Source organism: Impatiens glandulifera, chromosome 3, assembly GCF_907164915.1.
Source record: "Impatiens glandulifera chromosome 3, dImpGla2.1, whole genome shotgun sequence".
Taxonomy (NCBI): domain Eukaryota; kingdom Viridiplantae; phylum Streptophyta; class Magnoliopsida; order Ericales; family Balsaminaceae; genus Impatiens; species Impatiens glandulifera.
This window is the reverse complement of record NC_061864.1, coordinates 26,910,140-26,982,228: the sequence shown is the minus strand read 5'-3', so window position 1 is coordinate 26,982,228 and position 72,089 is coordinate 26,910,140. Positions and strand designations below refer to the sequence as shown.

General features: G+C 34.9%; 3 protein-coding genes and 1 non-coding gene across 6 annotated transcripts; 2 read left to right on the top strand and 2 right to left on the bottom strand.

Moving 5' to 3' along the window:
• Positions 1–21,360: 21,360 nt before the first annotated feature.
• LOC124930098 lies at positions 21,361–21,847 on the bottom strand. The gene is made up of 2 exons (XM_047470460.1): positions 21,789–21,847; positions 21,361–21,694 (listed from the first exon to the last, which is right to left on the bottom strand). The coding sequence occupies exons 1-2, from the start codon at positions 21,845–21,847 to the stop codon at positions 21,361–21,363; spliced, it is 393 nt and encodes a 130-aa protein (XP_047326416.1).
• Positions 21,848–33,332: 11,485 nt separating this feature from the next.
• LOC124928582 (pre-mRNA-processing protein 40A) lies at positions 33,333–45,826 on the top strand. 3 transcript variants are annotated; one of them, XM_047468820.1, is made up of 30 exons: positions 33,333–33,477; positions 34,065–34,149; positions 35,093–35,158; positions 35,250–35,513; positions 35,582–35,776; positions 36,092–36,165; positions 36,441–36,510; positions 37,245–37,297; positions 37,379–37,436; positions 37,522–37,820; positions 37,918–37,990; positions 38,186–38,284; positions 38,375–38,443; positions 38,512–38,586; positions 38,718–38,804; positions 38,916–38,950; positions 39,054–39,156; positions 40,228–40,308; positions 40,396–40,497; positions 40,612–40,665; positions 40,738–40,854; positions 40,973–41,071; positions 42,768–42,815; positions 42,908–43,000; positions 43,426–43,533; positions 43,616–43,680; positions 43,788–43,884; positions 44,460–45,092; positions 45,381–45,538; positions 45,665–45,826. In XM_047468820.1, the coding sequence occupies exons 3-29, from the start codon at positions 35,120–35,122 to the stop codon at positions 45,510–45,512; spliced, it is 3,222 nt and encodes a 1,073-aa protein (XP_047324776.1). In that variant the 5' UTR covers positions 33,333–33,477; positions 34,065–34,149; positions 35,093–35,119; the 3' UTR covers positions 45,513–45,538; positions 45,665–45,826. The 3 variants fall into 3 exon arrangements, with proteins under 3 accessions (XP_047324776.1, XP_047324775.1, XP_047324777.1); XM_047468819.1 differs by having other exon boundaries at positions 45,381–45,826; XM_047468821.1 differs by having other exon boundaries at positions 33,345–33,473; positions 45,381–45,826.
• Positions 45,827–48,268: 2,442 nt separating this feature from the next.
• Positions 48,269–48,357, top strand: LOC124933192. Its single transcript, XR_007098901.1, has one exon. It is a non-coding gene; the product is annotated as a small nucleolar RNA R44/J54/Z268 family (small nucleolar RNA).
• Positions 48,358–51,163: 2,806 nt separating this feature from the next.
• On the bottom strand, positions 51,164–52,811 carry LOC124932010 (thioredoxin-like 1-2, chloroplastic). The gene is made up of 4 exons (XM_047472603.1): positions 52,259–52,811; positions 51,998–52,180; positions 51,746–51,910; positions 51,164–51,670 (listed from the first exon to the last, which is right to left on the bottom strand). The coding sequence occupies exons 1-4, from the start codon at positions 52,442–52,444 to the stop codon at positions 51,488–51,490; spliced, it is 717 nt and encodes a 238-aa protein (XP_047328559.1). The 5' UTR covers positions 52,445–52,811; the 3' UTR covers positions 51,164–51,487.
• Between the last annotated feature and the right edge of the window lie 19,278 nt (positions 52,812–72,089).

Sequence of the window (72,089 nt, the reverse complement as noted above, 5' to 3'; positions counted from 1 at the left end):
AAGAAAGAGTGCATTACATAAGAATTTTAAGGAATTCAAAAGTTAGCTTCACTAGTTTTTTAGGGGAATATGGATACTTTAGAAGCTGAGAAGTTGTTGGAAGAAATAGAAATGATATTTGAAGTGCTAGAATGTGATGATAAAGAAAAAATATTCTTCACTATCTATCAACTTCAAGGAAATGCGCGTGATTGGTTGAAAGCGGAGAAGATGACACACAAGCAAGATGTTATTGCAATGTCATGGAATAAGTTTAAGGATTTGTTCTATGATAATTATTTTTCCACCAGTACTCGTCAACAAAAGGATATAGAGTTTGTAAGACTTGAGAAATGAGCGATGACAGTGTTAGAATATCGAGCCAAGTTCTTAGAGCTCGCCAAATTTGCTGGAAGATGGATCAGAGATGAAGCGGGCAAGACGAGGAAAGTTTGAGATGGGTTTACAACCTCGTATTCGACAAATAGTGGTTCCATTTTAGCTTAATACTTTTAGTGCAATGGTTGAAAAATCTTTATTGATTGAAAGGGAGCTGAATGCAACTAACTAATTGAAGACGAATAAATAAGGAAACGAAGTTTTCCAATGACTTCTTAAGGATCTTTTTTACTAAGAAATTGAGATAAAAATCTAGTGGTGAATTAGAGATCATGGAATAATACCTCACGAAGCTCTGTTGTTCAATGTTCATATTGTCATAAAAATCATGAAACTAAATATTGTCAATGGCTTAAGGGTGCATGCATTATTTGTGGAAAATATGATCATTAAAAGGCTAATTGCCCACAACAAAGGGGTAATTTCAAAAATAACTCTAAGGAATTCAGAGGGGCATCCAATCAGAAGTTTGTGGATAGCCAAGGTAGCGGACCGAATCAACCACCAAGAAGCGGGGCACGAGTATTTTCATTGAATAAAGAACAAGCCCAAAATTATAACATAGTGGTTTCAAGTACTATTCTATAATTGTCTATTTATGCTTTGGTATTATTTGATTCTAGTGCAACATATTTTTTTGTTGTTGAATATTTTGTAAAAAAATATGGTTGGAGTTGTGAACCTAGAAATGATATATAGTTGAAACTTTATTAGGTGATAAGATAATTGCGAATTTAGTGTGTAAATCTCGCGATATCTGTATAGAATGTAACATATTTTGAGTTGAACTTACGGTACTTGATATACACAGATTTGATGTTATACTCAGAATGGATTGGTTATCAAGAAACTTTGTTATACTGGATTTCCATAAAAAGAGGTGTCATTTTAAATTCCTAGACAACTAATATTTTCATTTATGGGTTGTAGTGTCATTACTCCTCTACGAATGATTTGTGCTATGAAAGCTGAAGGTATGCTTAGGAAAGTGTGTCAAAGCTATTTAGTCATTCTATGGGTACTCAAAAAATAGAACCTATTAAAAATATTCTTATAGCAAGTGAATTTCAGGATGTGTTTCCAGATAAATTATCGGGATTACCTCTAAAAAGAGAAATAAAATTTGTGATAAATGTAATGCTAGGAACATCAGCAATAACGAAGACCCCATATCGATGGCGCCTGCAGATTTGAAAGAATTGCACAAACAATTAGAGAAATTGTTGAAGAAATGATATATTAGGCCAAGTGTTTCACCTTGAGGAGCTCCAGTATTATTTGTGAAAAAGAAAGATGGGACAATGCGTCTTTGTATTGACTATAGAGGGCTTAACAAGGTGACTATTAAAAACAAATATCCTTTGCCAAGAATCGATGAATTATTTAATCAATTGAAGGGAACCCCAAGTGTTTAGAAAGATTGATCTTCAATCACGTTATCATCAACTAAGAATCAAGTCAGACGATATTGCTAAGACAACTTTTCGTACCATATATGGACATTATAAATATGCGGTGATGTCATTCGGATTGACTAATGCTCCTGTTGCTTTTATGGACCTAATGAACAGAGTGTTTAAACCATTTCTAGATAACTTTGTGATAATATTTATAGATGACATTTTAGTGTATTCGAAAAATAAGGAAGAACATGAGGATCATCTAAGAATAATATTACAAACGTTGAGAGAAAATCAATTATATGCTAAATTATCTAAATGTGAATTCTAGCTGGATAACATTGCTTTTTTTGGGACATGTCTTATCTAAAGATGGTGTAACAGTTGATCCAAAAAAGATTGAAGTAGTAATAACATGTCTTAGACCATATACTATCACCGAGATACGTAGTTTTCTCGGCCTTGCAAGTTATTATAAAAGATTTGTGGAAGGATTTTCGATATTATCATTACCGTTGACTCGCTTAACTCAAAAGGGCGTAAAATTTGAGTGGTCTGAGAATTGCGAATCAAGTTTTCAAGAACTTAAAAGACGATTGTTTACAGCTCTAGTACTCACTATACCGTCAGAGGGTGAAGGGTTTGATGTTTATTGTGATGTTTCTCATACTATATTGGGTTGTGTTTTAATGCAAAATAAGCATGGTATTACTTACGTATCTTGTCAATTGAAATCACATGAACAAAAATATCCTACACATTATCTGGAATTGGCAGCGGTAGTATTTGTATTGAAGATTTGGAGACATTTCTCATATGGTCCAAAAGTTGAGATTTATACGGATCATAAGAATTTGAAATATATTTACACAAAAAGCGATTTGAACATGCGTCAAAGAAGGTGGCTAGATCTTATTCATGATTATAACTTGACGATACACTATCATCCTGAAAAAGCTAATGTTGTAGCTGATGCTTTGAGTAATAAACCATCAAGAGAAGAACCAAGTATAATTTCAAATATTGTGATTCGTCCTACACTAATTGAAAGACTCAAAAGTTCTCAACAAAATGATCCTCAAATCATCAAGATTAAATGAGATCTAGAATCAGAATCAGCGAGAGGATTTCAATTAGATAAAGATGAAATTTTACATTTTCACAATCGATTATATGTTCCTAATGATGAAGTTTTAAAGAAAGATGTATTAGAGGAAGCACATTACTCTAGATATACTATTCACCCTGGTAGTACAAAAATGTATCGAGACTTGAGAGAGCATTATTGGTTGAACAATATGAAAAGAGAAATCGCCCAATTTGTTTCACAATGTTTAACATATCAACATGTAAAGGCAGAACATCAAAGACCAACAGAATTATTGCATCCTCTGCCTATTCCACAATAGAAATGGGAAGACATTTCTATGGATTTTATATCTGGGCTACCAAGAACAAGAAGTGGAATTACCGCGGTATGGGTGATCATTTACAAGTTAAAATCAGCTCACTTCTTAGTTATTCCAACTGGATTTTTGTTGAACAATTTAGCACATCTATATGTTAAAGAAATTGTATGGTTGAATGGTGTTCCAGCATCTATTGTTTCAGATAGAGATAGTCGTTTCGTCTTTCATTTCTGGAAAGTCTACATGAATGTTTAGGAACTAAGCTAAATTTCAATACAACATTTCATCCTCAAACAGATGGGCAAACAAAAAGGGTAAATCAAATAATGGAAGACATAATTCGCATATGTATCATTGATTTTGGTGGATCGTGGGATAATCACTTGGCACTTATAGAATTTGCTTATAATAACAACTATCAAGCAATTATACAAATGGCTCCATACGAAGAATTGTACGGTCGCAAGTGTCATTCACCATTATGTTGGGATGAGATAGGCGAAAGAAGATTAATGTGACCTAAGATAGTGCAAGAAACAATTGATAAAATTCGTGTGATCAAAGAAAATTTGATCAAGTCACAAAGTAGACAAAATAATTATGCTGATAATCGTAGGAGGGACTTGAATTTTAATATTGGATATCATGTGTTTCTAAAGGTGTCTTCAATGAAGGTGTTATGCGATTTGAAAGCATGGAAAATTGAGTCCTCGATTTGTAAGACCGTTTGAAGCATTAAAGAAAATTGGGGATGTTTCTTATGAGATTGCATTACCTCAATCTTTGGCGGAAGTACATAAAGTATTTCTTGTGTCGGTGTTAAGAAAGTATGTCAATAATAGTGATCATGTGATTAAACACACTCCATTGGAACTAGAGAAAGACTTATCATACAAGGAGAATCCAATAAGAATTGTGGATAGAAAAGAACAAGTTCTTCGTCGACGCATTATTAAACATGTCAAAGTTCAATGGAGTAATCATTCAGAAAAAGAAGCGATATGAGAACTGGAATGTGATATTAAGGATAAATATCCACAACTATTTGAAGTAAATTCAAGTTTGAAGGACCAAACATCTTTAAGGAGGCAAGATTATCATAGCTGTCCAAAAAATAATAATAATAATAATAATAATAATAATAACATATATTTAGCTAAGTGCATGAGTGACACCTGAAAAGGCACTTAAGTTTATATATAAAATGGATAAAAAAAGTATTGTTTCTTTATTTTAGCAAAGAGAAAGTGAAGGATAAAGAAAATAGAGAGAGTAATAGAAGAGAAAGAAAGGTGTTGAGCAAGTTGGACAAATTTGGGAAGAAAAGAGCTTAGGGTTTTATTGAATTGGTAGATTTAAGGGTTGGCTTGATTAAAGGTAATAAATCTATTCTAACTATAGTTTACATTTATTATATATATATATATATATATATATATATATATATATATATATATATATATATATATATATGTATTGTTGTTTTAAGATAGAGCATGTTTATTTCAAATGGGCTTCTAAAAAATATGGATCAAGAATGCATGTATATGTTGATGATAAATTTTGAAATAATTTGATAAAATGATAGTTTAGGATTGATGATTCTGAAATATTTTTTTTGATAAAAGGATAGTTTATGATAGATGATTTTGAAATGGGTTTCAAAATAGTTTGAGCTTCTTATTTCGACAATGAAATGGAATACGATATACATGAACTTGAAAATGGAGTTTTATAAATTATGACGATTGGACTATTTTTATTACTCTGGACTTGATCTTGTACTTGTTTATCTAATAATAGACTATTTGTGCCTCGAGTGCCGCTTATACCGGTTATGCGTCAATGCAAGACCTTCATGTCTTGGTTGATAACTATCAACACAAGACTTTATGTCTTGGTTGATGGCTACTGCGTCAATGCAAGACCCTAGTCTTGATTGATGGCTATTGCGTCTATACAAGACTTTTATGTCTTAAAAGATGGGTTATTATTAAGTTATTAATATATTAAAGTCACTATCTTCATCATTGACCTATTATAAGTATATATATATATATGACGTTGTGATAAATAATTTCTACATCTATTTAAGAATTAGTTTTTTATTAAGTTATACATTATTTTTTATCTAGTTGTAAAAAGATGTGATTCACTTACTGGACGTATTTAGCTCATCCATTTGAATGGATTTCTTTCAGATAAGAACAATGATTAGTCAGAAGGACGATTGTAAAAAAGACGGTATATATTAGACTAGCTAGTAAAGAAGTTTAACACTCTATATTATATTAGACTAACTAGTAAAGAAGTTTAACACTCTATATTAAAGAAGACTAGCTAGTAAAGATGTATAGAGAGTGTGCTATGAAAAGATAGTTTTTGTAAGAATGTGATATATCATCATCTATTTTGAACTAATGTTGAAGGTCTTAGTATATGTTAAAAGAATTATGTAAGTTTGAAGACTTTTGATGATGAATGAAAATATTAGTCTATTTTGTCAAATTCTTAAAGATTTTTGTTAGCCTAACATGTTATGTATGGATAATGACATGTGGCGATTGCACGCCTTATTTGTTTTGGTTCAGGGTTTGACACATACAATCACTGAGCTAATCTTGTTCGCATCCCACCATTCAGGACTCGCTATGATCATCTTTCTTTTATGGTTCCATGAGATACCAGTTTAATTCAAGGCCCAACACACCAAGTTTCATAGATGCTTCTTGGTGGAGAAGTGGTTCTTCAATTTCGCCTTCACGTGGTGAATCTTAAACTCATCCTAAAAAACTTTAATCATCATATTGTAATGAGTGGTCATGGGATTTCCTCACAGGATTCACCTTTCCATCTTCTGTTTCGCTAACAATTCCAGGAAGAACATTGACCATTCTTGATGTGCTTCCCAAGGAGCAACATCATGATACCGAGACCCAGCTGGCCTATATGATATTTCTATTGGCCTAATAACAAAAAGAAATTAATTTAGCCGCGACCCTAGAATTACACCAAAATTTCAATGCATTTTGCTTGATTGAGCCGATTTGGTATTCTAAAAGAGGCATGAATCTCATCTTTTGTTTGGAATGAAGGCTTTGAATGCAAGTCATGATTGATCCAATCTAGAATTTAGTTTTTGATCTTATCCATCCACCATTCTATTTGATAAATTAAATTCTGATGTCCCCTCTCTTCCATTTAGATCCCCTACTATTTAAAATGAGGGATTCTTGAATCGGCGGTGAGGGGTACATCCAATTGAGAGCTCCTCTTACATCGAGAGATCCTTTTTTAGGATAATATCCTTGTTGGTGGACAACTCTCTCTTAAGTCACTATTAACTTTAGAACAAAAGGCCAAAATGTCATTTTTATCAAGATGTTGACTTTTTGTGCCCAAGCAACACAACCGTGTCGAAGAGCCTATTATGTGTCTAATATATATATATATATATATATTAAATACATGTATGCATATAGTTGAGATATGCTTCCAAAAGTACATTCAAAAATCCTTTTGAAAATAAAAGGGAAAATTAAAATTCCTAACATAACGAGTTGTTGTCTTTGAGTATTTATTACACAGATATAAGATTGTTAACCACGTATACTAAGAGATTCAAGTTCTATTTGTGAGGTAAGAAAGCTCACTCAAGAAGGCTAACAATCTGACGAATATTACGAAAAAAACAACACATAAGTAGGCTAGAGCTAAAAATTAAGGAGCAAATGAATAATGAATGACCTAAACTAAATTTATATCATCCTTTGTTATGTTATTTTCTCTTTTGAGTTATTAATATTTATCTCACATTGAAATACAACAATTTTAAAATGAAGCATAAATTGGACACCTATTATGGTTAGGACACATACGTGCATAAGGGTGACACTATTTGTTCCCACTACTTATTTTGAACTCACTCTTCTTGATGGTTCCACATATTTAACATTTTCACCACGGGCCGTACACGAGATCTCACCATTGGATGCTTCATCCAAAAAATGTCTGATATGGAACCAAGGGTTGCTGAGCAAACTACCTTTAACGTTATCTCGGGATCAAATTAGATAGTCTGAATGAGAAGATGTCTTTACTATTGAACTGTATGAGGTAGTTACTTAATCCACCTACTAGACCACAAACCCTTTTTAATTATAAAAAGGCTAAGGAACAAATAAACTACATCGCTAATGTATGGGATGTGAAAACATTGGAAATCGTGAATGTCGGGCAATGGTGCCCTTAGGGATCATATGTTAGCCGCCATCCAACTTATCCCACGTCGTCTAAAAGAGCTAATTTATTTACACCTAAGACACCCATGAAGTTCGACGATCTAGGCATTACACTATTTGAAGCTCTCAAGATTCTAAAACAAAAAAAATATAATTCAGGTTCTGAGCCCAAATCCCGATAGGCCTATATTAAGGAGGTTTCTAAATGAGTGGTGTGAATACCACCAAACTAAAAGGCATAAGACTAATTATTGCCTTTCACTAAGAGGTATGTTTCAAAAACTCATTAATGACAAGATCATCCCAGCCCCAAAAGACAAGACAAATCCCCTACCAGCTCATATAGTTAGTCTAATTGAGGTGCATGAAGATGTGATAGACATGAGTGATCCGCATGTTTGTATGTTGAAGATGAAAAGCTTATAGTCGTCACTGATATCTGTGGTGATGATGTTGAAGAGTCAGGCCGAGTACAAACAACAAATAATCAAGGTTTGAGTTACACGTCAACGATATTGAAAATAAGAAACATGAGGCCAAAGAAGGAAGACATTTCACGATAGGGATAATTTGACTGCTTTTTGTAAAATGAACTACGTCGGACCTGATTTCCTCCTATTATGAGAGTACGTAGGCAGACTCTCACGAGGTTCAGTCCCCAATAAAACCAAAAACATAAAAAAAAATCATTTCTTTTATAAGCCAAACTACGTTGGACCTGATTTTTCATTTTATGAGAATACGTAGGCAACCTGTCATGGGTTCGATCACAATAATGTCAAAAAAAATCATATGTGGGCACCGCAACAAGAACAATTTCGATTTCAACTATTTTGTAACTCGAAATACATTGGGCCTGATTTCTTCTTTTATGAGAATACCTAGGCATACTGTCATGAGTTCGGTTCCAATCATAATAAAATAAAATAAAATCACAAAACCCCTTGTAACTCGTAGAAAAACCCTTTGGTATAAAGAGTTTGCGAAAAAAGCTCGAGGTTCGAGAATTTCAACCTCGGTTTGCGTGTTAGGAAATTTCTTTGAAATAAAACATTATTGATTAAAGATTTTTAATGACTCTTGGAAGCTTTTGAAGTTCATTAAAAGTAATTAACCTTGGGGTTCAATTTTAAATAATCTAGGGATTTGTAGTAATCAAATCACAATTTGGTTTTTTAAGAAATCTTTTAGTTTAAATTAATTAAACATAATTAATTTAAAAGATTATTTATTTTGAAACAGAGTCGCCAATTGATTTTTTAAAATCAATAAAAATTGGCATACGAATACAAACATATTGACCATTGTTTCTTTTAGTTCGTAGTTTGATGATACTCGAGAAAAGGCTCTCGCGCTTCATCATCCGTACCCATTTAGAAAACGGTCTCTACTTATAAAAACCATTTTTATGGGTCGGGGTCTAAAAATCCTCGGTCTGGGTCGAGGAGCCTCTTGATCGAGGCTCGAGATCTTCGGTCGGAGTGCTAAAGTCCTTCGGTCTAAGTGCTAAGGACTCTCGGTCCTTGGCTAAAATTATTGGTCTAGGTGTATAAACTCATCGCTCTTGGGTTAGCCCTAGGATACGTTCCTCGGTCTGGGTGTATAAATTCACCGGTCTTGGGTTAACACTAGGCTAAGTTTAGCGATCCTAGATTTAGGGATACTTGGTCCTAGGTTGAACCTCTCGATACTAGATTAAAATCATCATTCGGACCTCTTGGTCCTATAGAAATTCTCAGACTTAGTATTGGTCATAGTCTTGGTCCTAAGTTCGAATTTCTCGGTCCTAGGTTCCAGTTTGGACCGAGGATCCTCTATCGGATCTCTCGTTCCTAGGCTAATAAGCATCGGTCCTCAAGAACAATAAGGTTCATTTTTTAAAATTCATTTTTTAGCTTGGATTCTTTGATCCAAGGATTTGGGTAGCTTTACAAAGCTCCGAGGAACATGTTGATCATCATCTCAATGTACCAATCAACCTAGATGATGATCAAATTGTTCAAAATAGTTTGTGATCAAAATTTGAGTTTTTGATTTTAAAGTTGTTTTGAGAGGAAATTAGCTACCCAATAGCTTGTTTATATCTCATATACTTGATTGGTACCAAAACAAGAACATTGGTTGTTCGTTTTGACCAAATAAAGAACTCGAAATTTTCATGTTATTTTGAAAATTTTGATTTTTTTCAAATATGATCCAAACAGTTGTCCAACATCATTACAATCATGTTGGGATGCTTTATGAGTTATGATTCAACAGAATTAACCCAAGAACAACAAATACATTGTTTTGATTTTGAAAATTCAAATTTGGGTTTTTCTGTTTTAGGTTGTTTGATGGTCCCTATTTATCCAGAAAGTTCATAAATCATCTAGGAATAAATTCCAACCATAAAACACCATAAAAAAACAAGCATACAAGCTAATACAATTTGAAATATAAAAATTTCAAATTCAAACTGTAAATATGAATTAGAGGGTAATTGAAACCTTACAAATGATTGGAAAACACTCATTGATCCTTAGGGAAGCTTTTGGGATGCTCAAATCCAAGCTTTAAGGCCTTATACAAAATTTTTGAACAACAAGAAGCTTTGAGCTTCAATGGAGAATTTTCGAAAACTTTTGATTCAAGGCTTGAGATGTTATCATTTTCCTTCAGAATGACTCAGGGATGTATTTATACTATCCTTGAGTCGGTGGAGGCTTCAAGTGGATCGAATCAGCTAAAAGTTATTAATAACATTTTGACTGTTATTCCGGCCACTTGAAAATATAGGGATGAATCACCCCTATGGAAGTAGGAGAAATGATCATCGTGGTAAGATGATCATTCTAGCTTTTTAATCAACCGAAATGGTTGACTATCAGTTGAGTTTCAAGTTGGACAAATCGAAGACGAATCTTCATCCCTATTTTCACGGTGACGCGGTGAGGAAAACAATTAGAGGCCAAAATGATGTTGTTTTGCGCGCGTTTGGTGTTCTATCAGTGATCCGTGAAGGCGTTGTTGCATCTGGGTGTTTCGTTAGCAATCCGGCTAACAAGCGTTAGCCAATCAGACTAACAAGCGTTAGCCAATCCGGTCCTTCTGTTACAACGGGCTATGCGGGCGCGCCTAGAGCGTCGAATGGAGATCCGATGCTCATCCGATGACTTTGGTTGTGACTGTAACATTTTTTTCTAATTTCGGCTACACACGATTACAAATTTATTTTTTATTGAATTCTTAAAGATTTGTTTGAAATTAATTTTTCTTTCACCAATTTGGCTTTAATTTTGATATTTTTAAATACACAAAATATTAAAATAAATATGACAAATCTTTTACCAATTTCTTTAATTTTTTTTCTTCATGTTTTAGGGTTAAATAATAATTTTTAGGATGAAATGGGTACCTTATTTCATCCTAAATTATTTATTTTAATCCCTGATTTAAAAAAATATATATTTTAAGATAAATGAGTACAACATTTATCCCAAATAATTCTATTTTTATTATTATGATCATTTTTCTTAATTAATCAGGCTTTAATTATCAGAATAATTAGCCTAATTAATTGTTATAATTGGTTTTGGCCATGAGGTTAATTATTTTGGTTTTATTTATTCAAAATAAACCAAACTAATTATTTTTAATTTTATAAATTAGTGTGTAGATCTTTAGTGCTTACACCCCTATTTCAACACTAGGGACATTTTTATTAAAATAAAATAATGATTACAATGATGAACTTTTAGCTTAGGTAAAAAGTTAACATTCACTATATCAAATGTCAAAACTTAACATCAAAACTAGGGGCATTGAAAACGATCAAATGCTTTCACGCGAATGATTTTGATCACATTGAGACAAGTGTATACCTTTAGATTCCTTTAGAGAATGATGGATAAAGAAAGGAACACAAAGAATGAAATGAGGATTTGGAAAACAAGTAAGGATAATGTATGGTCAACCGTTTCCTTGACTATCTTAAAAGGAGCCAAAGTAACTTTTGAAATTTGAATAGAGTACTATCCGATTGAACTCGCTCGAAAGTCTTACGGAGCGCCCGAAACCTTGTTGGAAAAACTCGTGGAAAAGTCAAAATGCCCAAACTCAGAACTATTGTTACCTATAGAGGCATTTCATCTCTAATGGAGGTAATGTGTGAGAACTCAATGTCTCTAAAAAGTAGGAAAATACAAGAACTTGTATTAAACAAGACTATTTGATTGAGATATTGAAATCATCACTTATTATTCAACCTAGACTCTTGTCTAGATTGCTAAATGCAAGAACAAAAATGTGTTTATTCTATCAGATATATCCCGGTCATAAGAAAAAAGATGGTGAAAAAGACACTTATAGTTGTTGAGATATTGAAATCACCCTTGTTGTTCGCCTAGAACTTTTGTTAAATTTGCTAAACGCAAGAATAAGAATTATCGATTCTATCAGATATACCCCGAATATGTCTAAGGAAAAACACTTTGAGGCCCAGAGTTCGAAGCACATAACTTCTAGAAGAGAAGCGAGATTTAACCTTATGATTTGTGGTTGAAAGATTAATTGTCCACTTCAGCTAAATATTATGTGTTTGAATTAGCTTGTCTACCTAAGCTAAAAAACGAAAACCTTACATTTGACTTAGTTTGCACACTTAAACTAAGAAACTTTACAATACTTAGTTTGTCTACTTAAGCTAAATATTATGTGTTTGACTTAACTTGTCCACATAAGTTATATATTTGACACTCTTTGCCATTCGAGCTTGTTCACTTAAGTTAGGATTTATTTTGTCCTCTTAAACTATATAACTAAATACTTTTTTATTTTTATTTTAATAAAAATGTTTCTAGTTTAGAGGGTTCCTTATTTTTTTTTCATCACTTGATTAGTCAATCACACGTGATAAATGAAATGTACACCTTCTTAATCTTTTAGGTATTTGAGCGCCTCTACGTTCTTACGTTTTTGAGACGTTGGATCAAAACATCTTCAAGAAATGGTTTAGTACATTGTCTCCTTGACTGTTTAAAACGAGACCAATCGTAAGTAAATTTCTTCGACATAGAGTTTATCAATTACGAATTCAAACTCTAGTACGAATGGTAGCATCGATTTTCCTTGAAGGATCTTTATGCTCGAACATTAATATTTGAAATTCACGTCAAGCTTAGGCAGTGTTTGATAACTTAACTTATCACTTAATTTAATATATTAAGAGCTTATTTAATATAAGCGTGTTTGATAACACATCTTTATAACCACTTGTTTTTATAGACTTCAGTGGAAACAGGTTAAAAATAATAAGCTAAAATAGGAAGCTTATTTTAAAAGTCAAAAAATACTAAACACGGAACTTTAAAAATAAACATGCAAAAGACCTCTTTACCCTTAGAATTTTAATAAAATTACTTACTATATATTGAATTATTAGGTTTTAACTTTCATTATGTTCATCTCTATCTTCTCTCTCGATTGCACGACGCACAGAAGAGTTTCTTCATTGCAATTCGTCAAAGACAAAGAGAGAAGCAGGAACAAGATCAGCAAGCGGCGGAGGGTCGGGAGATCTGGGCTTGATTGAGCTTAGGAAAGCGTCGGAGGGAGAAATGTTTATATTAGTGCTAATTGATTATCGATCTCCCGATCTATCATATTTATCTTCGCTGAATCAAGTAAGTTTTACTTTCTCTAATCTTCTAGATGTTCTTTTATTAGATTGATCTTGATATGAATGTCTTAAATATGAAATTATATGTTTTTTCTGTTTCAAACCCTGTCTTATTGAACCAACAAACCGGAAAAAGATGAATTATTTTGTGATTACATAATTTTTCTGTTATATTATTTGATTTAGTGTTTTTTTCATTTGTTAACTATTATATTGTTGTTGGTATAGATTAAGAAAAGAGTAAGAACTGAAGAAGATAGATTTATGGACATTCATTCTTTTTATGCCTGCAATGTGTTTGATATAATGCATCTGAAGATTCATTTTTTTGTGCCTGCAAGGTATTTGATATAATGCATCTGAAGAGAACTGAACCTACTTTATTTGTAGACAGTTATTGGATACTATGAATATCTGGAACTGATATTATTTGTAGATCAGAAATCAATACTCCTTTATGATTATAAGAGAATATATATGTATTCATTTGTTTTGGACAATTTAATAGAATTTAGACAATTTAAGATAAAGTACAAGTGCAAATTGATCATGTTTTACCATCTTGTTTTTACTTTTTTCTAAGCTACTTTTTTCTATGCTAGAGACCTTTCTAATAAAAATCTGATTTAGGTACTTAGCTTATTTATTTATTTAATTAATATAATCATAAATGTATCTATAGTGTACATATTTGTTGATAGGTTATTACAAATAAAATGGTTGATAATATGCAAAGAGCAAATTGGAAAGATCTTGAACTTTTAAAATTATATTTAGATGCTTGTATTGAAGAAGATAGGAGCGAAAATAAAAATGGAAATATTTTTAAGAAATGTTCATGGGATATAATTAACAATAGTATTAAGAAGAAAAAAAGACTTATATTGAGTCAAAAACAATTAAAAAATCAATGGGATTACTTGAAAAAAAGTACGGCATTTGGGAGAAAATAATTAATAAAACTGGAAATGGATATGATCCAATTACAAATACCGTTGGCTGGACTTCTGAAGAGTGGGAAGAATATATTAAGGTGAGTTATGAGATTTTTAATTGTTTATCATATTTAAAAGTGGAAAAAAAATTGACATATATGAAATGTTGATTTATTTTATGATAGGTTCATCCTAATACAAAACAATTCAGATATATTGGACTACAATATGCAGATGAGATGGTATTGGAGCTACTGGAAAATATGCTTGGGGTTCTTCTATGGAGGGACAACCATTATGTCCTCCAAAGAACACCACAATCGTTGATGTTGATTTGGATATAGAGATACCTAGTAGTCCTATATCTTCCGCTAACATCGAACTTTCAAAATATAAACGACGGAGGACAAACAAAGATGAGATTATTGATGATCATATATTAGAAGTTCTTAAAAAATTAAAAGAGTCGGATCAACCGAATTTAGAAAAATGCTCCAAAGTTCTTGATGACATGTTTGATGTGAATGATCTCTTATACTCTATTGTGGGTGCAATTCTTTGTGATAATAAAGCAAATAGAGAATGGTGAATGCTCCTTAGTAAGAAAACATTTGAAGCTATGGTTTCTTGTGGTAGGAAAGAAGATGGGTTTAATATAAAATTTATATTGGATAAATATGGAGATTTGTTTTTGTTTAATTTTGAATTTGGAAGATCGTTTCTTAGTTTAATTGGATTTATTTTAGTTTAATTGGATTTATTTTAGTTTAATTGGATTTATTTGTATGTAGGTTTATTTAATTACATTAATTTATATTTTGTTTAGTTCATATTTTTATTTTATTAGTTTTATTGTATTTACATTTTTGTTTTACAGGTTTTATTGTGTTGGAAAATCAAGTATTTGATATGTTGCTTAGAAACAAAAAAATAGAAATTGTCATTCTACGGTACCTAATTTCTCTTAGGAGAAAAAGGCGAGCTGGTCGAAGACCGGACGCAGTTTCTATACTTAATGGAGTTAATTATGTAAAAGAAATTAATTTATTGAAGGAAATCCAGCTCATTGTCAAGAAATGCTTAGGATGAAGAAAGAAGCTTTTGTAGAGATTTGCTCTATTTTTAGAGAAAAATGATAGTTAAAAAATAATCGTTATATTTCGGTGGAAGAAAAGATGGCAATATTTTTAATTACTTTAAGTCATAATTTACGAGTAAGGTTTGTCAAATGAAGATTTTGTCATTCAATGCAAACAATTAATTTCTACTTTCATGAAGTGTTAATTGTTGTGATACAATTCTCTAAGGAGATTATTGTTCCTACTACGAATAACCAAACAATATCTCAAAGTACAAGGTATCGACGTCTCCGAGAAGTATTTAAGGTAATGTTTAAATATTAATATATATAGATATGTATATTTTAAAGTTTTTATTTCATAATTTATTTTAACATTTATTTAGGGTGCATTAAATGGAACTCTAGTGAATGCTGTTGTTCCGAGAAATGAGCAAGTTCGATATAGAGGAAGGGGAAAGGGGAAATGTTATCAAAATGTATTAGTTATTTGTGATTTCGATATGATATTTACATTTATTTGGGCGGGATGGGAAGAAGTGGCACATGATTCTAAGGTGTTAACTGAGACAATGCGTAATCCATTGTCAAACTTTCCCTTTCCAGCACCAGGTAAATTATTATTCTATATTTTAAAATTAATTATTTATATTAATAACTTTATATATGTTTATTTTAAACTGTAGATGAATATTATTTATGTGAAGCTGCATATACTCGTACTCGAGGATTTATGTCTCCTTATCGAAATGTGCGTTATTGGCTCGCTGATTTTCAACGAGGTGGTCGAGCTCGAACGAACGAAGAATTATTTAATCAAGCACATGCAAAATTAAGAAATGCCATTGAACGTACATTTGGTGTATTGAAAGCTCGATTTCCAATATTGGATAAGACGGCGCCATACAGTTTTCAAACCCAAAGAAATATTGTTATTGTTTGCGCAGCGTTGCATAATTTTATCAGAAAGAGATACAGGACCGACTCATTTTTCGAACAATATGAAGTTGATAATATGACTCAAAATAATCAACAACGATGGACTACAATGATGGAGTCTTCGAGACCGGCAGATCAAGCTTTATGATTAATTTACGTGAACAAATTGCAAATCAATTGTCTAATATGTGAGTGAATTTGAAAGAAATATTAATATTTTGTTTTTTATTTAATATTTAATATAAATTACATTTATCTAATTATTTAATTGAATATATTAAATTTATTAATTAATATAAATCATATATAAGGGTATAATAGTATTAATGTATTTGGTTCAGATAATAATTTTAAATATTATCAAATCAACTCATATACTCCGTACTTGGGAAATTTGATGGAATAACCCTCATAAGAGGGTTATTACCACTTATAACATACCGTTTATAAAATTTTCATTTTTGACCTTTTGCCAAGGCAAAAGGTCACTTTTACCCTTTAAATAAAAAAAATAAAAAAAAATGATTTTCTAACTCCCCCGTCGTTTCCCCTTCTCCTTTCCCTCCCTCTCTCTCGTTTCCAACTTCCCTTCTTCTTTCCTCTCCCGAAGACGACCGATCAAGCTCGAAGACGACGACGACGACGAAAAGCCCCTGAAACATCGACGACGTCCTCTCCCCTGAACCCCGACGAGCCCCGACGACAAACAAGAGCTCCCGACGAGAATCACAACTCCAGAACGACGACGAAGGTGAGTTTATCTTCCCCGTTTCTATCCTAGTTCTCCGTTTTATATCGTTTATATTCCATGCATGCTATAATGGAAGAATGGTTTAGGGTATTGTTTAGGTTTAGGTATGGGTTTAGGTTTAGGTAGGGTTTATTGTTTAGGTTTATTGTTTAGGTTTAGTTTTGGGTTTAAAATGCTTCTGTCGAAGGCTGTTGCAGGCTGTCGATGGCGACGATGCATTTTCGCAGGCGACAGTGCATCTGTCGCAGGCGAATAGTATATTCTGCCTGCGACAGATGCACCGTCGTCTGCGACAGATGCACCGTCGTCTGCGACAGATGCACCGTCGCCTGCGACAGATGTCATATTTCCTTTAATTTAGTGGTATTTACTTTCATTATTCTGACTTATTGATTTTTTGCAGATGGCACCAACCAAATGCAAAAACAAAACTGTAATTGAGAACTTTCCTGGACGTGTTTCATGGAAATCTACTTGCACCTGCTTGTTAAAGACCAAGGACAAGTTTAATCACTTTGGTCTTATGGAAAGGGCTATGAAGAGTCAATTTCAGTATCTATTGAAAGCCCCGACTGTCATTTTCTCAAGAACAATAATCCACCAAATGTTGATCAAGAAAAGCAGCTCCAATTCGAAGGGAATAACTTTCTTAGTCAATGGTCAACAGCTTTATTGGGGCATGAAGGAATATGCCTTGGTAACAGGCCTAAATTTTGGAAGATTTCCTGTGATTGAAAACTGGCACGCTGAAGAATGTCCACCCCTAGTCCATAAATACTTTGGTGGCAAAACAGTTGTTAGAGTGACAGAGGTTCAAACTGTTTTCCTCAAATGCTCTGAGAAGGAGGATGCATGGAAGCTTGGGCTCATCAACCTTATTTACTAGTGTCTTTTTGGATCTGATAATAGGAAGAGGGTATGTTTGAAGATCTTCAGCATGGTGGAGGATATGGAAATGTTCCTTCAATTTCCATGGGGAAAGGTGTCATTCAATTCAACTTTGAAGGGTATTGACAAGGACATGAAACATCTTCGGCAGCTATATGTGGAGAAGAAGGAAACCTGCAAGGAGAACTGTGATGTTGCTTATACTATTAGTGGGTTCGCCATAGCCTTCCAAGTTTGGACATATTTGGTTATGCAGACATTTGTCCCCAAATTTGCGGATATGATCGAGGAAAAACATATATGCCCAAGGATATTACTTTTTACAGCCTCCAGAAGCAACACCAACACTAGCCAAGAGGTATCCAATGCCCTTTTCAAATGCAATGTATTTAACAAGATTCATGAGTCTGAGGAGGAGAAGAGGAACTACTGTGGGGATGACTTTGAAGAAATGGGAGATTACATTTATGATGATTTATTTGAAGTGGATGGTAGGAAGAGAAAGAATGAAGATGGCAGTACTCCCAAACCGACGCCCAAGAGGAGAAAACCAATTAAAATCACACTAGCCAAGAGGACCGAGAAGTCATTTAGTGATGAATCTAGCCAAGACAGCTCTCGGTCTACTACTCGTGAATCTAGCCATGTCCCTTCAGCAACGAGTCCTCAAAAGAAAGAAGACAATTCTCCTACTAGGCAAGACAACCGGGTGACTGAAGCCCAGAATGATGACAAGTTTGATGAGCTGACAAGGGATGTGAAGAAGTTGATAAGGGATGTGAAGGAGCTGAAAACTGAAATGAAGGTAATAAAAGAGGATCAACGGGTTATGTTCAATCACATAATCCAATTATTGGGTGAAATAAAACAACAAAAGAAAGATGTTGCTGCTGATGATGATTTAGTGGAGAAGGATTTGGAGATGAACAAAGATGTTGCTGATGAGAATGATGATGTTGATGATTTCCTGAATGAAAAAGAAGATGCTGCTGATATGAATGATGTTGTTGATCGGTTGAATGAGAAAGAAGATGTTGCTGATGGGTTGGATCTCAACAAAGAATCTGATGAGAATGATGTTGCCGATGGGTTGGAGATGATAAACAATGATGAGAATGATACTGCCGATGGGTTGGAGATGATAAACAATGATGCTCATGATGTTGGGTTGGAAGATGCTGTTGTTGATGGTTTGGAGATCAACAAAGAAGTTGTTGTTCTTGAAAACAAAGATTCTGCTGTTGTTGATGGTTTGGAGATCAACAAAGAAGCTGTTGTTGATGATGATCAAAACAAAGATGATGCTTATGTTGATGGTTTGGAGATCAACAAAGAAGTTGTTGTTGATAATGATGAAAACAAAGATGATGCTGTTGTTGATGGTTTGGAGATCAACAAACAAGCTGAGGAGAATGAAAACAAAGATGATGCTGCTGTTGATGGTTTGGAGATCAACAAAGAAGCTGAGGAGAATGAAAACAAAGATGATGCTGTTGTTGATGGTTTGGAGATCAACAAAGAAGCCGAGGAGAATGAAAACAAAGATGATGCTGATGTTGATGTTGATCTTGTTGATAAGAATGTTGAGTTGGGAAAGAAAGAATTATCCACGAAGAAGAAGAGGGAGGTGGTTTTGACAAAAAATAGGTTGCAGCAGTTGGGCAAGAAAAGGAAGATGGGTGAAGAGGCTGAGTTGGGAAAGAAGAAGGATGAAGAGGCTGAGTTGGGAAAAAAGAAAGATGAAGAGGCTGAGTTGGGAAAGAAGAAGGATGAAGAGGCTGAGTTGGGAAAGAAGAAGGATGATGATGTATTGGTATTGACTCCAACAAGATTTCATGGACAGAGTTTTCGGAGAAAGAAGAGGTCCACACAATTGGGGAACTACACAGATCCTAATGGAAAATCCTTTAAACTTATTGATTCAGTAACTGTCAATCCTCTTTTAGATTATGATAGTGAACTGTTGGATGAGTTGAAACAATGGCTGAAGTTGGAGGATGAAGACAAGATAAATCTGGTTCTTTTCCATGTTGGTCGAGATTTGTTTAACAGAATGTTGAGGCCTCAGAATTGGCTACATGATCACGTAAGTTTTTGTTGTTGAAACTATTTTTTGGGTATTGTATTAACAGCAGGACAAAGAGAAATAGCATGAATTGCATCTGTCGCAGGCGACAGTGCATCTGTCGCAGGCGACAGTGCATCTGTCGCAGGCGGGAAATGCATCGTCGTCTGCGACAGATGTATTTCCCGCCTGCGACAGATGCATCGTCGTCTGCGACAGATGCATCGTCGCCTGCGACAGATGCATCGTCGCCTGCGACAGATGCAATTCTGTGCTTAATTCATTTGATGTTCTGTGCTTAATTCATTTGATGCTCTGTGCTTACTTCATTTTCTCGAATCTGTCGCAGGAGATAGATGTAGCATGTTACATTCTTAAAAAAAAGGGTTGCCAATTTCCCCAAGACTTATCAACCGGTGGATTTCTCAATATGTGACTGTAATGTCTCTACGAGGTTGTCGTTACGTTATTCAAAGTTCTCCAAAAATCCACAAACATACCAATTCGACGATGACTTGATGGAATATTTCAGGGGTGATGAAGGAAAATTGATGACTTCTTGGATGATTCTAGATAAGGTATATTTCCCTATGAATCTGAATATGAAGCATTGGGTCCTGTGTGAGGTGCAACTACAAGATTGGTGCATCAATGTTTATGACTACGAACAATGATTTATCAAAAAGAATCACTATGAGAAGTTCATGAAACCACTATGTGAAATGATTCCATATATGTTTCTATTTGGAACGACCGAGTTTGACAGGATCAAGTATCCTAAGTTCAATTTGGAAGGAATGTCATATGTTGTAATACCACACCCAAGAGTCCCCAAGTGCACGAAGAGTGGAGACTGTGGTCTTTTTACAATCATGTATTTGGAGTACCTTACTGCCAAATTGGATATATCAGCTGTGACAACAGAAAACATGGTTTTTTGGAGACAAAAATGGGCAGTTAGGTTATTCCACCATATAATAGACCCATAGAAAATGGACATAATTTAGCTATGTATATTTTTGAATGTAAACCATATGTATTTATTTTTTAATGTAATTTAGTTTGCAGTTGTATTATTTTGAATGCAAATGGGTTATATAATGTAGTATAAATATAATGTAGTATAAATATAATGTAGTATATATATAATTAAGCACAAAACATAAATGAAATGCATCTGCCGTAGGCGACGGTGCATCTGTCGTCTGCGACAGATGCACCGTCGTCTGCGACAGATGCACCGTCGTCTGTGACAGATGCATTCCTGCTATTTCTCTTTGTCCTGCGACAAATGCATTCCTGCATTCCTGCAATCATGCTATTTCTCTTTGACAACAGATGACAACACTTAAACAGATGATCAAAATACAAAAACAGTTTGATCAAAACCCTAAAAGAGTTTGATGTGCATACAAACAGTTTGATCAAAACCCTAAAACAGTTTGATGTGCATACAAAAACAGTTTGATCAAAACCCTAAAACAGTTTGATGTACATACAAACAGTTTGATCAAAACCCTAAAACAGTTTGATGTGCATACAAAAACAGTTTGATCAAAACCCTAAAACAGTTTGATGTACATACAAAAACGGTTTGATCAAAACCCTAAAACAGTTTCATGCCAAAGATTGGGCACTTGATTGTGAAGGTTGTGTAGATTGGGCACTTGATTGTGAAGGTCTTGCAGTAGATGGTGCAGGCATGACTGCTGACCATGTTGCTCTGTTATGACCTAGACCGCCACATGAGCCGCACCGTCTCCGTTCTTTACGAACCTCACATTGTGATGATCTACGTTTTGTTGTTGGTCGTCCTTTCTTAATCTTCACGGGGGGTTTTAGGCAGACTCGTTTCTTGATATGTTTGGGAATGTCCCAAGCTTCATTATGATGAAAAACTGGATAACATGTCTCCGCATAAGCCATGCACCACGATTTAGTTGAGTAAAACCTGAAAAATTATACAGTGATAACATAAATTGAAAATAACATAAATTCAACATAACATAAATTGAACATAACTTATGGAACATAAATTCTCTAACCTTGCGCACAACTCATATGGAACCGATTTCCGGAAATGGGCAGCAACTAGGGCATGCATACAAGGAAGACCGGATACATCAAATACTGTTAGGATCTAGGTCGCGGCTGGAGGACCGGGGTTGGGCCGGTTAGCGCGTTTCACTCAAAGGGTGGTGATTAATCCGGTTAGAGATTAACACCGGGGTTTCAATACTACACAAACTGTCACAAACCCTTGAACCAGGTTCAAGCGCGGAAGAGGTTTGTTTCAGGTTGAAGCAGCACACTCACGAGATAGGCAGAACCGGTTTTGGATGATATAGGTTTGAAAATTGATGGGTCGGTTTTTGTAACCTGGTGATTCGGTTTGGATAGAGTCAAGTAGGTTAGAGCGGTGTAGGTAAGTTAGTACAGGTCGGTTAGAAAGTAGAACCAGCAGAAAGTAAATAATAAGACAGATTTTTATGGATGTTCGGAGATAAAACTCCTACGTCACCCCTTCCCCTCGAAACCGCGAGAAGGATATTCACTAAGGAATACAAATACAATCCGATCGATACTTATTTTCTGCTCGATAACACCCGTACAATTTACACCGAAATTGTAAATACACACTTCAACTTAGCACTTAAGCTCTTCTAGAGATAGAACACAATCTTATCACTTATAAATTAAATGCTCACTGTGCTCTACTTGTATCTCACTTATCCCAATATGTCCCCTTGTACCAATGTATCCCGTTTTTGTCCCACGTTTACTCTTCTTCAGCTGCTCCTTTTATAGGTGAAATATGCCAACGGTCATATTTCACTTCCTTGAATTTGATTGGCTGAGCAGATGTTCATTGATACAGACCTGGCGGTCAATTGTTCAGACCTGGCGGTCAACTTTACAAACTTGGCAGTCTGTTCTTCCAGTGTGTAAGACAATCCTGCTAGGTTTGTCTTTTACTCGATGTGGTAACTGTCGGTTAGACAGTTGTCTGTACTTGGAAGATTGCCTCTGATTTATCCTGAAGTGGAAAGATCTTGTAGGACTGTCTTCTGCAGCCTACAGACTTTCCTTGGACTTGTATGGATATGGAAGTGTTCAGTCTGTTCCTTTGGTATCATTCTCAACAGATACTCGAAGTATCTTCTTATGCTGGTCGGTCATTTGACTTAACCGAATGACTTCCGGTGTGATTGGTTTAACCGGACAGCTTCCGGTTATTCCTTTGCCTTCTAGCTGATCGGCTGTCTGGTGTTTCCGGTTTTTAGTTTTGGCCGATCCTTTGTTTGTGCGGTCATGTTCCGAATGTTCCTGGTCGGTTTAATAACTTGACCGGTTAATCTTCTTAACCGGTTCATTTGTTTGACCGGTCCGGTTCCTTGTTCCTACATGGAAGGTTTATTTGTGTTAAGTTCTGTGAACCGGTCTAATTTTATCTAATAATTTCTCCCTTTTTGATTATTTTATTTAAAATTATCAAAATCATGTAAGTTTGCAAACGTAAGCCGGTTCTTTATTTGACCGGATTTTTATGAAACTGACTTGGGAGAATTTTTCGAAAAATTTTGGAAAACATTTTGAGGAAAATTTTGGAAAATTTTTATCTTTTATCTTATCAATTTCTCCCTTTTTGATTATTTTATTTAAAATTATCAAAACCATGTAGGAATACAAGTATAGGCCGGTTTCAAAAATAACTTTATATATATATATATAGAAATAATCGAAAAAGAGAAAATATTATATAGACACCGAAATAAACATAGTTTAGGAAAAGTGAGCCCCTATTCTGATTCGGAAAATCTGAAGCCGTCCATCATATCATCTGTTGGTTCTTCCTCATCCGGTTGATCCGGTCTTGAAGATGAACCTTCAGCTTGCGGTTGACCGCCCGTGTTGACTGGAACGGTATTGGAGACTCGCTGTCTTGTGGAACGCTGCTCCAGATGCTCTTCGTCTTCATCCTCGGTTTGCGGTGGGTTTGGTGGAGTATCGATATTTGTCTCGGTGATCCTCTCCAACATTTTTCTTGCAGAAACTTTCCTCTTTCGTTTCACCGGAGCCGAAGAAGCTGCCTTTTTCTTCTTGTGAGCCCTGACATATTCTTCGAGCCCTTATTTTTGTGCATTTAACTGCTCTGCATCTTTGGCCGCTTGATCTGCCACGGACTTCGCAAGTCCCGGATATTTAGCCACTGTGTTTCGTTCGCGCTCGGCTATTTCTTCTTCGGTCAGACGCGGTGTCTCCTTTGCTATTCTTGCTTCTTCGTTCAGCGCGTCTTGGACTTCCTTAGCCGCTCGGGCATTTGCCTCCTCAATCGTTGTATCAACATTAATCTTGGCATTTAACAGCTCAGCCACCTGTTCGGTTAGCGCCTTAAGATCGGCTTCAAGTTGTTGTTGGATCCAAAGAAGTTGTGAACAACAACTTCCGGCCGCCAGGTATTCAGCTTCTGTGGTTGATGTGGCCACTGATGTTTGTTTCTTGCTATGTCATGAAACAAGCTGGTCACCTAGGAATTAGCATGTTCCGTTGGTGCTTTTTCTATCAATCTTGCAACCTGCATAGTCTGCATCTGAATAACTCGTTAGGTTAAAGGATGAATCCTTTGGATACCTCAGGCCGACATCAGGTGTTCCCTTTAGGTATTTTAATATTCGCTTTGCAGTTGTGTAGTGGGATTGTTTTGGATTGGCTTGGAATTTTCCACACACACCGACTGCAAATAGAATATCCGGTCTACTTGCTGTCAGGTATAAGAGAGAACCGATGATGCCCCGGTAAGCGATCTGGTCTATCGATTGACCCTCATCATCCTTGTCCAATTTAACCGATGAGCTCATTGGAGTAGCCGCTGAGGAGCATGTGTCCATCCCAAATTTTTTAGAAGCTCCTTGGTGTACTTGGGTTGGCTTATGAACGTTCCTTCTTCGAGTTGTTTAATCTGAAGACCTAGGAAGAAACTTAATTCTTCCATCATACTCATTTCAAACTTGTTAGTCATCAGGGTTGCAAATTTATCACATAACTTAGGATCGGTTGAACCGAAGATGATATCATCTACATAGATTTGAACAAGTAGGATATGTTCTTTCTTTTCAAATTTAAATAACGTTTTATCCACCGAACCGATTGTGAAGTCATGGTTTAACAAAAATGCGATTAGTGTGTCATACTAGGCTCTAGGTGCTTGCTTTAGACCGTATAAAGCTTTGTTTAACCGGTATACATGGTTTGGAAATTCAGCACTTTTGAAACCGGGTGGTTGTTCAACATACACCTCTTCACGTATGTCACTATTCAAAAATGCACTTTTAACATCCATTTGGAAAACCTTAAAATTTTTGAATGCAGCAAAAGCTAGAAAAATCCTAATAGCTTCAATCCTAGCTACAGGGGCAAATGATTCTTCAAAATCAATGCCTTCTTCCTGTTTGTAACCTTGTGCCACTAGTCTGGCTTTGTTCCTCGTGACCAAACCGTCTTCATTGAGTTTGTTTCTAAATACCCATCTTGTTCCTATGACCGGTTGATCTTTCGGTCTAGGACTAGGTACCAGACTTTATTACTCTCGAACTGGTTTAATTCTTCTTGCATTCCCAAGATCCAATCCGGATCTAACAATGCTTCATCTATTCTTTTCGGCTTAATCTGGGATATAAAGGCGGAATTAAAGTATTCCTCCAGAATTTGACGCCTAGTTCGAACAGGTTCTGAAGGGTCACCTATAATTTGCTCAGGAGGATGTTTAGTGTTCCTTTTGAAATTCGGTTCAGGGATGTCTACCAAATTACCGTTTACTTGATCAAGGCTAGACATATCGGTAGGCTGAGCAAGATTGTCAGACCGACCGACTTCCTCGGATTGAACCAGGGTGTCAGCTTCCTGTCTTGGAACAGCTTGATCCGGCTGGGTTTCAATAATACCCATTTGGTCATGGACAAACCGCCTGAAAACCGGAATCTCATCTTCACCATTAGAATGAATATTGTTGTTTTCCAATTTGTTGTGTAGATCAAAGCATGATGCAGTATTACTCTCAACCGATTCATCGAAAACAACATGAAGTGATTCCTCCATGGTTAAGGTTCTATTTTTATACACTCTATATGCCTTACTTACTGTTGAGTAACCTAGCATGATCCCAGTATCGGTTTTTGCATCAAAGACAGAGAGATGGGTTTTACCATTTATATGTATGTAGCATTTACAACCGAAAATCTTAAGGTACTTAAGGTTGGGAACCCTGTTAAAATAAACCTCATACGGTGTTTTGTTATGAAACTTGTTAATTAAAGATCGGTTTTGTGTATAGTATGCAGTATTGATAGCCTCAGCCCAAAATTTTTGAGCAATGCCCGAATCGGCTATCATGGACCGTGCGGCTTCCTTGAGAGTTCAGTTTCTTCTCTCGGCCAGGCCATTTTGTTGAGGAGTCCTAGCACTAGACAACTCGTGTCTAATACCGGATTCATCAAGAAATGCATTTAAGGTACTATTGGTAAATTCGGTACCTCTATCACTTCTAATGCTGTTAATGCGAGTTGATTTTTCGTTTTGCAAACGTTTAAGCAGTGTGATCAAGCTTGATGCGGTTTCACGTTTGGATGGTAAAAATATTACCCATGTGTACCTAGAATAATCATCAATAACTACCATGGTGTAAAGCATACCTCCTAGGCTAATGACCTGAATTGGTCCAAATAAGTCCATGTGAAGAAGGTCTAGGCATCGGTTAGATTGAATATTTCCTTTACTCTTAAAAGTTGACCTAGTTTGTTTACCCATTTGACATGCTGAACAAACCTTATCCTTATTAAATACTATGTCAGGGATACCTTCAACTAGCTTTTTACCGCGAATGTAGTTTAAGGTTTTCATGTTTAGATGGTTTAGTCTCTTATGCCATAACCAGGTTTGATCAGTCTTAGCTATCATGCATATAGAATATTCTACCTTAGTTTTCCAGTCTACCTTGTAAATGTTACCTAACCTATTTCCGGTTAGTAGTATAGTACCTTGAGAATTCTTAACTAAGCATGCATGTTTAAGAAATTCTACCGTGTATCCAGCATCACACATTTGACTAATACTTAGCAGGTTAAAACGTAGGTTTTCAACTAAGAGTACATTATCAATTGTTAGGTTACCATGGACAATCTTACCCTTGCCCACAGTTCTACCTTTTGAGTTGTCACCGAAAGTAATTAGTGCACCGGTTTCTATTCTGATGTCGGTTAGCAGGTTGTTGTTCCCGGTCATATGCCTGGAGCAACCACTATCCAAGTACCATTCAGAGTTTCCTAGCCGTTTCTTTATATCCTGCAAAATGTACATATTTACAACTGTTTGGTACCCACATTCACTTGGGTCCACATGCGGTTAGTCCCTTGGGCATCCAAACTTTGACAAACCGGACAACTTTCTTTGCTAAGGTCTTGACCGTCCTTTTTGCACTCGGTCTTGGATGTCTCGGTTTTTCTACGAAGGTCTTAAATGAGAGTGATTTATAGTTTATCCTATGCGGTTGAGGATTGGTTCTCCTATTTTTGAGCAGGTCGGCTTTTCTTTTCTCAGGGTCAAGCCACTTCTCAGAGTCGGTTGGACCAATATAGTTTAGTTTTTCTGCCGTATAGTATGCGGTCAATTCCTCTTCAGCGGTTAAGGAGCTTCTAATGAATCTTATAAGAGGAATGTTACTCCTTGTAAACCTTACTTTCTCTACGGGTTTTTGGTCTTTGGATCTATCCTTTTTGTATCCTAAGCCGAACATGCAAAAAGGATGTCTGTAATGGTTACACATTTTCTTTACCATGTCACTAGATCTCTTATATGCGGCCATTTTATACTGGAGTCGGGCATTTTCCTCTTCGGTTAGCTCTCGAACTGGTTCACTAGACTGTTCGGTCTTGAGTGGTGGTTCAGGTTCTAACTCGGTTTCTGAGGTAGGGGTTTCATCAGGTTCTATGACCTCTGGTTTGGTTAGGTCGGGTACTTCTGGTTCTGTCGAAATGGGTACTATAGGATCGGTTCTAAAGTTGAGTTGCTTAGGTAACATGGCTAGTAGGTTCTTATACTCTTCTACCATATCATTTAATGCATTATATAACTCATCTTTAGTAAATTCTTCACAAGGAGAGTCAAATATCTGTTCCTCATTTGCCATGAGGCATGTGAGTTCATCATCACTGTCACTGTGAGCCCATAAGCTTCCTCCATCATCGACTATCAGTGCTTTCTAAACCTCACTTCCTTCACCGGTTTGTTGATAGTTGTTTCGGTTATTTTGGTTGTCCGGTTTCCGGTCATCCCTCCTCGGTTTTCTGCATTCCCACTTGAAATGTCCCAAACAGTTACAGTTATAGCATCTTACATTGGATTTATCACCATAGTTGTAGTTTGTCGGTTGGCTTCATTTCATGAACCTCTCAAACCTCTGTGCAAGCATTTCCATGGCGTCCTCGGTGAACTGTTCGGCAGTTCTAATCGGTGCAGGTGCAGCCGGTTCTGTGGATGTGATCAGTGCTCTAGTTGAGGTTGAGGCTGAAACTTCTTCTTCAGTCCTAGATCTCATTTCAAACTCATATGCCTTAAGATTTTCGAATACATCATGTAGCTTCATCTTACTTAGGCAGTTTGATTCCCTCATCACCATTGTCTTTATGTCCCATGCACTTGGAAGAGATCTTAAAGCTTTCATGATGACCTCCTTGTTGTCATATCTCTTACCAAGAGTTGTTAGCTCATCTAGCACACCAGTGAACCGGTCACTGTATTCTTTCATTGTTTCTCCCGGTTTCATCTTGATGCTTTCAAACTTCTGAGTAACTACCATTACCTTGTTTTCCTTGGTTCTTTCATTTCCCTCATGAATCTGAATAACCGTGTCCCATGTTTCCTTTGCGGTTTTGCAGTCTTTGATCTTGCAATACGTGTTTCTGTCCACACTATTGGAGATCCGGTTTCTGGCATGGTTATCCAGGTTGTTTCTTCTCCTATCTTCAGTTGTCCATTCCTTTCTATCCTTATCAATGATTATTGGTCCTTCGGCCAGAATAAACTCCATCTCATCATCCAAGGTGATTAAGTGTAGGTGCATGCGTGCCTTCCAGTTGGCAAAGTCATCACCTTCTAGCATTGGTGGCCTATCGAACGACATGCTTGCTTGAGTATTGAAACTAACTGCTCTGATACCAATTGTTAGGATCTAGGTCGCGGCTGGAGGACCGGGGTTAGGCCGGTTAGCGCGTTTCACTCAAAGGGTGGTGATTAATCCGGTTAGAGATTAACACCGGGGTTTCAATACTACACAAATTGTCACAAACCCTTGAACCAGGTTCAAGCGTGGAAGATGTTTGTTTCAGGTTGAAGTAGCACACTCACGAGATAGGCAGAACCGGTTTTGGATGATATATGTTTGAAAATTGATGGGTCGGTTTTTGTAACCTGGTGATTCGGTTTGGATAGAGTCAAGTAGGTTAGAGCGGTGTAGGTAAGTTTATACAGGTCGGTTAGAAAGTAGAACCAGCAGAAAGTAAATAATTAGACAGATTTTTATGGATGTTCGGAGATAAAACTCCTACGTCACCTCTTCCTCTCGAAACCGCGAGAAGGATATTCACTAAGGAATACAAATACAATCCGATCGAGACTTATTTTCTGCTCGATAACACCCGTACAATTTACACCGAAATTGTAAATACACACTTCAACTTAGCACTTAAGCTCTTCTAGAGATAGAACACAATCTTATCACTTGTAAATTAAATGCTCACTGTGCTCCACTTGTATCTCACTTGTCCCAATATGTCCCCTTGTACCAATGTATCCCGTTTTTGTCCCACGTTTACTCTTCTTCAGCTGCTCCTTTTATAGGTGAAATATACCAACGGTCATATTTCACTTCCTTGAATTTGATTGGCTGAGCAGAGGTTCATTGATACAGACCTAGCGGTCAATTGTTCAGACCTGGCGGTCAACTTTACAGACTTGGCAGTCTGTTCTTCCAGTGTGTAAGACAAACCTGCTAGGTTTGTCTTTTACTCGATGTGGTAACTGTCGGTTAGACAGTTGTCTGTACTTGGAAGATTGCCTCTGATTTATCCTGAAGTGGAAAGATCTTGTAGGACTATCTTCTACAGCTTGCAGACTTTCCTCAGACTTGTATGGATATGGAAGTGTTCAGTCTGTTCCTTTGGTATCATTCTCAACAAATACTCGAAGTATCTTCTTATGCTGGTCGGTCATTTGACTTAACCGAATGACTTCCGGTGTGATTGGTTTAACCGGACAGCTTACGGTTATTCCTTTGCCTTCTAGCTGATCGACTGTCTGGTGTTTCCGGTTTTTAGTTTTGGCCGATCCTTTCTTTGTGCGGTCATGTTCTGAATGTTCCTGGTCGGTTTAATAACTTGACCGATTAATCTTCTTAACCGGTTCATTTGTTTGATCGGTCTGGTTCCTTGTTCCTGCATGGAAGGTTTATTTGTGTTAAGTTCTGTGAACCGGTCTAATTTTATCTAACAAATACCCTACAAGTACAAGTTCGACCCTTGAAGTCAACTTGAAAATCAAATTCACCGTCATGCACATGGAACTGAAATCAATTAAGTGGATAAACGCTGTAGAATCTAGCATTTTCGCCTTCCTCACGTAATAACTTTTCATAATATGGAGATAAATGTTCGTTGTGGTTGGTTGATTTTTTTCTTCTATGATAAAACCAATCTTGTATTGTGAATCTTAAATAGTCAGCTAATGTTGTTATGAGATATTTCCTAGCTTCTCTACACTGACTATTAAATCTCTCAGCGTAATTACTTGTCATTTGATTGTATCGCGAACTGGGGAAAAAAGCACGACTCCATCTCTCCACTCCAATTTGTTCCAAATATTGAGCAATCCTAGGGTCTTTAGTTCTGATCTTGTCAAAATGCTTCTGAAATGTGGACTTAGTGTATGCGCGAGAAGCCAAATCAAACTCAACATGGCAGTTATCAGTTTTAAAATTGGCCATTATATTCATTTTGATGTGGTATGTGCATGCACCGTGATGTGCTTCTAGAAAAACCGCGGACAAGGCGTTGGCTATACTTGGGTGTCTATCGGATATGAAGACGAGATCCGGGACTGATCCAATTGCCAACCTTAGTTGTTGCATGAAATATGTCCAAGAGTTATTATTCTCTGAATCAATGACACCAAAAGCAACGGGATATAGTTGCTCGTTCGCATCCAATGCTATCACAACCAGTAGTTGACCTCCAACTTTGTGCTTAAGGAAGCTGGGATCGATGCACAATACAGGACGACAACATCCTATGAAACCCCTAATTGAAACCCCTAGAGACATGAACATATACCTGAAGTGTCCTTCCTCATCCGTCTGGATGTCAGTTATGGTACCTGGGTTCTTCTTCTGCAACATGAACAGGTAGGATGGCAATTCACCATAGAAATCCTCCACAGTTCCTCGCACCGCCATTAAGGCCTTTTCCCTTGACCTCCAAGCCTTATTATATGTCAAAGTTAACCCATAACTTGTATGCATGTCTTCCATTATTTTTTTAGGCATGTGGTCATGGTGATGGTCCATGTATTTACGTTTGATACACTCCGCAATTACCCATGATGGTGCTTGCCTCACATTGTCTTGTCTCGTCAAAATTGAGCATGTGTGTTCTTTTACAAATTTTCTGATCTTAAACATCTCCGAGAATTTTCCTTTCTTAGCACGCAATTTCCACTTGCAGTTCTCAGCCATACATTTTACAAACCAAAGATTTTTTGTTGACTTCACCACTTTAAGGACAAAGTGATTAGACATCGCATGTCTATGCAACCTCAATTGTATTTCTTTTTTGTTATCAAAAAACGTACCCACTTCCAATGAATTTTCAATTAATGGAGCAGGAGTTTCGATCTCGAGTGGTTCATATGAGAAGTAGTGCTTGGTTCCCTCAGTATGGCTGAATGTATTCCTAACATGGGAAGTGCTTGGTTGACTTGGGAAGACATTTTCCTGCTCAAAAACATCTTGCTCCTCACATACATCTCTCTGCTCAAAAACATCTTGCTGCTCAAACACATCTTGCTGCTCAAACACATCTTGCTGCTCAGATACATCTTGTTGCCTTGGGAATACATCTTGCTGCTCAAATACGTCGCACTGCTCAAATACATCTCGATGCCTTGGTAAGATATCTTGCTGCTCAAATATGTCATTTTCTGGTCTTTCACTTTGTTGAGTTGAAGGTATTGACTTCTCTACTAAGGAGACACATAGCGGGGCGCGATGATTGGGCAGTGAAGACGAGAGTTCTTGTAAATAGAACGTCACATCGCTATCTCCAATGATTGTTGCAGGAGGAGAATTGATCATTAACATATTATACTTTACCTTGAACACTAAGTCATATCTTAGTTTGTCCACACCAATAGAATTATAGACAATTGAAGCTAACTCTTCATATGTAGCATTTCGGGGTACATTCACACCACGACACGAACTTGAGACAAAAGAACTAACCCCACAATCATCAGTTTTCCAGTCTCCATCAAAGAGGAGAAAAACACCAACATTCATGTGATCTGCAATTGATAAAAAATCACAGAAGTCAGTGACAGTGACCAGTCAGTGTTAATTGCAAGGAGGAAAATGCAAGGAGGAAAATGCATCTGTCGCAGGCGACGATGCATCTGTCGCAGGCGACGATGCATCTGTCGCAGGCGGGAAATGCATCGTCGTCTGCGACATATGTATTTCCCGCCTGCGACAGATGCATCGTCGCCTGCGACAGATGCACTGTCGCCTTCATCACCTTCGTCGGATGTATAAATCACTGTAAAACAAATCAGCCAAGCTCTAAAACCATTATTCCATGACCTAACCTACATCCTAGACTCTAAACGACGAAACCCTTAACATTCATCCATTTCAACGATAAAACGACGAAGGTAGGTAGCGTCTAACCTGAATGTTGAAGACGTTTCGGTTTTGTTGATGAAGGACGTTGATGATGAAGGAGGCGTTGATGATGAAGAACCTTGATGAAGGAAGCGTTGATGATGAAGGAAAGTTGATGAAGGAAGGACGGGGAAAGGACGGTTGGTGGAGAGGAGGGAAAGGGGGACAAGAAACTGAAAGGCGCACTGACATTTCAATTTTTTTTTTTTTTAATTAAAAGGTAAAAATGACCTCTTGGCAAAAGGTCAAAAATGAAAAATTTATAAACGGTATGTTATAAGTGGTAATAACCCTCTTATGAGGGTTATTCTATCAAATTTCCCCCGTACTTAAATTTAATATGTTCATATTTGATAATTTAAATTGTTATTTTTAAATATTTAAGTCATTCCGTACTTAAATTTCAGTCTTGAGTATTCAAATCTTAATTTTCAGTTTTATCCGTTTGAATGAATATAACAAAATCACGAATATAGACAACATTTTTAGATGATGAAACAAAAATTAAAAAAAAAAAAATCAAATTGGTTTATTTGAAAATTTTGAATTTATCTTCAAGTAAAAATTGAGGGTTAGTTTGATATTTTCTCCTTCCTTTCTCACCTGAGCCGCTGTTTGGTAATTTGGGTTTAGGGTTCTGAGTTTTCTTCATTCTTCGCGTTTCACGATTAAACCTCTGATCGACGACGTGAAGACTTATCGGACCGCAGCTGCTTACTCGTCCACAGAGACTTCTCCTCCTATTTGCGTCTGTAATTTATCTATTCTCATTCTGTTTGCATCGCAGTTCAGATTATGTAGAAATAGATCCATGGACATAGTTCTCCTCCATTCTTCACGTATTTATCATCGTTTCGTTTTGCATTTTTGAAGTTTATGATTCCGTTGTTATTGGTGGTTCATTTGTTCCGAGCAAACAATTTTCATTTGGTAGTTTCATTTGATGAAAATGCGCATTGAGATATTAATTGATTCACTAGTCCTAATTCTCAGTGTTAAACTGTGAACTATTTATTCTTCTGCTATAACAGTAAGTGTATACATGATTGTAGCTCTACCCTATATTGTTGTTTATTTGTGATTATGTTTTCAAGGTGATCATTTAAAAATTAGTTTGATTTGTTAATAAAAGATGTAGGTGCAAAGTAAAAGTTTAGCATGAGTTTTTTCTATCCACAGATTTAGGTATTACATCAGTGTAAATTTCATTAAACATGTATAGATAGTACAGTAGTTTCTTATAGCTTGCAAGTTTTATATTTCTGTCTTTTAGCCTTTTGAAGTCCTACTTCTCTAACTTGTAGGCTTGTCTCCAATTGTTTTGTTTTTCCCATTGCAGGTAACATTGTTGCAGCTCATTGATTTCTGTAGAATCTTCTTTATGTACTGAAACGGAAAATAATAGGCAGTGTTCTGGCTCTCTGGTAGTTTCTGCTTGTAAATCTGTTATTCATACTGAAACTAGTATTATTGAGCCTATTTGATTTGAATAGGTTATACTTATATTATTAGGCTTTCTTGTTTTCCTGTTTGGAAACTCAATTGGTTATGTGGGTATGTCAGTTTTTCTAGCTGACTTCTCTTCTATTGATGTTTTGTTTCCATATTGTGATGCCAACTCAAAGTGCTTGATCAGGCTGAAACACTTGAATCTTTCTTTACTACACAATTTTCTCTAGGAGTTCTTGGTAGTTATCTTAAGAGTCAGCCTGTCATCAAGCTTTTGATTATGATGCACGAGTCAATTGCTAAATTTCCTTATTGTCTGCGAAATTTTTAATATGATGATGGGCGTACGACTTATGCTGCTTGCAGTTGTTATGCCAGATAGCCACATATTTTCACTCGTAACACATACCTCTTTTATCGAAATTCATTTTCAAAATCTTTTATTATTAATCAAGTTGCTCAATCTTGAACATTTCTTAACTCTCTTACAATTGTAAATTGTTTTACAGAAAACCATGTATTATTTGCTTCTTTTCTTTTTATCCCATTTTAGATGGACAATGTTTTTAGTTCATGCAATTTAATTATTGGGTGGGTTATCTCAGGCACAATTCCATTATGTAATTTGTTGAGTGTATTTGTTTAAGTTATTTGATGTTAATAGCCATCAGATCTCAATGTGACATCATCCCCATTTTTTTTATTATATTATGTTCACTTGATATGTAACTAGAGAAATGAGCTAGTCTCAACTTAAATAAAGGGAAAGGATATGCTTCTTTGCTAGCTGTTGTAATTTTAAAAGAAACATTTTTGTGACTTCTAAATATTGCAATCATATTACTTATACTCCAGTATATTAATGTGGGGACGTTTATGTTTATTCTTGTGGCCTCTTTACCTCCATTCATTTAAAAGCCTCTCCGACCTCCTCCAGCTGGATCAATGAGTCAACAAGGTTTCGGTCAATCATTACCTGGTCAAGTAATTTCCGTCACTCTATGACTAAGTTGCTTATTTCTGAGCACAAAAAGAAAATCTTAGCAATTGTATTATTCTAAAATGATTTGTTCAGTTCCGACCCATGGTACCTACACAACAAGGTCAGTCGTTTGTCCCTGCATCCTCAGCTTCCCAGCAGTTTCACCCAGTTGGATCTTCACCCAATATAGGGATGCAACAAAATCCAAACCAACTACATCAAATACCTCCAAGGAATGCTCAGCCTGCACAGTCAATGCCTTCATCACAGGCAATTCAGATGCCACATTTCCAACAAAGTTTCAGTAATATGCCTAATTTGGGTGGTTCTGGGGTGCCACTGTCTTCATCATATACCGTAAGAGCTACTAAATTGGGTTCAGAAGTTTGTTTATGTTTGTCTTTTATAATTCCTTGTTGTTACAGTATGCACCGTCTTCCTTTGGTCTACCTCAAAATACGGTGTCTGCTTCGCCACAATTCCAACAATCACAACTGCATGTACCAGTTGGTTCTGGTGGTGGACAGTCTTGGTTGCCCTCAGGGAATCAACCTGGACAACATGTTACTTCTTTACAGCAGAGTGGGCATCAAGCTATAGATTCAAATGCCTCTGTGCCAGTAAGTCTTTTTTTTTCTTTAACAGCTACAAACATTTTATTTTCAAATGAAATCTTATTTTCAGCTATGAGGTTGTTGCATATTTTTATCTGTTTAAACATGTTCACAACACCGGTGAAACCCCTTTCATATTTGATAAGTAACCAGCATTGCATAAAAACATCCAGAAACTGTCGCTGAAGTAAAAGCACAAAGGGCAATATATCCAAATAGTTCATAAGGGTCCTAACTTTGACATCACAGAGAGTTGCTTGTTATTCTTGCTAATCACCTTTGATACCTTCTTAGTTATTTTTTCTACAATTTTGAATGTAGGCTGCTAATCTTCCCGCTGTTACTGACTCACAGTCTTCTGACTGGCAAGAGATTGTACCCGAAGATGGAAGAAAGTGAGTTATTTTCATCTATGGCCTGCCTCCTTTTCTTTTCATTCTTATTTTAATTTCATTTCCTGTTTCTATTCTTCTTTACGTGGCCATCTAACTTAATTATTTCAAATTGATGGATGTGCACATTGTGTTTTTGTATCCAGTTATTTTCATCTATGGCCTCCTTTTCTTTTCATGCTTATTTTAATTTCATGTCTTGTTTCTATTCTCCTTGGCTTGGCCATCTAAGTTCATTATTTCAAATTGATGGATGTGCACATGTTGTTTCTATCCAGGTATTATTACAATAAGAGAACGAGACAATCAAGTTGGGAGAAGCCATCAGAATTGATGACACCTCTTGAGGCAAGTGATCTATTCAGTTTTCATCTTAATCCAATATTTTCCGTAGAAGTATATTTCTGGTTGCTTTGCTATCTGTTCTGACAAAACTTATATGTGAATGTTGTCCGCTTAATAGCATTGTTTGTTGAAACATTTGTTCTCCACCTTGTTTTATGTGGTTATCATTTTCCGTGCATGTCTTTTGACTGGTATCTAGACATCTTGGCAAGTCTAGGGACAATAACAACTGCTCTATATGCTCAATGTGAAGGCCAGTCTCTCTCAGGAGGCATTTGTGCTATTTTATGGTTCAGTGGCATCACCATGCAAATAGGTATACGGATGCTGATATTGTCATTAGTTAAGTGAAACTCACCAGTTTTTTCTTCTTTCTTTGACCTCTTAAGAAATTTGGTCAAGAGAATAATCATAAAACTTGAGGGTCTGATAAGGTATGGTTTTGACTTTGCTTTTTATCTTGATAAATGCCAGCGGTCACTTGTATGTTTGAACAACTTAGTCACATTCAGTTGTTATGTATATATATACATGTGTGTGTGGATAAGATATTTTATAGTTTCTTTGAACAAAACGGCTTTTCCCCTTGTTGACAAATGGTTATACAAGAATAGGCAAGATACTCACAGTTGGGCGTTAAAGCTTCTCTTCACGTGTGTTTATGTGCTTTACCATCTTGTATAACAAGTAATTGAATTGAGATTGTGAAAATATTGCTCTTACTGTTACTTCAATAGAGAGCAGATGCATCAACTGTATGGAAGGAATTCACAAATGCAGATGGTAGAAAGTGAGTTTTATCTTATTTTCATGATTTGTTGTGTTGGTTTTTTTAAAGAGTTGGTTGGTAAGAATATGCGGACATGTTCAGGTACTTCTATAACAAGGTTACAAAACAATCTACTTGGCAAATTCCGGAGGAACTCAAGGTTTTCATCCTATTTTTTTTATCCATTTTCATCTTAATTGGATGTCTTTATTCATTTTATTTTTTTTCTAATACGTTTGTTATAGATGGCCCGTGAACAAGCTCTGCAAATTAGCCAGAAGTCAGATGTTAGTGTGACTGCTGTTGCACCCCTAAATGATAATGCATCAGATCAGACAAGTGCTGCAGCTTCCAGTCCAGTTTCAGTTACACCAGGTGCTGTTGTTAATGGTGCGGTGGTTTCTGGCTCGTCAGCCTTTCCGATTGCACAAACGGCTGGTTCAAGTGTAGATGCTGCTTCATCTATACCCATGACTACTACAACTTCTGCTACGGTTGGGAATAATGGGGTTCCATCTTCTGTTAGCACTAATACTACTCCAATGTACTCACCGAATTACCTTTACTTTGCTAATAAGATGATTCTCTTTTGTTGGATTGTTTTTCTGATTGAGATTCTTCTTCAATGTAAATCTCTGTAGAGCTAATTCGGGAATTTCGTCTTCTCATGACGTGTCAAATTCGTCAAATGAGGCTTCAATGCAGGATATTGAGGTACCCTAATTTATTTAAGTCCCCATTAACTTAACATTTGAGAAATTGTTTAATTAGACAATTTATTTCAAGTTTACATGGAAGGAGTGACATACTCTCATTACCATCTTCTCATCTTGTTTTTTTGAATTCTTTGTTTAACATGCACTCTTTCACTTTCATGGAAAACAACTGAATCTATAAGTTGACTTGCAGGAAGCTAAGAAGGGGATGGCAGTTGCTGGAAAAATCAATGTGACTCCAGTAGAGGAGAAACCAGTTGAGGATGAACCTTTAGTTTTTGCCAATAAGCAGGTATTTAAATAATAGTTTCTACCTTCAATTTTAAATCATCCATCAACTTCTTATCTTGTTCTTTTTGTGCTGTTTATTTTTTCTCTGCAGGAAGCAAGAAGTGCATTTAAAGCATTATTAGAGTCTGCAAATGTTGAGTCAAACTGGTCATGGGAGCAGGTAATTTGGATGTCATATTGTGCATATTATGTACACCTCTGAGTTTTGTTGTTTTAATATTGAACTAGGCAATGCGAGCAATAATCCATGACAAAAGATACAGTGCTTTAAAACCTGGAGAGAGGAAACAAGCTTTCAATGAGGTAATAGAATGAAAGTTGAAACCTACTTTTTATTCAAGTGATTATTAATTGGACTAGTTTGAGATTTCAGAAGCATCAATTAACTGATTATTGATGGTTCTTGTTTTGATCTTGATCTCATTGCGCTGAAGTATTTGGGCCAACGAAAGAAATTGGAGGTTGAGGAAAGGCGTAAAAGGAATGTGAAAGCACGCGAGGAATTCAGAAAGATGTTGGAAGTATGTTAAATATTGTTTTTAAATAGAATCATAAGTCAATTTGTATGATTCTTTTATCGTAGTTACCTATTCCCGTAAGTTCTACTTGACCTCATATTTATCTGCAAGCAGGAGCGGGAAGATCTAACATCATCAACAAGATGGAGGTATTCCCTTGAGTACTGATCTTCTTGAAGTGCATCGTTGTAGCCATTCCTTAATTATTATCGAGATCTTTTAAAGTCTTAATGTGGTTTTTGGCATCCACAGCAAAGGAACCATGTTTGAAGAAGATGAACGGTTCAAAGCTGTTGAGCGGCCATCAGACCGTGAGGAAATATTTAGAAATTACATGTTTGATCTTGATAAGAAGGTAATTCATTACATTACTGTCACCTTGTCCTTCATATGCTCAAGTATTATAGTGGTAATCGTGTATAATAGAGTAAAAACAGAGAAGTGATAACCATCTTGAAGAATTGTTTCCTAGAATCTTTCATAGGATCCATTTAGAAGGATAATGTTGTTTCAGATTCCTAGGGTGCGTTTGGACGAGGGGAATTGGAATTGTCACTGAATTTCAATTCAATTAATATGTTTGAAAAAACTATAGAATTGTAATTCAATTCCAATTCTTATGTTTGAAAAAGTTATAATAAAAACAATTTGAATAAATATATTATTAAGAAATCAGTTTGACACAACCCACTAGGGTTGCTCAAGTGGCAAAAGTCTTGCCTAGGATGTGATTCCCACTAAGAATATATATATATATATATATATACTTATTTATTTATTGGTTTGACGCATTAGCTTCCTAAATTTAAATTTAAAGAAAAAAAAGGATATTTGTTGTAAATGAGATAAATTAATAAGATGTTTTGTTTGAAAAAAAATAGAAAGAATAAAGATTGGAATTGCAATTTCGAGTTAAGAAGAGTGTAATTGACAATTACAAAATCACATTGATTTGAATTCCATTGGAGTTACAATTCCAATTATATTTCTTAATTTTATATGGTCGAACAAACATAGGAAGGAATTGGAATTAAACCCTCCCAATTTCAATTCCAATGTTACCAAAACACACCCTAATTGTTTTTTGTGAGAGAAATTGAGAAATTACACTGAATTATCACTTATTTTTATTTCACCTTTTATTGGAGGCTGGTGTCTTTATAATTTGTAGACATGGGAACAAAGACTATAATTATTCATTTTTCATTAATTGTATCCTTCTGTTCTTAACATTGAAACTGCTATGATATTGAATGTTACATTACCTTTCATGATGTTACCACCTTCTGTTGTGAGTGGCTTTATAATTTTATTTTTATTGTTTGGGTTCATATCTGTTTTTCTCTGTAATGGCCATTTAATTCCTCGATGGGGTTATTGCAACATATATTGCTGTTTTTTTCTTATTAACTTGTCTTAACTTCAGGAAAAGGAGAAGGCTCATGAAGAGAGTAGGCAGCAAATCATAGAATACAGGAAATTTCTGGAAACATGCGACTTCATAAAAGTAAATCCTTGTGAACTTTTTCCTACATGTAGCTTATAGGTTTTGTTAGATAATAATTTTTGACACCTTTCAATAATCTTTTATTAGGTGAATACACAGTGGAGGAAGATTTACGATAAACTAGAAGGTGATGAAAGATGTATACGTTTTGTGCATCTTGATAAGATGAACCGTTTTGAAATTTTCCAGGTAGGTTAGATGGGTCAACTTTTGTTTTTTCTGAAAAATTGAATAGCTTGCATATTAAACTAGATAAATCAGCTAATTATCAATATGTTCATAATGGTTGCTGGCTATTTGCAGGAATATATTACTGATTTGGAAAAGGAAGAAGAGGAGCAGAAGAAGATAGAGAAGGTAGTTGAAGGAAACATAAATTGATTAGTTTGTTTTATCTGAGATGTAGTTCTAACCTAAACTCTTATTTAGGATCAACTTAGGCGAATTGAGAGGAAAAACCGTGATGCATTTCGCAAGATGCTGGATGACCACATTGCTGCAGGCAGGCTGACAGCTAAAACTCATTGGCTTGACTATTGCTCGCAGGTAAGTTTCTTTGATGTTTAAAGGTGTGTTTTTTTGAGAAAAAAGTTTCCTGGATCCAATACTTTTCTGAGATCAAGGAAGGGTAAAACATTTCTTATCATTTCATTTTTGTATCTAGGTCAAGGATAGTGAAGAATACCAGGCTGTTGCTAAGAATCTATCTGGTTCTACCCCAAAAGATTTATTCGAAGATGTTTCGGACGAATTGGAAGAACAGGTACCTGAGTTGCATATGAACCAATACATTGTTAATAAATTATATTAATTTTCTCCTGCTCTAGGCTCCGACTTGAGGTAGATCTTTCTATGGATCAAGAATGAGGGGTGTCTGGACTTAAGTGGTGTGCCCTACCCTAATCAAATAAAGGAGAGAACCTAAAATACCAACAATAAGTATATAAAAACAGCTTAGTTCGTCATGAATACTTTTGTAAAAATCCTCAACTAACTATGTCATGACATTCTGGAGCCTGGTTTTCTTTTTTCACGGGGACATTTGTGAAAATCCTCAACTAACTATGTCATGCCACTAGACTGGTTTTAGAGCCTATCCTAGCACAGTTTGGTGGAAACTAGATGTTTTTATTTTTACAACTGTGCATATTTTATTTTTTGAAAAAACAATTATGCTTTTTTAGTGAAGAAAAAATGTGTATTGGAGACATGTACTTGTCAGTACATATGTGTGGGGGTGTTTGAAAACACAACCATATTGTAGAATATTTTCTAAAATAAATATTTGCAAGGTCTTATTTTATTTGTATTCAGATTATAATATTAAGTAATTTTTTGATTTCAAAAACATTAAATGAATAGAAAAAGAAGTTAAGTATCAGTTGTTTTCAAACTATCAGTTTCATAATAAATCAAATAAAAGACAAAAAAAATTATTTGATAAAGTGACTTAGCAGAGAGTTAGATTCTAGGGAGAACAAGCCTAGGCTGTCATGGAGAATGCAGATATCCTAAAGTGTTAAGCATGTCATCCATTTGAAGTGTGTTTTTTGTGTTGGCCACTTTGGAATCTTAAAGTCACTTCTTGTTGGAGGAGGCTATTGTAAATATTCTGAAGTATCCGTGCAACACAGGTAGAGAGAGACCTTCAGCACTAATTAGGGTTTTGTGCCATTCTCATGGGGAAATTCAATATTCAAAGTTTCAGTGAACACTTTGTTTTCATTGTTTGTGTACTTCATCCTACAAACAAGTTCTTTTTGGCCTGAGATGACATTTACCTTATTTTCTATTTCTCAGCGCATAGAATTCCATAAATATTTCTAATTTGATGCTACTCAGCGTTACTGTTCTAACCTTCCTTTCTCTAGGAAGTGAATACTTTTTGTGCCAAGCCACGAAGCCACCACTATTTCTATTGCAGACTGAGCTACATTTTTTATTTGTTTTTATGTATTTTATATATTATCCCTTTCTTAATGTTTTTTCTCTACCTCTTTTGGTTTGAAATCTTCCAATGGTTGTGTTCTCTGGGTATTTGGGTGGCCCTTGCTTTAAAGATTTTGCAATTCTGTTTTCTAGTGAACACACATGGCTATAGAATACCATGTAATGGTTTTCCAGTGACTTCTAATGTCTTTCTTTTTGGTTCCTTCCAAGATGCATGCTTGTTAGAAGAAAAGAATCATGTGCAGTTGTCTGAGTGAATCTAGTTTGGGGATAACTTTTAGATTGAAGAAGTATATTTAGCCAAATATAGGATTCTTGGACAGGCCTATGGTGCATGTACAAACTTGGTACATATAAATGTTCATTTCGTGTAGCCATCATATGGAATTTGTTACCCTCTGATTTCTCTTTACAGTGCATTGCTAGAAATTCTGTAAGCTTTTTGTGGTTAAAGACTTCTTTATATATGTTTTGGCCTCTTCATTTAATTTTATGCTCATCTGATGCAGTATTATGAAGACAAAACTCGGGTAAAGAATGCCTTGAAGCTAGGAAAGGTATGATCCTTCTTTAATTAGCAATTAAATATCACATTGGCAGGTTGGTGCTGATTTCAATTATTTATGGTCCTACTTTTTGGAAATATTAGGCAATAATCACATCGCAGTCTACCTTTGAAGACTTCAAGCTAGATGTCGTCGATGATATAGGTTCACCGCCGATATCAGACATCAATTTCAAGGTAGATATCAGACATCACAAGTTTTTATTTGCATTCATCTATCTTTACAAGTTTGTCACCCTTAATAAGGACACAATGTTATAGTCTGTTGAAGTACATTAGGGTGATCTTAAATATTCAACTTAGTTTCTATCTATACCATTAAATAGTAATACTGTCAAATACAACTTTATGGATAACAGATAAAATAGAAATATAGGAATCATATAAATCCATGGTAAAGAGGTCATACTTGACTATAATCAAGTTTTTCATGTAATTGTCGAAGGCATTAATGTAGCATACTGGAAATCAACTGCACTTGTTTATGCAACATAAATTTACTGTATTCCTGTAGTTCTTGAAGTCACTGTGAAGGATACCTTGAATGCATGTTCTTGAGGGGCTTATTTTTGTTGATTTAGTTTCTTGTCTGGTGTTTGTAGCTTGTATTTGAGGATCTGGTTGAAAGGGCCAGAGAGAAGGAGGAGAAAGAAGCTAAAAAGCGTCAGCATCTTCTTGAAGACTTCACTGATCTCTTATCCACTTTCAAGGCATGGATTGTTATGATTATAGTGACCCGCGTTTGCATCTGTAAATTTGGTTAATTTTAACCTGTTTCTTATTGGCCTGCAGGAAATTACTGTATCTTCTGGCTGGGATGAAAGCAAACAACTTTTTGAGGAAAGCTTTGAATACAGGTATGTCTCTTTTACTACAAACATGATCTAAGTTTCCTCCTGGTTGTTGCTTAAGCCTTTAAAACCAATAAAAAAATATAAAACAAATCACTGTTGTACTGTTTCAGATCAATTGGGGAAGAAAGCTTTGCTAAGGAGATTTTTGAGGATTATATCTCCCACTTGCAAGAAAAAGCAAAAGAAAGGAAGAGAGAGGAGGAAAAGGTAAAGCCTTGAATAAAGATTCCATTTGGACTTTTTTTTTTATCTATTTGGAAACTAGTATTTTGTCACAATCACAATCCCATTGGAAAATTACCAAACTTAAATTGAAATTGATTTTTCTTTTCATGATCCAGATATATTTTGGGATCATAACCCAGATCATAGTGTGATTTTTTTTATTATTTCATTTGGTATAGAGAATATTTTCTTAATCATGATTAAGATTATAACAACATTTTTTGTTTCAATGGATAGAGTTTTTGATTCTACATTAGGATCCATATTATTTTTTGTATCTTGTGGTTATTGGCAAACATAACAAATATAGGGATCATGATCAAGATGAAAAAAATACATACCAAAACAGCTCAGACTGTCAGTTCAATCCTGTCCATCTTGTTATATCATTATTATATATTGTGGAAACAATTCCGCAGCTATTTCTTTTCTATATAGAAAGATAATGTCATTGTTTGTGCATTTGAATTTTGTTTTGATTCTCAATATGCCCTTTTGTCTAGTCCATCAATTATGCTTTAATTTTCTTATTCCTGTTCTCTCACTGGCTGTTGCAGGCGAAAGAGAAGGAGAAAGAGAGAGAGGAGAAAGAGAAGAGGAAGGAAAAGGAGAGAAAAGAGAAAGACAAAGAAAGAGAGCGTGCTAGAGAGAAAAGCAAGGAATCTAAGAAAGAAGATGCAGAAAGTGAAAATATAGAAATTATCGATGACTATGTCCACAAAGAGGAGAAGAGAAGGGATAAGGACCGAGATAGGAAGCATAGGAGAAGGCATCATGCATCTGACGATCTCGGTTCTGACAAGGACGAGAGAGAGGACTCGAAGAGGTCACGCCGCCATGATGGTGGTTCTGACAAGGAGGAGAAAGAGGACTCGAAGAGGTCACGCCGCTATGATGGCGGTTCTGACAGAGATGAGAAAGAGGACTCAAAGAGGTCACGCCGCCATGATGGTGGTTCTGACAGGGAGGAGAAAGAGGACTTGAAGAGATCACGCCGCCATGATATCGGTTCTGACAGAGACGAGAAAGAGGAGTCCAAGAAGTTGCGTCGTAATGAATTCGGTTCGGACGTAGATGAAAAAGAGGATTCCAAGAAATTGCGCCGTCATGATGTGGGTTCTGACAGGGACGAAAAAGAGGATTCCAAGAGGTCCCGCCGCCATGGCAGTGACAGAAAGAAATCAAGAAGGGTAATTTTTGACCTTATTTGATGAAAAAGTGGACTATTTGCGTTGAATGACTAAATTATTCGTTGCCTTAAAATGTTATAAAATAAATTTGGTATTTTGGTTGATGGTTTGATGATGTGATAAAGGTGTTTATCAGCCCAAATAACCTACTACTCAATTAACAATCTACTCGTCAAGCAAATATCCTCTTAAAAAAAGGATATATATATATATATATTTATATATTTGTCTTGCGCCTTGTTAACAGAGATTGATTCTATTTGTGTCTTTTTCTGTTGTATGTGGCAGCATGCATACTCACCTGAATCAGACAGTGAAGGTAAGCACAAAAAACACAAGAAAGATTATCGAGATGGATCTCGTAGGACCAATGAAGAGCTGGAGGATGGGGAGTTAGGTGAAGATGGTGAAATCCATTAAGGAGTAGTAGAAGAGGCTGCTTTAAGGTTATAATCAGTGACTGCATAAACTGTTGTTAATTTATTACCAAAGATAGGTATAGATTGCAGAAGAATTTGCTCTGGTCTTGATTTGAGACATAGTTATTTGTTTGTGTTGTTTGTTCATTACAGAATACTTCTTCCTTCTCCATCTTTCCCCAGATGAGAAACTGGCTTGCTGAGTATTAAGACCAAACTCGCATCACAGGTATCTCGATCTTACGAATTTTGGTAGCAATGGTGTTTAAATTGATTGCCAGAAGAATCAAATGATGTTTAAGATGCATTCTTTCACATCATGTTGTTTGTCATTGCATTGCCTTTATGAAGATACATTTGTGGATTAAAGATAAAACAATCAAAATTTCTAGTAATTTTTTGAAATTGTACTTAATCTATCTATTCCTCCTGCTGCATTTGAGCATTGTGTGAAATCAGGGTATTAAAGACAGATGCAACCGAAAATCTGATTCGGGTTAGACAGACTGGTTCCTGCCATTGGCATAAAAGTGATTTGATTTTTTTTTTAATCAAATGCATTATTTTAGGATTAGACATTAGGAACTGTTTTTTTCCTATGTCAAAGAGAATTATAACAAGAAACACAGGTACTCTCTTGGGTATCATCAGTTTTTCCATCAAACCAGCTTCCATATTTTATCAATCACATTTTTAATGAGTTCTCGATTGCTTGAAAGACCCTACTCTTATTACTTTTATTTGTATTCCATTTTGTAAATTATCTTTAAATTTACATAGTCAATAACAGTGTTCTAAACGGTGGTAGGCGGTGGCGGAGCGGTAAGTGACTGCCTACTGCCTCGGGTGCCTAGGCGGTTGAATATAAATATATTAAAGATGTTCTATAATTATCATTTTACTAAAAAGTCAAATTAATATTCTCTAATATAGTAACATTTAACAAAAATAAGTATGTGGACGAGCTGGAGAAGAGATAGATGATTAGATGATCTAAGAAGATGTAGATGATCAAGGAGGTGAATGAGATAAGAAAAAGAAACAGAAAAGAAGAAGATAAATGAATTGGAATGTAAAGAGTCATTTCAAAAATTTCAAAATTTAAATAAATAGTGGGTGATAAAGAGTTTTTTTTATTAAATATAAATAATTAAATAATTTGACCGCCTCATGTATAGGCGGAGCGGTGTTGGACCGTCTACCGCCTAGGCGACCGCCATTTAGAACACTGGTCAATAATAAGATCTTCAAATAAAGAAATCCTGGTCCACTATTTGAAACAATACATTCTTGATAATGTCTCTATAGAAGAAAAAAGATTCCTATGCAATTTCTACAAATGGATTGGATTAGATTAGTCATTGATGCAATGATTGTGTCCAACTCTGAGAAAAACCATTAAAACTGGAAATTCAACCAGTCAGAAACTGGCTTGACGGGCTTTCTTGAATTTGTAGGTTTTATTTGTATTCATCTTGATTATTTTTTAATTTTATTTAAAGTAATTTATTAAAGAGATTTATTTTAATATTAAAAATGAAAACAAAAATAAACATCTGCAAATATTTTAGGCCTTGTTGGATCTTTTAAGTTATCAGGTAATTTTAAAATAATTTTGTTTAATGTAAGATATTTAAAATTTTGGATATATTTATAATAGGATGAATTAGGTATATATATATATATTATAAAATATAATAAAAAGAGAATATTTTATTTGATGATTTGAAATGTGTTATTTGAATTTAGATACCACAAAAGTTTAGGTATTTTAATATTCAATGCAAGTATTTTATGGTTAGGTTTTATTTTTTTTAATACTTGTAAATATTCAAAATCGATTGCTTACTCTTGGCAAGAGTTATATTAAAAAAAATTATATTTTATTAATATTATTATTTGTTCATATAATTAAGTATAAAATTAATTTAAGAAACAATAAAAATGTAACAACTTAAAAAAAATTAATAAATATATATATGTAACTTATTTTTGAATTTGTATATATAAATTTTGTAAAAAAAGTATTAAAATTAAAATAGTTATAGACTCAAAATATTATGATAGTAACTTTAAACTTGTAAAAATATAATTATTTTATTTTATATTATTTGTTAATTTAATTTATTTTGAATTTTGAATTGTGAATAATATAAATGAAATTTTTAATTCATACACAAATATTTATTCTTCAAATTATTTTAAATCACCTACATAAATAAACTAAATAAATAATTGTAACAAATATGAACATTTAAATTTATTTATCTTTTTATATTATAATATCATCATTCATTAAAATTGAAAGAAGTGATTTAGTAATAATATTATTATTTAATATTTTGGGCTAAGCCCAAAATAATAGCAAGCATTGGGCCCATCATTTTAAAAGCAGGAATAGCTTGCTTTTTTGTTGCCCTAATTTTCTCCTACACTAGAAATTGAATACAAACTCTATATATAACAATGCAAACCCTAGTTCCTCCTCATCTTCAATTTTCAATCTTCAATCTTCAGGCTTATTGTTTGTTTCTACTTCAATTCTCATCTTTTTCTATTTCAATTCTAGTCCCCTCTACCTATGATGGCATTAAATATACTTTGATCGGAGCTTTATGCTTCGTTGAAACAAATCTAATCTGAGGTTGAGGCTCAATGATTACTGTTTTTCTTGATTGTTTCATTTTCTACCATAAAGCTCAAATCTTTACTAATTGTATTTCTTGGGATGAAGTTGAATCATAGATTTGATATTTGGGTGCAAATGACGATGAAAAAGACAGGGACATCAGATCCTCCATTTGGAGTATGATGATTTGTCAAGATGGGAATCTCTCTGATGCACAGTTATACTTTTGTTTTCTTTCTCAATTTCAATTATGATCTCAATTGATCATGTTTTCTCATGTCTAATTTCTTGACCTCAAGATCCCAATTTCAAAACTTTTACTTTGATTTTGAAGATGCTTGTTTTGGATTTGCCAATGATGCATTAATTTATATACTTATGATCATATAGATTCAAATGATGATATATCATTATCATATTGTCACTACCTCTGAGGCAAATTCAAAATTCTTTTATGTTTTGAACTAACTGAAAAGTGGGTTCTAAATTACTTGAATTGAATGGTGCCTGATGATTGTTTTAAGAACGGAGATTTGAATGATGTTCTTTGTAGAAGCCAATCCAGTCTCTAGAACTGGAATATGGCTCCAAAGGGGATCTCATGTAATCAAACAATTCTCTTTTGGTAATGAAGGCTTTCTTTATCAAATCATTGTTTTACATAATTCAAATCTTGAAAATTAATGCTATGGGATTCATATTGTGTTATATGAAGTAGATATCTATGATGTTGAATTTGTAACATTGGTTACTCTAATTAGATAATTGAGTTCTCATGTTAGAAGAGGGAATGCTTGTTGAATTCATGTTTTTAAAAGAGTTTGAATCAAATGGTCATTTTTTTTAGATTTCTAATATGGTCCATTCGACCAAGGGATACAATTTAAAATCTTGACTATGCAAATTTAGCATAATAATTGAGATAGAGGGCAAATGAATATTGATTGAGAGAAATATAAAACTGAAGGCTTTTTAGCCCTTCATTCATCTTATATAGTGTATAATTTTTCATAATAACAAAATAACTGTTATTAACAAATAATAAAAACGGCTAAAAATAAATTAACAAACTAATAACATTTACATTTTTACGGTACATAAATAATTTAATTTATTATTTCTTCACTCCCCAATTTGAGCTTCAAATCTTGAAATTGTTTCACATCAAGTGGCTTAATAAATATATCTGCATTCTTTAAAACAGAAAAAATATATGTTAATGAAATAAATCATTATTTATATTTGTTTCTTATCACATGACAATCGATATCAATGTGTTTCGTGCGTTCATGAAACACTGGATTTTGAGTAATATGCGTTGTCGCTTTGTTGTCGCAATGAAGAACAATGGGTAATGAAACCTGAATTTGAAAATCATTAAGCAAATAATGAATCCATTGTAATTCACATACAGTCAATGCCATACTTCTATATTTAGCTTCTGCTGAAGATCTAGAAAGAGTGTTGCTTTTTTTGTTTTCCAAGCAATTAGTGCATTACGAACATAAATGCAATACCCTGTAAGTGATTTTCTAGTATCATAACATTCAATCACTATCTGAAAAAGCTGTAACTGTAAGATCATTAATAGATGAATAAAATATACCTAGAAATAGTGTTCCTTTCAGATATTTAACAACCTGAATTGCAGCATAAGAATTGGCTGAACAAAATATGCAATATATATTTTTCAGAATCAACAAGAATGTCACCTTTAAGATCATTTAAAAGTTTTACACCTTTATTCATGGGTGTAAGAGCTGGTTTAGCTCCAATCAAACCAATATCAGAAACTAAATTCAAGATATATTTTCTTTGGTTTAAATAAATATCATTATGTATAATTTCAAGACCTAAGAAAAATTTAGTCTTATCTAAATCTTTGATCTGAAATTTATCATGTATGATCCTTCTTATATCCTCAATTTGTTGTAATGAATTTCCTACTAAAAGAATATCATCAACATATATTAATAAACAGACAATATCATTCCCATCTGTTTTAATAAAAAAACAATGATCATTTTCTGATTTTACAAAACCAATGTCATTGAGAATTGTTGAAATCTGTAAATGCCATTGACTTGATGATTGTTTTAAACCATACAAACTCTTGTTTAGTTTGCATACTTGTTTTGAAAAACAAAATTTAAAACTTTATGGTATTTTCATATATATATCTTCATCAAGATTGCCATGTAAAAAAGCATTATTCACATCAATTTGATGTAAATGTCATCTTTTTGCTGCTGTTAAAGCAAACAGTAATCTTATAGTCACATTCTTAGCCACCGGTGCATAGACTTGATGAAAATCAATTCCATCCTTTTGATTATAACCTTTTGCAATCGATCTAACTTTATATTTATTAACAGTTCTATCAGGATTTAACTTTTTTACCATTTGATAAATTAGTTAAATACATTACAAATTTACTCATTTTAAATTAGCAAATGGTTTTATTTATTTTGACCTTTCTTGAACCTAAAAACACTCTAAAATCTAATAAGATAGAGATTACCATCTTAGGCAGAATTGTAATTGATCCATATTATGTTGACAGTAAAGATAGAGAAATTTCAGATTAATTTCAATCTCATATAATTCCTGCTTGAACTCAATCAATCCAAATTGTTATATTTAGATATAGGATTATTTTGTTAAAGATGCATATCATTATGATTAACAATGATCAAACTGGAACATATGATCAATTACTCTTGTATCTGCATGCCAATTCAACTGTAAACCTATAAAAAACAATCACTAATTGTGAGCATTTTTTTAAACATAAAATTCCCCCCCAAAAAAAAAAAATCAACTTATTTGGCCCATTATTTTTTTAAATTGCCATAGAACATCTTTAAGCCTGAACTTTCTTTTGATATATGAATTACACTCTTTTATTTCAAAGAGAATCACAATCCCATTCCAAAAGGCAAAAGCTTTACATAATCATAATCCTAAAAAAGAACATTCCTTTGATAATAATAACCACAAAGTTTACAAATGAAGTAAAAATATGCAAAAACATGATCATTCTTTTATCACAAATTCATGTCTTTTATAAAACAAATTGAAAATGGATGAATTGCTTTATTATTAAGTATAAACAAATAGAATTACAATAAAAATTACTAACCATAGATCTCAATGACAAACCGACCTCTACTAAAATCTGGGTTGATTCACCACCAAAAAAATGGAGAAGAAAATGAAAAAGAAACCCTAAATCATCAATCATCTCTATTATATAATATATATTTACATTTTTCATAATTAGCTATTATTATTATTATTATACTAATTAATATCCTCTTTCACTAATCCATCATCATCAACACCATCTAGCTCCACCACCCGCCACTGTTACCTTTCAGAACCAAATCTGCATTAAAGCTCTGCCTTTTCTCAGATATTTCTCCAACAGCAGCCAGTTTTAATATCTCGGTTTGTTCTACACCTTTTGCTGGTCCAATACTGCACCTATCAACCCCATGCTTTGCCAATGCATCTTTGAATTTCTTTATCTGTTTATTAATCAAAGCATCATTCATGAGTTATTATCATACAAATAAAAAGAACAAGATTTTGTATTTTCTTACGGTTGCATTTGTGCAGCTGAAGCTACAAAGCTTTCCTTCAGAACCTCTATAGAATCTAAAGAATGGAAGCACATGTATATGGAGGATTTGACACATTTTCTTTAACTCTTCATAGTTCACTTTCAAGAATATAGCATCTGGGTTTAATCCAGCCAGTTGACAGATCTGATATTGTAATATTAGAATCAAAAATAAAGATTTTTTCATATTTCACAACATTTTTCACCAATTGAAGTTCAAAAAATGTCTCACTTTTGGGTGTAAGGCTTTGCAACCGCCGCAACCAGGGGAATAGAAATCAACTATGACTAATCTATCACCAGCATTCAACAATGAATCAATAAGTTCTTGGGCTGAATGAATTTCCACCATATTTGGTTCAGAAGTCTTTTCCCACCATCTCAAGAACTTGCTCACATAATTTGAAGATTGTGCCTGCAATTGGGGATATAAACAGCTCAAGAAATTGCAGCAATCAGGAAGGGAAATAAGATTAGGTTAAGAAATTTTTACCTGTAGAGATAAATTTCTGGAACCCTTTTGATCTATTAGGGAAATGGGTTTCCCTAGAAAATCTGGACTGAAGTGCAAACCTCCATTAAAATGGTTGAACCTAAGAACACCATTGTTTTCTCTTTGTCTGGTGATGCTCTCATAAGAACCAGAAACTAGGAGACCCAACTTGAACGAAACAGCCATGATTTTGGAAACAAAATGAGAACCCTAAAGCCAGAGCAGAAAACCCTTTTGGATTTACAAAAGAAAAGAGCCAAAACAAGGATTAGGTTACAAATCGAGAAAGGAAACCCTAATAAACGACAGAAGTTGCCCTTTTGAACGAAAAAGTGCAGGATTGAAACAACAAAAGATGAAGTTTTTTTTGTTTTTTCTTTTTACTGTGGGATTTATGGGTTGGGAGGGTGGAAGAGAAAGAGAGAAGCTTGGAAGGTTTTTTTTGGGAAGAAGGGTTTCTTTGAAGCTTCAATGAAGGCGAAGGAAGAAAGAAGGATAGGAGAAGAAGATGATGAGGACGTGGATATAGAATTATCCAAAAGAAAAGTGAATAAATTTAGATAGGATTTGGATATAAAGGACTTTGTATTCAACTCATGGCCACTACCTGACATGTCTTCAGCCTTTTTTCATGGCAAATTTCGATCATTTTTGTCCGTTTATTTTGTATTATTAACATTTTCAAACTAAATTTTTTCTATAACCTAACAATACAAAACCCATTTTTTAAAAATAATTTTATATACTAAAATCTAGGTCTAGGTGTATAAATGATTTTCAAGACTCATATTTGAACAAGTTATGATATTGGGTTAGAATAAACTTCTATTATATACTATCAAAATTCTACATCTATTTTATACAAGAATGGATCATATATTTAGTTATATCTATACATCTCAAAAAGTTTGTATAGAAACTAATTTTAATTAACAATCTTATTAATAAAATATATTAATAATTTCAAACAAAAAAACATAGATGAAATATTAAAGTTGATATATTTATAAAATTTATTGGTATATATTAAATGAAAAAGTTTTCTACATTCAAAAATAATAATAATATGTTTTAAGTGCATGTTTTGGTTATTTGAGATAATACATATTTTGAACCCTAATTTGTATTATATTAAAACTCTATCATCAATTTGAATAGGGAAATTTGAGTAAATGACCTCAAAGATTGACTTATTTGAGGTGGTGGTAAAATATAATTTTAATTGCGTTCGTGGTCTTTTATTTTTATTTTTGACGAAATTGCCCTTTTCGCGAAACGCGAAGGGACTTAGCGTTTCGCGAAGTGGATTAGGGTTTAGTATAAATACTCATATTTTTTCATTTCCTTCATTTCTTTTCTCTCTCTTCTCTCTCTACTCTTGTTCTTTCTTTGACGACTGCTACAAGAGTAGAGAGAGAAAAAAATTAAAGAAAGCGTTTCGCGAAAAGGGCAATTTCGTCAAAAAAATAAATAAAAAACCACGAACACAATTAAAATTATATTTTGCCATCATCTCAAATAAGTCAATCTTTGAGGTCATTTACTCAAATTTCCCTTTTGAATGTTTATCATAATTTGAACCATATTCTATTTTGATTTTTTTATAAACTCTTATTCACAAATTTTAAATAAATCCAATGAATGTTTGTTTAGAAACTTATAAAGTAGTATGTTTCCCTTTTGTTTTAATAAGTTATCAAATAAATTTATTTTAAAATAACAATAAAGCTAATTAAGTGATAAGTTATTCTTATATCAAATGTAACACATTTTCACAATCATATTTTTCTATTGTAACTTAAAATGATAAAATTCGTGTTAGTTGAATGATCGTAATAGGTTAATAGCAACAATTAAAAATTATCACTACTAAAATCTTGAAAATATGTACTTGAATAACTTATATTCACATTGAAAATTAAAATAATATATTTTTTTTGTTTGAATGTAAAAATATGATAGCATAATCCTTCACAACCATGTCATTTACTTAAACTTAAGGCATTTTAAGTGAGAATCGAATCCGTAATATTGAATCTTGTAAAAATAATACGTTAGCTACGCACTAATAAAAACATGAAAAAATTAACACAATAAATATCAAAATATCTCTAATTACCTATATATATTGTTTCTTATAACTTATGGAGAATATAAAGAAATAAGTACAATAAATATAAAACATCTCTAATTACCTCTCTATATATTTTTAACTATAATGAACTAGTTTGATACCTCAACGTCATGGTTTCTGGTTCCATTTAAAACGTTTTCAATGAAAATTAAAGCTCCGACTTTTTTATTCTTTCCACGAGATCATTTTAGAACTTCACTATGATGCATGTTAAAGAATTGTATAATAGTGCTATATTTTGAGTTCTGTTTATTTTATTTTGTTTGTACAAATTGTTCTTAATTATAAATATTTAAGCATTTGTTTGATTCTTTAGATATGGATTTTTGGAATTAAATTAAGCATGTATTTAAGAAAAAATAATAATCTTAAATATGTAATAAGATTAGATAGAAGAGAATCAAATGACAACAAAAATAAAAGGTAGAATGAAATGGATAAGGTTGAAAATATCCGAATATAACTACTTTTGACCGTTGCATAATCAATGCATAAATAAAATTACCAATAACCCACTTTGACTTTTTTTTTTATGGTGAATTATCTATAATTATTTTTTTTCTTATTTTTTGAGGTGATTATTATAAGCATGAAATATGCATTTAAGTTAGTTACCTTATCCTTATTTGTGGATATTATCATGTGTGTGCATTCAAATATTTTTGTAACTAAAGATTTCGATTTAAACAATAATAAATTATAAAGATAGTTGAAGACTTTAAATATAAATAAATAGGAATATTAATTTTTAACGGCATAATTTGGTGTTTTTACTTGGGTTTGACAAAGAATGGGGTAGGAACTAATTACATTCAATAATAATTTATTAAACTATAAACTTTAATATATTACTTAAAATAGTTTAATTTCATGGTTATTGTGAATAATGTGTCACTCGAACCAAACGTTCATGAAATCAATATCTAAGATGACTTACCTAATGATTGAACTCCAAGCTGCTCAAACAAATAAATAAAGAGTGAGCTTAGTCTAAAGTATATTTATATCTCCAATCCACTTCATAACCCTCAAATGGGTCAATCTTCTTCTAGAAATGGTTACTCTTGTTGTTCGCCATGTCTCGAAGTTTCATCTAGTGATGAACAATCTTGGTAGGAGGATTTCGATGACGTAAAAGTGGACAATGCTCCTACTTAACTTCCTCCGACATTCCTCCGACAATCCTAGAAGATGTTGCGATCTTCAACTTTACGATTTTCGTATATTCCTTGACACCTGCTCAAGTTAGAAAATACAAGTTAACTGCAAAAATGGAAGTGGCTCTGGTCAGCATAAGAGACCAACTTGCAAAAGATGTAAAGGAAAACGCTCCTTCATTCATGGCTATCTTAGGAGAAACTTCTCGCCAAATAGAGAAATCCCACTTCTTCTTGATTTCCAGATGCTTATCATGGATAAATTCTCAGGTGTTGAAGATCCGACCACCTTCATGCATCGCTACCGGCTAGTCACGAGCCCTCTAAATTTAGCCCATTCTATCATCATTTATCTTTTCCCTAAATGCTTGACGGGAAGATCCTTGTTAAGAATCACATTTCTTGTCTTCAAACTATACAAGAGTTGGGGGATGCATTTGTCCAACGTTTCAGTATGAACACTATCCAAGTTTGGACGGTTGAGAGGCTGAAGTAAATGAGGCAAGGAGAGTATGAAACTTTTGCAGCATTCTGGAGTCGTGGCATCGTATTACTGTCAATATTGACCCATTCCTTTTGAATCAAAGTAGACCGAAATACTTTTGAAATGCATGAATGAGTAATACTTCATGGCTCCTGCTTTTACGGTCTTCGCCGACATGGAAAGTCTGATTAGTGCTGAATTTGACCTCAACGATCTCTTCGGTCAAAGCAAAGGTGAAGATTTTTCTTCAAGCCATAACAACGAGACTAGATAAAACGAAAATAACAAGAAGGACAGAACATCATCCTACCTAAGGATTTGTTGATATTTGTTTTCTCTTTATGAGACAAGCTACTCTTGTTGAAAATCGTTTTTCTTCATACTAAACTCATCTAATTCAAACTATGGTATTGTCGTCCAACGTTAATGTAAATTAATCTTTGTTTTCCACATGAGCTTACTAGCTTGTCTATCGATGTACGCTTCAAAGTTAAAATAAGAAAGATTAAAATTAAACCCATTTTCAAATATCCAAGTCTAAACTAGGGGCATTTTGGAAAATGCGCAAGACATGGTTCATTCCTATCTTTCTCAGCTCCCAACCAAGCTTGAGAGTGTTACTTTCATACACACTCTGAGAAGGAAAAACGGATTCACCGACGCTCTTTCCACGCTTGCAGCAATGTCGCAGATTTCTGAGGACATTAAAATCAAACCTTTCAAGATCAAGTAGAGGCATAATCGCATCTATGAGAAGCAAACAATCGTCAATATCGATGTCGCTACTAAACCATGGTGCGAGCCAATCCAAGTCTTCATAGATAATGAAGAATATCCTCCACACTTCCGAAAGAAGGACGAACATGCTCTTCACCAATTCTCCATTAACTACGTAGTTGTGGTAAGCATCCTTTATCGTCGACTTAGTGCTTTGCAAAACCCGAGAATTTCAAGATCTAATAGGGAAATTCCAACCACAATGGGAAATACCTTACATTATTAAGCAAGTTTTCTCCGGGGAGTTGTGCGTCTAACCTCTATGAGAAGTGATGAATTCTTTACCTCATATAATCTTGATACACTCAAAAACATATTATGCATATTATGTGTGAAAGTAGAAAAGCAAAACCCAGAGAGTTATACATTTCTTTCACGCTACTGTCGCATCCTATCTTTCAAGATGGCTATCCTAAACACTTTCCCAACGGATTGTAGTTTATAACAATGAAGACCCCTAATTTACGCTAAGGGCATTTTATGGAAAATTCTACATACTTGACCTTTTGTTAAAAGATTTCTCCCAACGCGTCACATTCTTATGCAAGATCCCTAATCTTACTAGGGATGCCCTAATGTAGAATACACAACGCTCTTCGAGCTAGCTGTCAAGAGAATTTCTCCAGCAAGTTGCATTTTGATGCAAATTTTCTTGATCATACCAGGAACATTCAGAAGTGGAAGGCGTATGATTCTTGAATCTAGTTGTTAAGATCATTTCCCCATCAAGTTACATTATGATTGAAAATTTCCTAAAGCTACTAGTAACCTCCCAAAACAAAAAGTTTCACACTTTCGATCTAAATTTCCAAGAACTTGTCTGCAATAAGTAATTCTTGGAACAAGTTAAGACCTCTATCCACACCTCAAATTCAGCAAGACTTCTAATTATTTTTAGGATCGTTGTGATTTCCATATTCTCTAGTCCCTACACTAAGGATGCTTTTTTCTACAGATTATTTGTTAAACCCTCAGACATACAAGGGGCATTTTTGTTGAGGAAAATGCGTGCACATGAATATCTTATTCGCTAGTTGCCGCAAATATTTCCTTAGTGGATCGTAAACTAAGATTCCAATCTATATTATGAGCATTCTAGTGTGGAAATCATCTAGACGTTTAGCCTAGTTGCTACCAATTTCCCTCCCAATACTTTACAATCTAAATGAATGAAAACTCTGATTTCATACAGAGAGTTTTAGAAAATAGAATGTGTCTTGTCTTCTATTCGTTGTTCTAAATATAAGTTTCTATGGATCATTTATCGGATCCCTAGTCTACACTAGGGCATTTTTCCAAAAAATACGTCAAAACCTTCTTAGGTGATACCCATTAACCTAGTGGTTAAGGATGTTTGTACACTCGCATAGTATTTGGAATCTTAATCTGTATCAGATTATGAGTATGTTAAAAAAAATCTTTGAAATCATTCTCCGAACGCTATGATAATCCTTTTGAGTTTTCCCTCGAAACCCTTTAGTATCGTTAAGGTGGGAGCCTAAAATCTTGTTCTAAAATCCTTTGGATTTGAATTCTAAGGTAACCCTTTTTGAGATTTCCCTCGAAACCCTTTAGCATCGCTAAGATGGGAGCCTTTAATCTTGTTCAAAAAATCCTCCTACTTTGAACGCTAAGGTAACCCTTTTTGAGCTTACCCTCGAAACCATTCAACATTGCTAAGGTGAGAGTCTCAAAACTTGTTCCAAAATCCTTCAACTTTGAACGCTAAGGTAATCCTTTTTGAGCTTGCCCTCAAATCCCCTTATCATTGCTAATGTGGAGGCCTCAAACTCCCTTTGAAACCCTTCAACTCTGAATGCTAATGTGATTCTTTTGCTATCATGGTTTTTGATTCCCTCAATTCAACTACATGCGAACATGATTCCCCGTTTATAGGGATATGTAGGAAACCTCTCGGCATGTTCGGTCTATTCTATCCAAATTATTCTATTCCAAGAATGAAAACTTAAGACCCTTAAATGTTCCATGACATGCATCATTTATTTGATCGAGAGTGCATTGCTATCATTGCATGAATTATAGCCATCGACTAATTATCATTTCAAAATATTTCAAACCATTAAACATCATGCTAATGTCTGGATTTTCAAACCACTGCATTTGGTTTTAAAAATGAAATAAATGGAACTACCTTTGGACCTGATTCCTCTTCCATGAGGATATGTAGGCAATCTAGCAAATATGTTTGGTCAAATTTGCTAAAGTCTTTTCTCTCTGAAGTGAAGAAGATCAAGATCTCTCCCTATAGAAATTATCAAGGACATGATGAAACGAGCTTTAAGACTAAATCTTAAACAAGAGACCATTTCAAGTACAAAGCGAGTTTGAAAACCTACTTAAAAAAATTTGTGCGAAGGATTAACTGCTTTAGTTCCTTCCTATGTCTTGTAAATTGCCAAAAATTTATAGACTCTATGAAGCTCACCAACATTCTGCCCTAGTCTAAGTTGAGGAGATTAGGAAAATTGTCTAACTTCTAGAAAGAAAAGAAAAAAAAAAGATAAAATAGGGATTAAATTGAAACTCCAAATAACTGAGTAAAAGAGTCAATGAGCAAAATATTCATCACAATGTTGAGGTAGTGAAAACACGACTGAGAAATATCGCTAGGTAAGTTGATCTACCAGATATACTAATGACACTTCAACTCAAAAGATAACAGAAAAAAACAACAATGAATTCTTATGTGAAGGTTGAGATTTTGAAATCACCACTAAGCAATTTCTTTAGGTGTGCCAATTCGCCCAGATACACCCCGATTGTTAAAGAAAATATAGTATACTCATAGTGGTTAAGGTTTTGAAATCACCATTGAACATCTTGGCTAAACGTATCGATTTAATCAAACACTCCGAGTACAAGCTCGCTAAAATTCAGAATTTTCAATGATTTTCCTCTTAAAAAAAGGGGGAAAAGAGAAGTAAAAGAAGAAAAAAAGGGAGCGTGCGGAAACAGATGAAATTATGAAGTGTTAGGCTCAAAAGATGAATGACAAAAAGAATTAAAATCTTCACCAAGAGTCAAACTCCGGTTATCAAATAACTATTTCTAAAATCGACTTCTTGCATACAATGGGGAATTAACTCTTGATAAATTTGTTTGTACAAAAAAAGAAAAGTGAGTTGAAATCAATCTTCTCTGAAACAGTTCAGAACTTTTCATGAGTCTTAAAATGATGAAGATATTTTGATCCAAAACTAACCACACAGTTATGAGATCAAGATTTTCACTAACTTCTGTGTCAAGAAAGAAAAATACCCTCGTCTTCACTAGGAAATGTTTTAAGCTTGCATCCCTTTAGCTTAGAGTTAATAATGCATTTTGCATCACAAAATTCTAAAATACTTTAGTTCATACTAAGAGTATTAAATTTTAAAACATGCATTTATTGTTACAAGTCTTAAGCTAACAAATGCTTCCAACTTTTGTTCCTCGAACCAAACATTCATTCATGCATCATGAATCAAAACTCCCTAATTCATACTAGGAGTATTTGTTTTAAGGCATGCATAGAATCATCCGAACACCACCAAAGTCATGCCCATATTTTCCCGGTTCATACCGAATGCTATAATAACAAACCAAGGGAATTCTCAATTCTCTTTCAAGATACTATTTCTTAGTGGTGTTTATATTGATTGCCCTAGATCAAAGTAGGCATGTTCTTTTAAATTCTCTTATGGAACACCAACTGACTCATAAAGAATTCATTCCTCAAAACCATTGTAATGTAAAACGGGTTCTCAAACACCGATAACTTTTAGGGACCATCTTTCGAAATGTCATTTTAGAATTAAGAAACATGATATTACTCTCTAAATACATCTATATCGCTTTTCCCAGTCATGGTTGCTTGAATTTACAACCTTTGTGTGCTAAATTCATCTTGATATTTCTCTGAAATAATGATATATTTTTTTTTTCAAGATCTGATGTGAAGTCTTATGAACCATCTTGCGAGTTGTCAAATCAAATTAAAGAGACATATTATTGCTATCTAAATGCACATAGTTTGCATTAGTAGGCCACAATTGCTTGAATCTACGACCTTCGCGTGCTAGATTCATCTTTGTATCTCTGTAAGATAATGATAAATGTATCAAGATTTGAGATGAAATATTAGGAACCATCTTTCGAGATGTCATATAGAAATAAAAAGACATTATATTACTCTTTAGATGCAAATAGTTCGCATTACTAGGTCATGAATGCATGGATCTATGACATTTGTGTGCTAGTTTCATTTTTCGCTTTTCTAAGATAGTGTCAAGTCTCTATTGAGACCCAAAATGAAATTTTAGAAAACAACACCAAATTACGCATTCTTGAACATTATCAATTCTCCATGAGAAAAAGATAATGTGTTTATAAAATCTTGTTCTATCATGAATATCATCTAATGGATGTTCATGAATTATGTTTTTTCTGTTGATCCCGAAATTAGAAAATAACTTGAAGTTCCTCATCATCTGATCGATGTGAGAACTCAGCGTTTTTGACAATTTTTCATCGTCACATCAATATGAGAACTCAGTGTTCTAGCCGTTCCTCATCATCACATCGATATGAGAACTCATTTTTTTTTACAGAAATCACTCATCATCACATCGATATGAGAACTCAATGTTTCCATTAGTTCTTTATCATCGATCGATATGAGAACTCATTGTTTCCGATAGTCTTTCTTTATCAGATCGATATGATAATTCAAGTTGTCTCCAACAGTCTCTCATCATTGCATCATTATGAGAACTCAGTTGTCTCTAGAAGTCTCTCATCATTGATCAATATGAGAACTCATTGTTTTCCCAACAGTTTCTCAACATTGCATCGATATGAGAACTCAAGTTGTCTCCAACAGTCTATCATCATTGCATCGATATGAGAACTTAGTGTTTCTAACAGTCTCTAATCCTCTAATCGATATGAGAGCTCATTGTTTCCTAATAATCTCTCATCATCGATCGATGTGAGAACTCATTGTTTTTTAGCAATTCACGAGCATCACACTGATGTGAGAACTCATTGTTTTCCCATCAACCTCTCATCATCTTTTCAATATAGGCTCATTGTTTCCTAGTAGTCTCTCATCATCAGATCGATATGAGAGTTTATTGTTTTTTAGTAGTTCCTCATCATTGCATCGATATGAGAACTCATCGTTTGCCAGTAGTATCTGATCTTCACATCGATATGAGAGCTCATTGTTTCCCCACAATTTCATATCATCGCATCGATATGAGAACTTGGTGCCTTCCAACTGTCTATCATTATTGCATCGATATGAGAACTCAATGTTTTTAGTAATCTCTCATCTTCTTTTTGATGTGAGAACTTGATATCTGCAAATCGAAACAATATGGTCATTGTTAGGATTTCATTATTACAGAATAACTGAAACCTTGTCAACCAAGATCAAATTCTCATCTTAAGCATGAATTCCGATCAATATGACTCGACCTTCATTTTTATCGTTGATGTAATTCTTTGGTAACCACGACTAGGTAATCAATGAGACACAATATATACCACAATTCATAGTTGCTAGTTTATGATCAATTATCATTACAAGTTGTACTACTCAAGAGATACATCTCAAACTCATTGGACATGTAGAACTACCTAAAAACATCACCTTAGATGTTTACGGAGTCCTTACATGCAAATACATGGTTGAAGAACAACTTGATATGATGCTTCACAGGATAGAAATTCATGTAGTCCTAATCCATTTATGCTTTGAATATGTTGATATTATGCTTGCATATGCTATTAATTCTTACAGGTATTTTGCAGGAATTTCGCTACAACTACGTACGTATATGATTTCTCAAGCAAATGTGGTCAAGTAAGGTAAAGTAGAACAAAAAGTGCACGACTCTAGGTTGTATATTTCCTTCTATATTTTGGCATTTTATATTTTTGGTTCACAAAATCAGTGCCTATTTGATCAAGCTTGGACACACGTTTTACAAATTAATAATCTTTTTCTCCAAAATCTGTCCAAGAGGATAATTCTGTAGACACCTCATTTTACACCCCAAAATTAAAATAAAACTGCCTAGTCTAGTATAATGATCATACTTGATTATTGGACTTGAAGAACAAAAATCAGAAATACTTTCAAGAAATGGCTTGAAATGACCATTTGAAAGCGGTTCAAACACTAATTTTCAAAAGTACTCATAATTTGGTTGACTCAAGACCTTTTTAAATGAATGATTTGTAAAATCATGAATTTTTAGTATAATATTTTTATTGGGCAAATTGTATAGAACAACCATTTCAAGGCTTGCTTTTATACCAAAACATCATTTTTAATGAAAAGAAAATCAAAATTTTAAATACCTGATTAACCGGTTCGAAAAATTATAAATTTTGAGTATAATATTATTGTTTAAATTTTGTATAGAAGGCTTTCAAAAGGGTAAAATAATCAAAAACAAAGTTAAACCGGGCGATTCAAGGTTATGTCAACAGAAGTCAACGCAGCACTACCGTGCGCCCTATGTTTTCAAAATGCACAAGTGACGTCATCTTAGCGTCATCAAGCGCCTTATTTTAAAAAATGCCCAAATCCCCTTTGATTGTCGTTTCTTTTGCTAATGGAAGATCATCAAAGATCCTATAACTTCAAAAATTCACACAAGCCTCTACACTTGATGGTTGTGGATTTTTTGGATATTTTGGAAAGCTTGAAGAATCCTATACAAGATTCGTGAGATTCCCGTTTCGGATTGAAGCTCCTAACCATGAAAAATTGGCAGTACAAGACAATGCATCCGAAATAGGATTAAATTGAACATGCCTACGGTTAGAAATTCATAACTTAAGACACAATACATCATAATTGAATTAATATATATGGTTGGAAATATAAGACATAACTCAATCGAATGATACCAGTCTCGAGTCTCCATTCAACGACTAAGATGGTCTACGTAGCCCGACAATATAATGCATCTACACCCGTTTCAATCCTGGAATGAACTGAAGCTAGGTGTGACTTCATAAATTTATATATTTTGATCATTTGATGTAAATGTGATACCATTGATGCAAATGTGATACTATTGGAAAAAAATTTGAGTTGTCTTTCTATTAACAATAAATAACACTCATGGCTCGACCATATCCCACACTAGGTCACATGTAAGCCATATTATCCATATCGAGGCCAACCAAGGTCCATCAAGAATTTCATGGACTTGCGGCCTGTCTTGGACTTCATGGGCAAGAAAATTTCTTTAGCTAACTCGAATACCTTTCCAACGCATCCTGGCATAGCCTCAATAGAGATCTGAGTCAATGGTTATAACTCTTGGAAAGCTAAGTTAAAATTATAAGACTGAAATCGAGACCAAGAAAAGACTGAACTTTAAAAATGTGTAACTTGGCCTACACTTAACCATTTATCTTGATTCAAAGTATAGAGTGTAGCTTGATCACTCACCTACAAAACCGAACTCGGCCAAAACTCGACTAGGAGCTTAGATGAGTCGGTTCAACTCGTCTAGTGAGTTGCTGGTTTTTAAAATTAATTATTCCAAAGTTACCCATTTGCTTGGGTATTTAAGAAATAAATCTCATTTGATTGGGGCACGTTTAGAAATTTGCAAAGTTTACAGACTACACTTATAGAGAGAACACTATTGAGAGTTTGAGAGACCAATCGAAGAACACTTCAAAGGCTATTCCAGTGAGAAATTGAATTCTTCAACGAACTCCGTTTTAGCTTTTGTCTCTTCTACGTCGTCTTCTCCCTTAGGTAGGACTCAACTCCTTTCGCACTTGTATGACATACATCAGCTATTGATCACTTACATTGAAGATTGAAGTGATCTCTAACTTATTCAATTGCAATTGATTAATTTGATAATGCATTGTTGTTTGAATTGTTCGATTGATCAATTGGTTAATCCTTAGCTACTAATATCCTAGGTTAAAGTCGCGTCTAGAGTAGGAAGAGGCTAAGACAAGACTCAAATCTTAGCCACTATCGACATCGCTGAGTTCTTCAATTTTTATTGCTAGAGAAGAAACTACTGAACATTTCTTCAGTAAAGCTCTAGATCATCTTTGAGCATCGAGGAGGCTCAATCAAAGTTCAACATCACGAAGACAACAACATCAAATCCTTGGAAGAATATATCACAAGGAAGAAGTAGTCCGTAAATGGAGTTCTTAGTTAGATTCTTGATCTGTAGGGGAGTTCCGATTCTACCTCCTTTTCTCTCTTCCTGTGAACCAAAATACCATAGACATCACGACAACGCGTGGTGGAACGGATTTCCAACCCAGTTGCATGAAAACTACCCGGCCAATGTGCCATCCACTTCCCAGCTTCCTATACGAACCATAATGGAAAATGAGTCCAGAGCTCTTAACCCAAGATAAAGTCTTCTCAATCAATTGAAAATAACAAATGCTAACATTTACATATGGGAAATTTTGATGTGCTCTATCGAGCACAAGAAAGAAGTTCTCAATGAGTTAAGAAAGGTCAACGTCTCTACCAACACCACCCCTAAAGAACTAGTAGGAATCATATTCGCTAGTTCACAACACAACACGATTGGCTTCAAAGACATAGATCTTCTATTAGCCGAAACAAATAATGACAAAGTCCTCTACATTTCTATACAAATAGATGGAATGACAAATCCAATGGTCTTGATAGACAATAGATTCACTCTCAACATATGTCCAAGGAGGACTATTGAGAAGATAGGTATATCTCGAGACAATATCATACCGTCTGAACTGTGTGTTAAAGGTTTCGACAAATTTTGCTGTGAGTTAATGGTTTTCTTCAAGTGCACTGTCCGAGTGTCTGTCACCAATAACGAGGCCGAATACGAGGCATGCCTCCCGAGACTCAAATTGGAATTCGTAAAAGGGGCAACCAAGCTAGAAGTTGTCGGCGACTCTAAGTTGGTTATATCCTAAGCCAATGGCATGTGACAAGTGAAAAGGGAAAACTTGAAACCCTACCACTCCCACTTGACCAAACTAATAAGCAAATTCGATCAAGTATCATTTGTTCACGCTCCAAGAAGCCAAAACCACTTTGTGGATGCTCTGGTTACTTTGGTAGCCATGATTCAAAATCTCGATGGAATTAAAGTCAAACCTCTGAAAATATGACAGATGCAACGACCTACTTTTGAATCGGGGGTAGTCACTTTTTGTGAGAATGCTGCTAAACCTTGGTATGATAATCTCTAGAAGTACATTGAGTATGGAGAATATCCTTCTCATTTTCGAGCTAAGGAATGACGGAAGTTGCACCAGTATTCCACCAGCTACGCTTAGATCGCTATCAAGTTTTATTGTCGATCTTTCGTTGTTCAAAACATGCTCTGCATAGATAATTCTAAATCCAAGAGGACCATGGAAGAAGTACATGCAAGGAAATGTGTCCTGCACATGAATGGAATGACTTTAGCCAAAAAGATACTCCACCTATGCCATTATTTGCAAAACCTCGAACAAGAATGTGTGAATTATGTAAGGAGCTCGACCGATTCCTAGGATGTCTCACTCTAAAGTAGGGTTATCGGTTAAAAAAGCATTCCGATGGAAAATATCCATAATTTCGTTCGATTACTTATCTACTCCACGAGGGCGATTTGGCCGACATCAATGACATAGGTAATTTCCTCCCTCTCCCTCGTTAAGGCGGAATCCAAGTGCAAAGCGTCTACGATGTCCTTTTCGGGAATACGGCCAAGTCTTGCACCTTGATTTCCTTATCATGAACGGTGTGCTGAATGCGGGTGACGTCACCTTCAAAAATGAAGGAGCGGTATATGTCTGACAATCGGTAATACCTTGCTTGCGAGCTTAGGCACGCTATTTACCCTAACCATAAGGTAGTCTTATCTTCTTCTATTTTTCTAGACAAACTAAAATTTGTTTGATATCTTGTCAGAATCATTTTATTCCTTATTGATTGACGCAATACGGGAGGGCAAGTCTTCTGTGTGGAAGCAAGGGTCTTACTCCAATGAAGCCTGAGAGCTGAGAAGACAGACGTCTTGTTACGGACTAGACTAAGCATAAAGAGCCGTTTTTGGGGCGGGCCATGAAAAGCCAAAGCAAAGGAAGTAAGCCTTTCTCTAACTTGAAGCATACACCGTCCTCGCTCCTTTACAACATGACATCCCCTTACCCCTCACGGGCATCGACGTAATCGGGCAAATCTATCCACACGCGTCAAATGGACACGAGTTTATACTCGTCTTCTCTATAGACTACTTCACCAAATGGGTTGAAGCAGCCTCCTAAAGGTTAATTAATATAATTGAATATTATTTATTTGAAGACAGAGTCGCCAATTGATTTTAAAAAAATCAATAAAAAGGTGTACATGTACAAACATATTTTACACCAGATTTCATTTTTGGTTCAAAGTTTGGTGTTACTCGGTAAGGGCTTTCGCGCTTCATCCTCCGTACCCGTCTGAAGACGGTCTCTACTTATAAAGTTGGCTTTCAAAAATCGGTTTCATAATGTTTTAGTTTTTAACCAATTATTCTTCCGGTCCTAGTCATGCTTCTAGGTTTTAGCGTTATTTAAAATACTGAAATATCAATATTAAAATGCTGGTACCAGTTGCGGATGATAACTAGGGTGGAAATACCTGAAGAATATCAATCATTTTTTAAAGTCATTATGGTTTAGAAATAAACACCAAAGAAGACTTTATTAAAATATTTTGGTAGAAATATCCCAAAAATATTTAAAATGCATTTTTTAATTTTTCGGGATTTTAAGAAAATGATTTGAAACCCAATAATTTCAAAAATAATTTTGGATTTTAAAAGCGGAACCAAATAGGCCTTAGGACCGGAGTCTTGAGGCTTGTGTCCGATTTTATCGAGCGGGGTCCGAAGACCCTCAATTTGGGCTTATGAGCTCTTAATCTGAGTACTAGAGGCTCTCAGTCAAGGTGCTAAGGACTCTCGGTCCTTAATCAATCTTACCGATCTAGGTGTAAAAACCTATTGGTCCTAGACTAGCCTAGGGCTAGGTTTTTCGGTCGAGGTGTATAAATCTCTTGGTGCTGGATTAGCTCTAGGCTAAGTTCCTCGATCCTCGGTTTTGGGAGTCTCGATCCCAAGTTTGGGTTGCTCGGTCTTGGATCCTAGGAGTCTTGGTCTCAAGTTAGACCTCTCAGTCCTAGGTCCGAATTTTATTAGTCCAAGGTTGGACCACTCGGTCATAGGCGGGAATCCTCGGTCGGATTATTCAATTCGAGCTCAAAACATTGGTCCAAGGTCTCGGTCATATCTCAAGAATACCGGTCCTAGGTCTCGGTCGTAGTTTATTTTTATCAGTCCCTGCTCTCGGTCTGGACCGAGGATTCTCGTTGATCTCTCGGTCCTCGGCTCACAGGCTTCGATCCTTAAGAACACCAAGAACATAGTTTTACAAATTAATTTTTTTAGCTATGATTCTTTGATCCAAGAGCTTGGGTCTCTTCACAAAGCTCTCAGGAACATGTTGATCATCATCTCAATGTATGATTCAACCTAAATGATGATCAATTTGTTCATAACAGTTTGTGATCAAAATTTGGATTTTTTAAGTTTTTTTGAAGTAAAATGAGCTATCGAGTAGCTTCTATATACCATTTATACTTGATTGATACAAAAACAAGAACACTAACTACTTGTTTTGACCAATTCAAGAAATCAAAATTTCAACTTTTTTTAGAAAATTTTGGTGATCAAATATGATCCAAATAGTTGTCCAACATCATTACAATCATGTTGGGAAGCTTTCTGGGTTGTGATTCGATCGAATTAACTCAAGAAAAACAAACCCATTTTTTTGATTTTAAAAAATTCAAATTTGGGTTTTTGTTATTTAGATTGATTGATCAATTCTATCCTATTTAGATAGTTCATATATCATCCAGAAATGAATTTTCAATCATAAAATCATATAAATAACAAGCATACAAGCTTTTCTAATTTGAAATATAAAAATTTCAAATTTAAACTGTGAATATGGATTTGAGGATGATTGGAACCTTATCAAGGATTGAAGAACACTCATTGATTCTTATGGAAGTTTTTGGATGCACAAATCCGATCTTCCAAGCCTTAAACATAAATTTCGAAAAATCTGAAAGCTACAAGCTTAATGGAGGATTTCGAATTTCTTCGATTTAAGAGAGTTGTGTTGGTTGGTTAGCTTCGAAATCATTTGAAGGGGTATTTATACTTGTTAGGATCGGGATCGCCGAAGGAGATTGGGATCTCATTAGGGTGAACGCTTACACAACACGTCGGTTGATACTAACTCGGTTAGAAGTTAATATCGGTCTCTATACTTTGCAAGTTGTCACGAACTCTTGAACCGAGTTTAAGTGCGGAACTGTTCGTTTCAACTTGAAGCAACACATACACGGTTTGGACAATGATAAGAAAATATTAAGTAGAGGAGAAACACAACATATAATTTATGCATGTTCAGAGATAAAGCTCATACGTCACCCATTCTTCTCAAACGTTGAGAAGGATATTCACTCAGAATATTCAAACCAATTTACAATACGTCGAACAACCGAGGCTTATTTACTACTCGTTTTCGACTTCTTTCTTCGCACACTCTGTTGAATAGAACAAATTCTGTCAACTTATAATACTCACTACTCAAACAAAATATATGAACTTGTAATACATGTGAGGTTCTAACACACACTTTGAAATGCTTTAGACAATATTTGAACAAAGATGATTTGAGACTTCTGGTCCGATTCAGAAAGTTGGTTGCGTTCGTTAGTATATATCTTCTGGTTGTGATCTGATATCTTAAATAGAAATATGACAACAGTCATATTTTTATCTTCAACGGATACTTGCATGGTAGCCCTTTATTTCTTGAATCTGATTGGTTGATCAGGGACGTACAACAGGTACCTTGATAGATCAACAAGGCATTTAATGAGTTTAATAATTACCAAGGAGCAGATCAGCATGCATCTTTGTCTTTTATTGTTTTGATTATCTGAAGTAATGTGACAAATATCTGTTCCAAGTAGACTTTTATTGGACTTATACCAAAATACGTATCTGAATATTTTGGCAGTTTTCTGTTTCCCAAAAGATATTATCAGACTTGTATTAAAATGACAATAATATAATCTGTACGTTTGAAGGCTCCCTTCTGTATTTTCCGAAAGTGTTCTCTATTGAACTGAAATGGAAATTGTTGGCCGCTCTCAATATAAATCTGTCTTACATAAAACTGGCTTCGTCTCTTGGATCTGATCGGTTAGACTACCGATCATTTTACATATTGTCTTGTATAATAACTTAAGGTTATACCAAGTGATTTATCGGGCAAAGAACTAGTTGCACCGTCTTTATAAAACCAAAGGTATTACCGATCATACTACCAAAGAGTAGAAGCCAATTTCTCCGTATATGGAGGGAGACCGATTTCTCTTCCTGAGATAACTGATGAGTTTACTGATCATGATGCTAAGCGGTAAATCCGTTTTTTACTGCTGAGCCGATCCTCTACTGGTTCCATTTATTGTAAAGATAACTGAATATAAAGTTATTAGATGGGAAGTCATTCAAGACTTTCTGGTTGTATCTGCTTTTCCTATGATTTTTATTGATTGGATTATGCAGTGCATTTCATCATCCTGCTTTGTTGTTAGTGTCAATGGAGTCCACAGAGGCTATTTCAAGGGTGAAAACTGGGTAAGGCAAGGGGACCCCCTCTCTTCTTACCTTTTAGTAGCTATCATGACGATGTTCCGAAAGAATCGTCCATACATCTTTCACCCATTTTGTGAGGTAGAGGAGGTAACCCATTTATGCTTTGCTGACGATTAATTCATTCTAGTGCACGCAGACATTGATTCCATTAAAATTATTAGGGCTGCACTAACGTTCTTTTCTGAGGTTACAGGTTTAACTTTTAATGAAAAAAAAGTGTGGCATTTTATGGAGGCGTGAATGACGAAACAAAGCCGGACATCTTCAACATTATGGGTATCAAGGAAAGTAGTTTTCCCGTAAGGTACTTAGGAATTCCGTTAACCGCGAAGCAGATCAAGATCTCACATTGCAAGTCGCTGATTGAAAAGGTAAAAAACACGATATCTGGCTGGGCAGCGAAAAAACTTTCTTATGTAGGGAGAATCAAACTTATCAAAACCGTGGTCATGGGTATAGTTGGCTACTAGCGCAGTAAATGGTCATTCCGAAGAAGGTAATGAAGGAGACCGCTCTCTGCAAACCGAAGGAAGAGGGAGACATCGACTTGAAGAACTGTATCGAGAGGAATAAGGCTCTCACATTCAAGCATCTGTGGGCTTTGGAGAACAATCAGGAGTCACTATGGATCAAATGGGTGCATACAAAGTTTATGAAATACGAAACCAACATCTAGACCTGCAAAATTCATGAAGGTATGGCTGGTCTCTAAAAAAGATTCTTAAACTAAGAAACGATATTACAGATCTTTATGACATCCGGCTAGGGGACGGAAAAGGCACTCTATTCTGGCACGACCCCTAGTTCGAAAACCAACCTATCATTCACAAGGAGGAGTTTCAAAATACCCGCATCAGAAGGGACTACACAGAAGCGAAAATCAAAGACATTAAAGATGGGAATTGAGACTCACTCTTGAGAAGAAATCTAGAAGGACAGAAGATACTTGATCATATAAGTAACATACAACTACACGACATACCGGATATTCATGAATGGAAAGCTGAGGACAACGGGAAGTTGGTATCGAAGAAAATATGGGAGGTAGCCCAGGAAAAAGCGCAGAAAGTAGAATGGGCTCCTCTTGTATGATCAACGAAGATTATCCCTAGACACCAGTTCATCCTATGGCTCGCCTTTTAGGAAAGACTCGGCACTCGTGATCATATCAGCAAGTATATGAGCATCCCATACACGAGCTGTCTTCTATGTAAAAGAAATGAAGAAACTGTAGATCACCTATTCGGGAGCTGCTGTATTGGTTCAGAGCTTTGGGACAAATTCTATAAAAGCCTGGAGCTAATCAGTTTCCCGAGTGAATGGAATGAAATCAAAGATGCAGCACTACTCAAAGTCAATGGAAATAGATTTGCAACAAGTGTGTTCAAGTGCGTCTTTAGAATAGTGATGTATAACATTTGGCAATAACGGAATGCAAGGGTATATGGCAGAACCCACAGGAGCGTTGCGGAATTATGGAAAGATATTGTATCGGATTACAGTGCCCTCACGGGAA

Coding starts and splice junctions, on each gene's coding strand:
- LOC124928582 (XM_047468820.1), top strand. CDS start 35,120: ATGAGTCAACAAGGTTTCGGTCAATCATTACCTGGTCAA. Junction 35,159..35,249: donor GTCAATCATTACCTGGTCAA/GTAATTTCCGTC, acceptor TGATTTGTTCAG/TTCCGACCCATGGTACCTAC. Junction 37,437..37,521: donor AAATTCCGGAGGAACTCAAG/GTTTTCATCCTA, acceptor CGTTTGTTATAG/ATGGCCCGTGAACAAGCTCT.
- LOC124932010 (XM_047472603.1), bottom strand. CDS start 52,444: ATGGCTGTTTCGTTCAAGTTGGGTCTCCTAGTTTCTGGTTCTTATGAG. Junction 52,181..52,258: donor CCAGAAATTTATCTCTACAG/GTAAAAATTTCT, acceptor CCCCAATTGCAG/GCACAATCTTCAAATTATGT. Junction 51,671..51,745: donor TCAGCTGCACAAATGCAACC/GTAAGAAAATAC, acceptor ATTAATAAACAG/ATAAAGAAATTCAAAGATGC.
- LOC124930098 (XM_047470460.1), bottom strand. CDS start 21,847: ATGCATGCCCTAGTTGCTGCCCATTTCCGGAAATCGGTTCCATATGAG. Junction 21,695..21,788: donor CCATATGAGTTGTGCGCAAG/GTTAGAGAATTT, acceptor ATAATTTTTCAG/GTTTTACTCAACTAAATCGT.